Genomic DNA, 63,276 nt, shown 5'->3' with positions numbered 1-63,276 from the left:
GTTGACTGCTATAAGATAAAAGGTCCAAAAACCCATGATGCAAGTAGTGGATACATGCTATCATCTCATCTAATGTCTTTGCCCTTTAAAATGGATAATTGGTGGATATGATTGGGATTTTATTTGTCGTTGTGTCCAGCTATGTTTTTAAAAAAAATTAATTTTTTTTATTGTTTTACTATTATTTTTTATTTGTTTAGATTATTTTAATGTATAGATTATAAAAATTAATTTTAAAATTAATTTTTTTTTTAAATAATCTAACATCCGCCGGCAAGGGATTGAGTCACGTGAGATTTACTAACTCCGCATTTTGCAGTCAAAGAGGTAGGGCCCATCATATAATACTTGGTCAGGTGGGCATGTGCACTACGCTAAGATTGACACGCGGAGACACAGGGGCTGCCAACCTCGGACAAGTATATCTACTCGACTTTATTATATTGTGCTTGATAATACGTAAAGATTTTTTTTATAAAAGTGTTTTCTTAATTAAAAATATATTAAAATAATATTTTTAATATTAATATTAATGTTAGTACATAATAACTATTAAAAAACATTTGCTATAAAAAAATAATTAAACTACATTACCAAATGAAAGTTTTGTGCTATAAGATAATATATATAAATAAATAAATGTTTGACTGAAATAATAAAAATATAATAATAAATATATTTTTTAACAATTTTAAAATATTTTTTTATATTTTTAAAATGAAAAGAAAAAAAATTATGTTATATTTATCTTAACTATTTTTATTTTTTTTGAATGTTTATTTTCTTGATTTAACTAGTTGAAAAAACTATTAAATTGATATTTTTATATATGTGTTTTAATAATTTCTATTGTATTAATATCAAAATAAAAAAATATTATTTTAATTAAAAAATAATTTTACAAAAATATCGTACATTTCTACACGAAATGATTCCACACTCAGCCTAGTGAACTCGCAAAGTCACCGATAACTTGAAAGCTATTGCTACAATGATGTAGCAGAGAAGTATGAAATATGGCTGTAGGTAAATGGGTTTGTTTTTTATATTAAAAAAATTATTATAAATTTATAGATCAGATTTCATACAAATCCAGCAATAAAAAAAATTAAAAACAGAGAAAAAAGAAAAAAACTAAGAATGAGTGTTTAAAGATAAAGATGCAGGCATAAAATCTGTAGCTAACAAAAGATTAGTCATGTTTGATTTAAAAAGAAAAAGAAAATACCAGTCAAGGCTTTCAAAGTTGAATCGTAATTAGCAACACAAGCATGACCACGCAACCCGCTCCGTAAATCAAATTTCACCCTTTTCAAACAAGAGTTTTAAACACAGTTGGTAGCTTGGTTATCGGAGCAGGTCCGGGATTGATCGGTGAAGAATTCAGGTTCACATCAATTTAGAAAGACTAAAAAAATTATTTAATATTTTATATAAAAATATTAATAAATAATATATAATATATAATAATAAAATTTAAAAAATTATTTCACAAGATTTTTTTATTTTATATTAAAATATATTATTTTTTTCTTTCAGGTTGAAATATTTAAATAAAAAATATTATTTATTATGCTTTGAAAAAATATAATTTTTTCTCGTGAATATAATATATATATATTAATAAATATTTAATTTTATATTAAAAAAATATTTTTTTTAATATTTATATAATAAATTTTAATTCGAGCTACCAGAATAAAAAATTTAATAAGTTCACGCATATAGATGATAAAAAAGAAGAAGAAAAGACCCTATGATTACTCCCTACGCGGGAGTCAACACCTAACCCATGCTTCGTGAACCTTTTATTTTTAGCTCCTCATCTTGAACCCACGATTCTAGCTCCCGCCTAGAAATTACAATTCTTAAAAAAATATATCTTTTGATGATTAATTTTTTAGTTGGAATATAATCAACTTGTTTTTTATAAGAGCGAAAACAAATATGCACGCTAAGTTGGTGATTGTTCCTTACTTTTTTTCCTTTTTTATTCTCAGATTAAGATTGGTATGGGAAAAACACCCACCCAGATAAGGAGGCTCGGTGTTTATAATTTAGTTTTTGAGTTTTTTTTTTTAAATATATTTGTTGGTTTTTTTTTTGGATTTACACGATCAACCACATCCCAGGTTAACTTGATAGGTTTAACGAGTCTTTTCAGGCTAACCGCATTCCTGGTTATGGGCTTTTTTAGAACCGATCAAGGCCCTGGATCAACTTGTAGGGTCGGATCTGATAATTATGGTTGAGAGGATGGTGATTTCTGTTTTTTTTTAAATGTTTTTTTATTTAAGAACACATTAAAATAATTTTTTAAATATTTTTAATATTAGCATATCAAAATTATTATAATTTCTTAAAAAAATATTAATTTAATATATTCTTAAAACAAATACATATTTGAAATGCAATCAAATAAGTTATAAAAGCAAATACCAACACAAGTAATTTGTGTGTTTAGTACTGTGTTAGTTTTTGTGGTCGTGATTTGAAAAAAATTGTTTTATAAAAAACACTTTTAGTTGAGGTTGGTTTGGTAAAATATATGTCTGGTTCAAATTAAGGTTATCAAATAACTAAAAAAGACATATATTAATATTGATGGTTTTTAATTGAAATATTATAGATTTAACTACTGCTATTACATCATGAAATAAACAATATTTTATATAAAATATTTTTTATTGTTTCATTAACTATCTGCAATTCCATCACATATGAAATTCATCCGACAAGGACTACAGTTTTCATGGCTTCCTGAACGTGTAATAACATCAGATAAAATATCATCAGGAACAAAATTGGGATTGCGATCAAATTCTACAAATGCTACATCATCATGCGATTTCTTTCTAATGTAATTATGTAGTGTCATTAAATAATGTTAAACACTTGTTTTTTTGAATAAAACACAATATCTGAAAAAAAAATTTAGATTTTTATTTTATTTTACTGAGTTGGACCCAGTCCAATGCATTTAAGTTTAGTCCAGACCCGTTTTGATCTATGAATAGTGGAGACGCTCTCCACTGTTATGCAAAGTGAACAGTGGAGACTCCACTGTTCACTTTACATAATAGTAAAGACGATAAAATACAGCAGAAAAAAAGAAAAGGAAAAGGGAAGAGCAACGGAGACGAGAGGGTTGTTTTGGAAAATTTCTGCAATGGTTTCCAGATCTTAACAATGGAGACCTCAGGTTGTTTTGAGAAATTTTTACAATGATTAACTGTTTGTATTGTCGGTGAAAGAGAGAGAAGAACATGCCCTCACGAAAAACAAATTCAAATTGCTTTTCAAGAAACTGACTTTCAGTCTCATTTTAGATGGGATTCATAACAATAAAAATGTGATTAATATATAATAAAACACTTATCAACTATATTTTTCTGGAAATATATCCACAATTACAATGTCAAACACGCAGTTATCCTTGCAAAATATACCACTATAAACGTGATAGTTAGATCGATCTTTCTCTCGGATGAAGGAGAAGCCTCCAATGATTGAAAATGTACAATAAATCAGAAAAAACACTCTTCCTGCACCGTGCATATTTACTGTTTGTTTTTTATCACCCGCTTCTTTATTGTTCTTAAAAATTAGGCAATTAGCATGTAAAATATAAATAAATAGTGAAATATCAAAAAAATACAAGGTTTTTGAAAAACAGTATTCTTACGGTGATTTAATTAAAGCTGATGTTCAAAAATACTACACGGCATCGATTATAATTTTTTTGCGATTCCCAGAAGCCACATTTGATGAAATATAATGAACTGCTTCTTTTGAACAGCCTCCACGCCGTCTTCTTTAATCTGTCTCTATCCAAGAAAAAAAGGTCTTACTCACAGTTTTGAGCACACAGGAACACCAGCCTTCTATTTTTCATTCTCCTTTCCCATGATCACCAGATACCATACCCTTGAAACCCAACTTCCTTTTTATTTTGTTTTTTGCTAAATTTCATACAAACTCATGACCTCCCATTTCAACAACAAACCCTTCCCTTCAACTCACGGCCAGCAACTCCTCGCCACCAGCAACACAAAAAGCTCTCATCCTCCAGCTGACAGCCAACAACTCCTCCCCTCTTCACCATGGTCAACAACGGCAACCACCATGTACGACAATAGCAGAACCAACTCCACTTTCAACCAAACCCGATCCGGCGGCCATTATATTAGCAGAAATTGGTGTCCATCTGAGAAAAAGCTAGGACTTTTTTGTAACTGCATGTCTTTCTTACCACTAGAGATTAAACTAAGGAGTGTGTGTGTGTCACTTTTATGGGTCTACGTGTATGTGTTTTGAAAAGTCTAAAACTTGTGCCGTGATGTGTTCCTTTTGCTGATACATCCATTGTAGCCTTCATGACAACATGTCATGCTTCTGACAGGAGCTATAATCTTGTTGTGTTTGCGAACAGCGCGACAAGATTATTGCCACATCTTAAAAGCTGATAAAATAAAAATGTGTTATTTATTAAAAAAATTTAAATTATTCTGTTATTTTTTTAAAAAAAACACCGTTTTTTTTAGAATTTTTTTGAAACTAACCCATGTCAAAAATAAATATTTGGAAAACTTGTAATATCTCAAAAAATATTTAAAAAATAGTATAGTTAATTGATTGTATCAAAGCAATCTATTTTTTTTAAAAAAAACTACAAAGGTTAAGGTGCTAGGAACACTAAAAACACAACGTAATATTAAAAATAATTAAAAAATCAACAAATTATTATTTTCACCTAGCAGTTTTGTTGTTTTTTTAAATATTTTTTAAATTATGATATTTTATTAAATATTTTTCTAGCATAAGGTCTTTTTTTTTAAAAAATAAAACATTCTCTTACGCAGAAAAAAGTACACGGTTCCAGCAAAACCTTCCTTGTCCCGTGATTTCTTATTCATTCAGATTCGAACACCTCACAAATCTGATCCTCTCTATCAGTTGATGCAATCAGCAGGCTAACAAATCATGGTTGCGTGTCTACAGTTTCCTTTGCCATGCATTTTCATAAAAAAACAAAAGTCTCATGCGTTTTTTATTTTTTATAACTTTTTTCCGGACCAGTTCTCACGCATAAAGTCTAATTACATTTTCTAGTTCAATCAATAACAAGCTAACTATATAAAGATTAAAGGATTCTAAATAATTTATTTTTTTCGTATTTAACATAAAGTTTAAATCCCAACGACTAAAGAGGAATATAGCCCTTTAGACAATAGAACAATTTCTTTAGATTAAGATCTCAAATCTTTTTACTTTTCATATTTAATATAAAGTTTAAATCCTAATTACTAAAGGTAAGCATTTGTTCTACGACACCAATGATTCAAATCTGAAAATAATTTGACCGAATTAAAGCAGGCCGGGGTGTTTTTTATTAAAAAAAAAAAGAGACTGGATTGGCTGTCTGCAACACAGTGGCATAGTTTGTAATTATCGACAAGATGAACGGCAATGGTTAGAATGTGATATTTCACTTGCCGGAAAAGACAAAAAGCAGGTCAGCGGCAACAAAAAAGTTGGTCACCCAACGCCTATATTTTTGCAGCTTTAAATGTTAACACACAAATTATTTTTTTATTTTTGTTTTAGAAAAAGCAATCCACTTTTTTACCTTATTTCACATGCTCTTTACCGATAGAATTACGAAATTAACCATATCTACCTCAGATTTCAAAATTCAATTCCCCTCACGGACGTGAAATTTCCCTTAAATCACTTGTATTTATCGGGTTTAGCAAAAATAATTAATAAATCTATTTTTAAATTGTTGCTTTACTCTTACTTAAATGTTGCATTTTCGTTTTTTTCCTTTTGTACTTTTTTTTATTTACCTTCCTTTTTTTGGGTTTTCTGGTTCTGTTCAGACCGGCAAGTCAAGCTATTTATTTTTCCGACAAGGGTAGATTATTGTTTTCTCGAGAAAGGTTTTTCTCAGGAAACAAACAGTTCCTTCTCTTTCTTTTCTTGTTCTTTTGTTCTTTAGTGTTTTGCTGAGAGAAAACTCGAAAGTGCCGGTACTATTTGAAGAAACTAAGCGAATGTGAAAGGGACCGAGAGAGAGACGCTACAGTTTCTGGAGAGTATCTTCTTAAAGTCTCGAAGTTGCTGTTGTAGGTCATGATGATCTTTTAACATTTTTTTTTTTTGCATTGACATTTTTTTTAAAGTTGTAGAGTTCAACAGTTCATTTGCTCTTATGTGAAAGTTTGTGGTTTTGATCTTTGAAGATTAAAGCAAAATGTTGAGGTTCTGTTAGATATTCACTGTTTTTTTTTTTTAAAAAAATTATCTTCTGTTTTTTTTTCCTTCTTTAGATTTTGATCTTGGGTTTTTTTAGGTTTGGTAATTTGGAGTTAAAATGCTAATTTTGCTGAGATTTTTTTTGTAGTAATTTATTTTCTGTTAACATTTTATTTTCATCCTAATTTTTCTGTGTTGCAGAATCTGGAAAATAGTATTGTTAGGTGTAGTGATTTTTGAATAATTTACAGTTTATGCATGGAGGGAAGAGAAGGATTGAGTTCAGGGGTAACAGTGATAGGAGCAGAAGCTCCATCAACCTATCATATGGCGCCAAGGACAGAAAATCCTGGCCAGATTGTAGTGTCACCACCAGCCGTAGAGGTGCCACCAGTTGGTGCAGGATTGATCGGAGGAACTGCAGAAAAGAAGAAAAGAGGGAGGCCAAGGAAATATGGACCGGATGGGGCGGTCGCTAGGGCATTATCACCGATGCCAATTTCTGCTTCGGCCCCGCATACTGGTGGAGACTACTCTGCTGGAAAGCCGGGGAAAGTGTGGCCTGGTAGTTATGAGAAAAAGAAATACAAGAAAATGGGAATGGAGAATTTAGGTATGTTTTACCCTTTTGAAGCCCAGTTCCTTAGGATTGAGTTTGTTACGTTATCAGAACCGTATGAATAACAATGATTTTGATTTTTTTTAAAGGATTACTAGTCGTTTCTTTTTGTTATAGTGAACTGGTCTTCAAACTTGTTTTTTAGTAGTGGAATTGAGGTTTTTGAATTATTGTCTTGATTGATTTGAAGAACTCAGGCCCCTCAAATTCCAAAGATTCCTTAATGTGAACTTACCCCTTGATTACACACGTGGGACCATTCTGTGAGATGCTTTTGTTTAGATTTGGAATTATATAGTGCTGGTTCTGAAAATAACAAGGTGGGCTTTTGTGGGTTGGCATGAGAGTGAGAATATTCCTTGCTTTTTTTAGTGAGGATTGAACAATATGCTCTGATGACAGAAACAGAATGATACTTCATCGGCAGTGTCTTTAGTTACAGTGACTACATTAGAAAATATTGATGAAAAATTTATGTCCCTGTCCTTCCTTGGACATCATGATTCAATTGAGAAAACTGTCTCGTTCTTAGGTTTTTGAGCTTTAAATCCTTTTTATGGCCCTGATTCTTCTCTTCCAATGCTTGCCTAAAGCAACAGAATATCCTTGTGATGCACATCAAACTTGCCTCTCTTAGAGTCAAGCCTTCTTACTCGACACTTGTGAATTCCTTCTTACCCTCTTATGATCTTATCACTGATGAAGTTGCCTGTCAGACTTTACTCCTGTATAATATTCCAATGCTTCCTAGGTGCTAATAGGTGGTTGGAACTCTAGTTTGCCTGGAGCTTGGGGAATTGAAGCCCTGTACTCCAGCTTTGACAGGTGTTTTGCAGCAAACCTTCTGAATTCTGAGCTGTGATGCACCACATCCTTCCATTTGTCTGTACATTTGACCCACATAAATTTTCACTTTATGAGATGGTATAAACTCGTGAAATGTTGTTTATAATACAATATTCAATTATCAAACTGTGGAAATTTTTATCTTGTGGTAAGTTTTCAATGCAATGTCATTTTGCTTCAGCCACAATGATAATCAATCTGAGATTTTGTAAGTTGCTTAAGCCTCTCTTCATGAGATTGACTTGACAGCGGGAAGATTTTTACTGTTTGAGATGTAAAAAATAATATGTGAGGCTTGCTAAGAATTGCACTAAGCTCCGTCTGAAAGCTGTTTCCTTTAATTTGTCTGACTTGAACATTATATATTACTGTACGTTTCCCTTATCTTTCATTTTCCTTGTGTTAAAAAAGTAGGTTAATATGCTTGTTGAGATACACGATGCTAAGCAGTAATAAATGAAAGAAAATTGAACGTATGCTTTTGGAAAAAAGGCTAAAGTGTCTGTTAAGAAAGTTACTGACTTTATTTTGAATTCACTGGTGTTTATTGATTGTCATTTTTTAGGTGAATGGGCTGCGAATTCTGTTGGCACAAATTTTACACCCCATGTCATCACTGTTAATGCTGGCGAGGTATGCTTGACCAAAGAAAGACAAATGTTAAATTCATTTGGATTATGCTGATATAAAGATGTTTGCACTGTCAATTTTCATTTGTATCTGGTTTGTGAATTTAAATCTATATGTTTGGTAATCAGTTCAGAAAACATGCAGCATAAATGTCTTATAAAAGATGAGTAATGGATGTAATTGAGTTGTAGTAAAACTAGCTGATTATCTCAGCATTGCTGTCAGTTTTTAAAATTTCTGCATATATTTGAACATTTGATTTTACTAATTGGATGTATTCTATTGCGAACAAGTTGTATTATAAATAATTCTAATTTAAAGACCTGATTTTTAGTAATTGGATATATTCTATAGTGACCACTTTGTATTATAAAAGATTTTGACATTAAAAGCTTTGTTTAAGAATAATACTCATATTTTAAAAAAATTGAACATCCAATTTTATTAATTAGATATTTCTATAGTGATCAATTTGTGTTATAAAAGAATTTTTTTGACATTCAAAACTTTGTTTAAGAATAATACTTGTGTATTTAATTTGATTTTATGAAAGACTAATAAAATTTGTGTAATTTTGATATTATCAACTCAAAAAAAAAAAAAAAAAACTTGCAGCAGCATCATAATCAAGTAAAATGCTTAGAAGCTTTAGAAAAAAATATAAATCCTTATAGCATATCAAAAGGCTTGAGATTTAATATACATATTGATGTACTAATTGCAAATTAACTTCTACATGATTGTTCTGTTTCGCTGCCCTTGTGATCTTCTTTGGTTGTTTAAAGACCACTTCACTTGTAATTATTTTTGGTTGTTCAAGGACGTTACCATGAAGGTGATATCATTTTCACAACAAGGGCCTCGTGCCATTTGCATCCTATCAGCTAATGGAGTAATTTCAAACGTCACACTTCGTCAACCTGATTCTTCTGGGGGTACTTTGACATACGAGGTCTGTCCTCCCATTCCATCCCAACTCCTAAATAACTCATGTTAACTTTACAACTAAATGAATGCATCTTCTAATTCTAAGAATTTAACATGTTTTGTTATTTATAGCTTTCTTTATAGTGGACTAGCATAGTAGTTTACATTTGCATGGGTTTGGTTTTGTGAAAGTATAGGATGTCTTAGAGGATTAAAGGGATGATGAGGCCAGCATTTCTGCAAATTTATTTCTTTCTTGGTTAAGTGGTGCTAGCAAGCTGGGAAATCTTAGAATTTATTTGATTTTGAGAACTTAGAAACTTTGATCGGACCAGCACTAGTTTCGAATAGTTAGAAGGTATCTTTCATAATTCATTGGAAACTTATAAGCTCAGAAAATCCTATAATGTAAAAAGGTTTTGTGTGTGTATATATATTTATATATTGGGGAAATCAAGTTTAGGTTCATTAGACTTTTCTGATAATACAATGTCCAATATGGAGCAGGCTTCAAAGGCCATTCCTTTGGGTAACCTATCAATGCACGTTTGTGGTAGTCTTTCATTGCTGCACCGGAGAATGGACCTTGTTGAATGTAGGCATATTCTTAAATTATTTTAAAATCAAGACGTTCTCTGACAGTTGATAGATGCTGGATGGTCAATTTTGTTGAAATAGCAGAAATTTGGTAACTATTTTCATTTGTATTGACTTCTATTTTGCTTGTCTAAGTGTTGGTTTTAATCAATTAATTGAGACCTTGCACAATTAGTGCACACACATTTATTTAAATTCACAAAACTTATTAGCTGAAACTAACCCCCACACAATACAACTTTCTCCAAACCACACACAGCATCAGTGTTTTCTCTAATCACTTGGCTCAGATAAAAATAAGACCAAGGTCTTATGTTTACAGAAGCGTAAGCCAACTCTCCAAATCCTAAAACATAAAGTACTAATGACAGATATTCATCAAGAGTCTAAATACTACATGGATTCAACCTGGGTTAATTAATGAATTAGAACAAGTTTTTGGTTGAGCTTTTTTACTGTGAGTGGAATGTAAAACAACTGTATTAGGAAATTCAATTGGTTTTTCTTTTAATTTTTTTTTTTAAAAAGGTGAAATCATTGCATTAGGTTCAGTTACTGTGTGGAGTTTTTAATCTCCTCTATATTTTATAGGGTCGCTTTGAAATACTTTCATTGTCTGGATCATTTATGCCTACCGAGATTCAAGGAACAAGGAGCAGATCAGGAGGGATGAGTGTCTCTTTGGCAAGCCCCGACGGTCGTGTTGTGGGGGGAAGCGTTGCTGGACTTCTAGTCGCTGCTAGTCCTGTGCAGGTAAGCTCTTTTTATTCATTTGCTATTAGAGGAAACTCCACTTTGCTCCCCCTTACAGTACCCACGATGGGTGAGGTAACTAAGAAGTGGTTGAGGGCTTTGATGACACTAATTCCACAACTGGAATTCAAATGTCAAGCGCCAAAATAGATACTGATCTGTTCACTGGTTTTGCACGAGTATAAATAGAAGTGGGTGCATGTGGTATGAATTTAAACCATACACAAATAGACATGCAGCTTCCTGCGCATGGTGTTTAATTGATATCCCTACATCAGAAGTTGAAATGAATCAAGACTTGAAATGCTTGCTTTAATATCTTGGTCTCAGGTTGTGGTAGGCAGTTTCCTGCCAGGAAATCATCAAGAACAAAAACCGAAGAAGCCGAAGATTGACTCAATACCAGCAACTTTTGCACCGGCCCCAGCCATACCTGCTTCTATCGCAGAGAGAGAGGAAAGTGCGGGTACACCACAGGGGCAGCAAAATTCCTCTCCCTTCCAAAGAGAAAACTGGGCCACCATGCACTCCATGCAGGATGTGAGAAACTCCGGAACTGATATCAACATATCCTTGCCAGAAGGTTAACTTCAGGAGCCCTAGTCAAGCATCTCTTACTGACTATATTGGTTGGTCATCTGGGAGTCTGAGTTGCTCCTCTTATCAAATTCTCTGTATGCTTTATTGAATATTTCTTCTGGAATAACTAGGATGTTAGGAATGACATACTTTTTGGCTGGGATCAGACAGGATATCTGATTACTAGGGCTAATCTAAAGTAGGCTTCTTTGATTTGTTACAAGTAGAGTATTTGGTTGTAAAGACATTTGAATTGGAAACCAGTCTGGCGTGAACAATATTTGCCGTGGGTGAATTAAGTAGACCTAGAACCTAGAGCATGTTCGGCAACAAGGTCCTTTTTTCCTTTATTTATGGAGCTTTTGCACTAAAAGCTAATGAAAAAAACTGTTTGGTAACAATTCAAAAGCAGTTAAAAGCCGAAAGTCCGGAGTTGATTTTGGGTTTTTAACCATGTTATGGGATAATTCCCCGTGCTGTGCTGCAGTGGGATAAAAGTTTTTTTTGCAAAAAAAAAATGCTTAGATTAAAATAATATTTTTTTTACAATGATATTAAACTCAATTTAGATCTTCTTTTCATACTCTAGGAGTTGTTCCGGTGCAAGTTGGTCTTGGTGAGTAAAAGAAATGAGAGGTAAGAACTGGTTTAATTTTAAAATGATATTTTTTTAAAAAAAATATTAAATTAATAATATATTAGATTAATTATAGTTAATGTATCAAATCTGCGATTAAGATGATAACTTTGAGTTTAATAATTTTTATTTAAGTATATGATAAAAATAGACTATTGTAAAATTAAATATTTATTCAATACTTACATGTTTTTCTAGACCACAATAACATTATATAAAATAAATTATAAAATTTAATTTTTAATAATTATGTTTTTTTTAAAATTATTTTTTATTTAATAATATAATAAAAAAATTAGAACTAAAAAAACTGAGCAATAACCCAATACAAATATATTCTTCTAAGGTCACGATACTACTAGTCACAAGCTCAGTCTTGGTTAAAAGCTATATTAAACGTAAACTTGTCTTAATATATGGTAAGCTAAGTTGAAAAAGTATATGACCATCAAATTAATTAATGAAACAAATGTTCAAGATGTAATAAAATATACGTTCTGGAAATTTGGAGTCCCCTCCCTCCATCCCCAGCTCTCGGAGAAGCTTAGTGACATGCAAAATTAACAAAGACTTGGGCTCATTAATTATAAATCATATGTCGAGTCAACAACTTTTATTCTTATCGGGACCTTTTTTTAAAAAAAAGTTCTCACACTCTTGTATTTGTTAAATTATCTTCTGGCACCCACTTCTGAAAAAATCTTCCTTAATTTGGTCTGCTGCAGTAAAACATCACTTTCTTTGTCTTTTGTTTTTGTTAAAATGTTTTTAAATATCTTATATGGTTCTGTTGAGAGTCAAGCAATATGCAAGGCCGAGCAATTTCCTGGACATTACCCTAAAAGCAATGCCTAGCTTGTGAACTTAGAAAAAAACACATCATTGTCTGCACAATGACATGCAAAGGTGATAAAAAAAAATGATGTCATCATTTGTAATTTACTAACCTCTTTTTCGTCTATTTTAGACTTTAGGCAGTTTCTTGGTAAAACCTCTACTATAGTTTAGCTAACAAGCTTTGTCGAGAGGACTATATAAAGTGCCACTTGAGAGACTGCTCTACACAGCGAGAGTGAGAGATAGATAGAACATCGAAGTAGAGAACCCACTTGGGCATGGAGACAGCTGGAGTACCTCCTCTCATATGTTTCCTCTTCTCTTTGCTACTCTCAATCTCCAAGCAAAACACCCAACTTCATTTCTCTCCCTATAACTTCATCATCGTGGCAAAACCTAGCTTTCTAACTTTGTTTCTCGTGTTCCATTTTATCATTATCACCATCTTTGTAGGAAGACCTAAGTCATCTGTTGAAGATTTGGAGGACTCGTTTTCTTCTATCCCCCCTCCTTCAGTGTATGAAATGGACGAAACAATACAAGAAGTCGAAGTTTGTGGCAGCACTGGCAGTACTGATGATGAGGATGATGATCAGAGCTATAGTACTTTTGATGGCTATGATGATAACTATCATGTTTCTGATGGATATGTTGAAGATATGAATGATGATGTTAATGATGCAGAAGGTGATCAAGATAGTGAAGATGATGCTGTCAGTGATGCAGAAGGTGATGCTGTCAATGATGCAGAAGGTGATGCTGTCAATGATGCAGAAGGTGATCAAGACAGTGAAGATCATGAAGAATATGATAATGAATTGGAGAAGAAAATAGAGGGATTCATAGAAAAGGTTTATCAGGAAAGGTGGGAGGAGTTCCTGAGAGACAGGTTTCTTTGTATTTCTGCTGGTTAATCAGCAAGGTTTATTTGATATGTGTAGAAATGGCAAGCATGTAAAGTTTGAATTTGCCATTCTGCTGTATACTACTTGTTTCTCTCCCTCCCTCCCATCTCCTGCTCACACCATATCGTAAATATTTGTGAAGCCATGGAGAGTGGCGGGGGAGGGTGGTTGTGCTTTTCAAGTCTTGATGGTTGTGTTTCTAAGGACGCTGTTATGACTGCAAGCTAATCGTAAGAATTTGCATGTATATATGTTCATATGATGAATACACGTACGTATGTGTTGAAAAAAATAAATATTCTGTACATTTTAGTGTGCTTTTATCTTGATTATCCTTTCTTTTGCCTTTGTCTCTTCAAGTTCAAAATCATTTCAGTCAGCAGAATTCAAAAACATGCAGCAATGGCATCGGTTGATATTGGAACAATTTTTTCCTTTACTCTAATTACAAAAAAAATCTTGCTCCAAATTCAATCAGAATTCGAAGACTCTTACCCGTCATTCTCCTAAAAATGGAAAAAATAATTACATTAAAAAAAAGACCTTTTGCTGCCGGGGAAAGGGATATTAATTACTTAAACAGGCTTTCAGCATTCAGAGAGTAATTTAGAAACATCAGGCGCCTGTACTAATTAAGTTTGTCGTTTAGTTAGAACACAATTATTATACAGCAGAAATTAATATATACTTAAAAGATAATATTTTGATTTTCTATTTAATTGTTATCTAAGCAACCAATCAATTTAATAATAGAAGACGTAGTCAGTTAGGTTTAGGATTTCTTTGCGTCCCAAGTTAGGATGCCTTACATCTCCAACCCCATCATTTATGCCCGCTGAATTTTCTTGTATTATGTTTTAGAAGTTTGTTTAGAATACCGGCGATTATTATTTTTTAAAATATTTTTTATAAAAATATATTAAAATAATATTTTATTATTATTTTTTTAAATTAATTTTAGCAATCACCGTATCAAAACATATCAAAACAATTCCATAAAACAATGAGGTGTCTTCAATCAACTAGTAACATGGCTGCCTCATTTTCAAACTAAATAAACGAAGAAGCTTGACAAAAGCTGAGAATAATACAGTAACCATATTATATGAAAGGTCTGGATGTGGATTTTGCTGTTTGTTGGGCAGTTTAGTGCCAAAAAGATGCCCAGATCCAGACAGAAAGCAACATGCATGAGCTTGTGTTTTGTCCCTTGACTAGCCACACAAACTTGATTTGCATGTTTCCATTGATTTGCATCCGTTGGCTTCCTAGTGATCATATGATCTTTATGCCACTTTGCAGCCATACGTCCCCCTCATCAAAATTGAAGACGCAATAGCCAAAATGAAGTACTTTTCCTGGTGCACAAAGAGGAATCAAGCAAGAACAAGTTACTTTTCCAGGTGCACAAAGAGGAATCAAGCAAGAACAAGGACCACATATATTTTAAATTTTCAGAATTTAATTAACGAATAGGCCTACCTAACAGACTGTGTAATTTATTTAAAGGTATTTCTTGTTGGTTTGGCGTTTGGCAGCAGGAAAAAACCATTCTGGCCATCAATAAATTCAATAGTGTTCAAGTCTTCAATAAAAAAAATATTTTGAACTTAAAATAATATAGCATCTAAATCCTTCATTAGTGCTATGAGCCAAATAAGCCCTCCAAAAAGTTGATTAAGAAAACATGAAAAAAGTAAGCAAAATAATCTCCTCTCTCTATCTTGTTCCCCAGGGAAGAACCGATTGAGGGCTCTTATCTTGATCCTGATAAACAAGTTCATACGTGTTCAGTCGTGTTATTTGCCAGCCTGCTCTATTCACACATGAAGAATTTGAATAGGCTAATTGGTGAAAATACCCCTTAAACGACAATGAATCTCTACTGCATGGAATAACTTAAATTTCCTTTAAAATTAACCAACTGAACTAGTCTACCACAAAATAAATGGGTCAAGGAAATGTTTTTTCAACCGAAACTAAATTATCAATTAAAGCATCTAATGATCATTTTGTTTACTGAAATTGTTCAGTTGCTCATTGAAAATGCACGTTCGTGAAGATGCACAGACATTAATTTCTATAAAAGTCTAAACTTTGTTTAGCACAAATTAGTTCATATGCAGGGCAACTGGTGTGTATTTAGTCTCTGTGTTTGCTTGTATAACTGGCGTGTTCCCTTTAAAATTGTGGATAGTTTTATAATAAAGTGCGAAAGTGTTTAACATTTTTCAGAAACCTAGGAGTAATAATTGTGTAAATTCAAACATCTCGCAGGAGCAATAATGTCCTCGTTCTATGATGAAAAGAAGGATGAGGATGGATTTTTCAAGTCCAGGTTAACTTGATGAACATATGGAATATGAAATCAAGATATCTTATAGAATGGAAAGTGAAAAAAACTATAAAATTTAAGGTCTAATAATCTAATTTTCGATGATAAAATTTTAAAAAAATCAAATAAAAAAAACATTGAATAAAAAAACTTGAGTCAACCCGGGTTAACTCTACTAACCCACCACCCGCGATAGAAGATCGAGGTTTAAAAAATTATTTAAAAAAAATTAACTAGAAAAAAGGATAAAAGTTAAATTAAAAAAAATAAAAAATAAAAACCTGAGTCATCTTGGCTTAACTTCACTAGCTCATGACGTAGGAAACTCGAGTCAACCCGGGTTGACTCTACTAACCCGCTACCTACGATATGAGATCAGGATTAAAAACTTAATTTTAAAAAAAATAACCTAGAAAAAAGGATCAAAGTTTAAAAAAAACATTGAAAAAAAAATTAAGTCACCCTGGTATAACTTGACTAACTCGCGACTCAGAATAACCTCATAGAAAGGAAAAACATAAGAAAAATAACAAAGCTTAATACTCAATAGCATGATATCAAGGGATAAAATTGAAACAAAAAATAGAAACAACCAGTGTTAACTTGGCTAACTTGCGACCTGGGATAACTCTATAAAATTAAAAAAAAAAGCAATTAAAAGAAGGAGTATCAAAATTGGATAAAAAAATAAATGAAATAAAATGTTGATGGACAAAATTGAAAAGAGAAATTAAGAAAAATAAAAAAACAATTAAAAGAATGGGGATCCAAATTGAATAAAAATACTAAATGAAATCAAATATCGAGGGACAAATTGAAAAAAAAAACTAGGAAAAGGATAGAAGAAGAGCAATTAAAATAATGATGGCCAAAATTGAATAGAAAAATAAATGAAATAAATTGTTTAGGAACAAAATTGAAAAAATGAACAAATCAAGAAAATTATAAAAGAAACATGAATCAAAAGAAGTATTTGATATAAAAATTAAATAAAACCAAATAGAAATGGATGAGATTGAAAAAAAAAATCCAAAACAAATAAATATCAATCAAAAGAAGAAGGATCACAATTGAAAGAAAAACTAAATGAGAGGACAACTTTGAAATTTAGGTGACTTAGCACGAATTTCAAGGAGTGGAGAGAGAAAAGAGAAGGGAAGAAAAAAAATCCACTAGCGCCTAACCACCGTGAATTGGGATACATGTGTCACCCCATCAGTTTCGCCACCACTAAATGTTTTTAACGACACAACGATTCAACCTTGCTAGTCATTACAATACACTGCATGCGCCGCCCAAAAAACATGGGCAATATTCACTCGCTAGCTAGTGCAACAACTTTTTCTTTTTTTTATTACCATTATATTTTAAAATATTAATTTGCCTCTTATACAGATAGATTATAATAGAAAAATTATGAAGAAGATATAAAAAAAACCTTTAACACCTTCTTTATTTTTTTTTACTTGAATGGCAATGAAGTAATTGTATTTAAAAAAACAAGAAATGACACAAAAGACCCTATCATCCTTGATTTTTGTGTTAACATTTCAAGGTTATTCATGTGATTTAATTGTATAAAAAAAGTTAATAAACCATTACACCCTTAATTAATCGTATAATACTAAATAAATCCCCTTAAAGAAACGATCTTACCCCATTGAAAGGCCATTTATTTGATGTAATGAAGGATAAAAAAGTCATTGGACTATAACAATCCAGGGTGCAATGCACAGTAAAAAAAAACTAGAAAAGCTTAGTCTCTATTATTATTATTATTATTATTAAAGCTAAAATCTCATCCTATCTTAAAATGTCATTGACTTTTGCAACAACTTTAAAATTATTCCAATCTCATGAGCGTGATGATGCAAATAAATGAAACTTTAATTAAAGAAAAGGTGGTGAATATATTAATATTTCATCACCAATCATAAAGTTTCTTATTTAGTGATGATATTTAATTATTTAAGGGAAAGGTGATGGCAAGATATTTAATTTCCATTTTGACGTGTCATGCGTGGGCGCAAATGTTTGTAAAGAGTAAGTGCTTCTTTAATTTTCAATATTATGATTTATCTTATAAATTTTTGATTATTGTATTCAAATTGAAATAAATAAAAATCTTAAGAGTGGTATAATATCGGAAAGAAATAAAAATATTTACCCTATATTTCTTTGAAAAGAAGCTAGTACGGGCCTGACTTTTAAAAAGTACTGGTCCAAGCCCATCATCTCGGAACTCCACATGCACTCCCGGAGCTGCTGGATATCCACTTTAAAAGAAGAATGTACAAAAAACGGCCCCGTTTAGTTAGTGGGCTTCCCTTATTTAAGCTCTCATTCTGATTCAATTATTTCTAGCCCGAGCCTTTTCTCTCTTTGGCCACACACAAGTGTCTGCGTTTGTTTGTTGTAAGTGAAAATGTAATAATAATAATTTTTTAAAATATTTTTATTTATAAATATTTTTATTTTTTATTTTTTTAAATTATTTTTAATATCAACACATAAAAATAATTTAAAAATATTTTAAAAAATAATTTAAAATAATAAAATAAAAATTATTTTTTTCAAAAAAAACTTTTAAAACATAAATACGTATAGGCTCTAAATATTGCATGAATATTACACTTTTGATAGGACATATCTTGTCTGATTGGCACGACAACTGACTTGATAAAAAAACACCACTTGCCTGAAAAAATAAAAATAAAAATAAAGATTCAAGTGTTAGTTTCATGGGCCTAAAAAAAGGGTTTTTTCATACAAAAATATTACTATTATTTTAAGGTTGTTGATGGATGGATTGATAAAAAATAATATTTATTTTATTAAACTAGATAATAGTATAGTTTCTTTATTTTAGTTTGATGATAAAATAAAAATAAAATTATTTGGAGACTAATTTTGCTTTAACAAATAATTTAGGAAGGTCTGACACCTTTAATTCAAAATAAAATAATAAAAATCAAATAACCGTGTGACGAGGTTATAAGGGCATGACTTACATGTCCACCCACAACAAGCATGATATTAACGTTAGATGTGAAATATGGATTTTATATTTGTATAAAAAATTAATTGATATTTGTAGTTAGTACACTACTCTTATTATCATAAAATAAAGACAATATCTATTGCAATATTTGGCTAAGAATTTGAGATCAAGCCAAGGATCCTTTTATTACCAGAAGACCAGTCCATTTACAATGCTTCTTCTAGTAAGTCCGATTTTTTAATAATTTTGATAAAAAAAAAAACATAGTAATACAATTATTTTTTGATACACATTGAGTGTCCATTTGTTACTACAATAGCTTCTATTTTTTAAAAAGCTTTTTTATATAAAAAAATATTAAATCAATAATTTTTAGATAATTTTATAGTATTAATATAAAAAAATATATTAATATTTTTTAATTAAAAAATATATTTTAAAAGCATCATTATTCACATTACCGGTAAGCATAATAAAATGTTTTCTATTTATTTTTCTCACCCCAATCATATGTTTAAAAACAATTCAATTTCTAGAAATAGTTTTTCATGTAATGGATTTTCTTGAGATAATATATCTCAGACAAATAAAAAAAAACTTAAGAGATTAAGAACATAGAGATTAAATAAAAAGCGTAAATTATACTAAATTAATTTGTAAATGCATTGCCCATTTGCCACACAGTGATAATTGTTATTTTAAAAAAAAAACTTGGAAACAATGTAATTAAAATTGATGTATTTTGGCAGATTAACTTAATGAATCCACAATCTAATTCTTTGTCATGATCAAGTTTTAAATTAACGCAAGTAGAAATTCACTTTATGTAATTTTATCCACCCGACAGTTTAACTCAATAAAAAACTAACTTAAATTTTTTTTAAAATAAAAAACAGTATCATTTTAGATAAATTTTATTTAACTTAGATTTAAGGTTTTTTTAGGAGTAGATTAGCATATCAAAACAATTTAAAATATAAAAAAAATTAATTTTTAATGAATTTTTTTTTAAATACAGGTATAAGTTATAACCGTATTTTCAAACACTCACTTATACGGTTAACTTTTGTGACGTGGGTCTTGAGTGGAGTCAAATTCCGGGTCGGATTGAAAGTTGAAACCAAAGGTTAAAGTGGTGACAGTAAAAACATTTGAAGTACGCTGCAAGACAGAACCAACAAGGGAGCTAAAACAAATAAAACCCAAATCTTTTCAGCTCTCTCTCACCTTTGAAGACTTTAATCCTCTACAAGCCCTAATACCTCCCTCTCTCTCTGTCACACCATGACTAAGCAACAAGCAAGATTTGAACCCTACGATTTTAATGGAGGGTAACCCTCTCCCTCCCTCTCTCAGTGAGTGACGTGTGTTTATTTTATTTATTTTGATTGTTTTTTGTTTTGTTTTTGAAGGACTTGTGTTGCGATTGCTGGAGCTGATTACTGTGTTGTCGCTGCTGATACTCGAATGTCTACCGGATACAATATCCTCACTCGCGATTACTCCAAAATCTGTAAACTGTATGTCTTCTTAATCTCTTTTTTTGCTATTCGCTTTTTTGTTTATGCTGGGTATTTTTTATTTTTGTTCTTCAATTGGGAATTTAGACTGTGTTCAGTGAAATTGATTGATAATTGTGGCTTTTTATAACTGGGTTTTTACTTTTATCTAATGTGAACAACCCTATTGTAAAATTGGACGCTGATCTAGACTACTCTATGTGAATTTGATCTAACTTTTGAAAAAGAGTTTGTGCCTTTTTCAAAGAAGGATGAATTGATTTTACATACATTCCCTCTCTCACAAGGGCACGTGTAAGAATCGAGCTTCTTTTCATCCTTGGATCAAATGAATGCAAGAACAGTTCAAATATGGAATTTGATTCATTGGGGACTTCATTTGAATAGTTTATTACATGATGTAAATCGGAGAAACATGAAATTAGTGATATCTGTTTTTGAAGTTGTATTTGCACACTCAATCGCCATTGCCTGCGTACACATTTGGGAAAGTGAAAGAGTGGAATTTAGTGCTCACTGGATAGCTTGATTTGTTATTGAATCAATTTTTACAATAATCTGCAAGTACTAGCATCCATTACTCAGCTTGTTAATGAAGGTTTCTTTCCTTGTTTTTTTCCCTCTCCATAACATTAACTTGTTTGCTTTGTTGCTCTCAGAGCAGACAAATGTTTGATGGCCTCTTCAGGGTTTCAAGCTGATGTCAAAGCCCTACAAAAGGTGTTGGGTGCCAAGCACCTGGTGAGGTTTCATGAAAACTAAAATGATACATTACTTGTCAATTCTATTTAATCAACTCGATATTATTCTTGTGAAGTCTTGCTACATCTTGAGAATTTTCTTTTTAAGGAAAACTCGTAAGTTTTACCACAGTGCTAGTTATTTTTCAGTGCTTGTTCTGGAGAGTGTGGAGGATGGTTTGGTCCCATATCTTTTCAGGATTAGAATCCATATTGAAAATTGTAAAGATTGCCATGTGGAAGGAGTTGGAGAGGTTCTTGTTTGAGAGATATTGAGAGCAATGTAATTTGTCTACAATATATCTATTAAGAAGAATGTTGGTATTTTGTACTGCTGAAACTCTCAACAAAGAACTATCTAGAAGTGTGTCTTCCTTAATATCTGTGATTTTTGTGGTTTAATCCTTTTGCTGTGTTGGAAAAGAAATTGGTTTCTTGTTGGCACTGAAGCTATAAAAAAATTCTTAATCGTTTAACAGATCTATCAACATCAACACAACAAGCAGATGAGCTGCCCTGCCATGGCTCGACTGCTCTCCAACACTCTCTACTACAAACGTTTCTTCCCTTATTATACCTTCAATGTTTTGGTTGGCTTTGACGAGGAAGGTTAGCCATACAAGTCAATAGTGCAGCTCTAAGATTTTGATTGGTGTTAATGACTTGTTCTTATTTTAAACTGTAGGAAAGGGCTGTGTTTACACTTATGATGCTGTTGGTTCCTATGAGAAGGTTGGGTATAGTGCCCAAGGTTCTGGTGCTAAACTCATCATGCCTGTGCTGGATAACCAATTGAAGTCCCCCAGCCCGCTTTTATTACCTGCTCTGGTATGTCCTCCTGTCTAACATTGTTTCTTTATCCATTTGTTCTGGGGTGTTTCATCTTTTATCTGGTTATGCAAAAAACTTGTGATTCTGCAGGATGCTGTAACTCCACTTACTGAGGCAGAAGCGATTGATGTGGTCAAAGATGTTTTTGCATCTGCAACTGAGAGGGATATATACACTGTATATTTCTGTTTCCTATTCAGCTTTTGCCCTTTAAATTAGTTCTTCCTTCTCTCTTTCCCTTTAAACTATATCCAGTATCTCAGGGAAAGATTATCTCCCCATCTCTCTGAATTATTACTTCTACACAAGGAAAAGATGGGGCAGGCTGCTATTAGGTTTATCCCATACAAGCACATATTAGTTCATTTACCATACCCTTTAACATATCATGTTTGTTTTGCAGGGAGACAAACTTGAAATTGTCATCGTAAATGCTGATGGTATTCGTCGTGAATACGCGGAACTCAGAAAAGATTGATCCATTAAAATCATGCTGCTGGACTTGCTAGAAGTTGAAGTTGGAAGTACATCAAACCCTTGTGGTCGTCATTTACCATATGGTTGTTTCGTTATGATCTCTCCCATTGCAATGTAACTTCTAAATTAGTCACCAGCTTGAACAATTGCATATCCTAGTTAATGGATATTTTGCAATGTTGAAAGCTTTCTTGCATCTCAGACCAATGCAGCTGAATTTAAGCCAAGTTTGTTATTCTCATCAATCTGTATTGGGTATGGATTTTATAAATTGTACTCGTCGTATTTGGTCATTGATGTTTAAAATGGGTCTTTGGAGATAGATATTCGATCCTGCTTCACCATTTTACCTAGCACAGGTGTAGTGTGTGTTCTTCGCTCCTTTTTACTAGTATGCCTTTTGAAGTGCTTATTGTTACTTTTATTTGGTCAAGTAACCTGCCCTCTATGCCTGCAGTGGGTGACAATGTCATTGAATGTGCTTTACTATATTGCTATGTGAGTGGGAATATTTTCAAAGGAAAGGACCCCGTATTTTATATATTGTTAGAAAAGCTCACCTAGATTCTCTTTATTACGGGGTATTTGAGAATGTGGTAGCGATTGTTTTTTAAATTATTTTTTACTTGAAAATTTATCAAAATAATATTTTTTTATTTTTAAAAATTATTTTTGATATCAATATAAACAAATATTAATATATATAAAAAAATAATTTATTTCAAAAATATTTTTAAAACAGAGAAAAAAACAGAAATCACAATCAAAGTTTCCCAAGCCAGATGCTCCACATTCACGTTATTGCCTGGCTGAAACCGAAACTCAACATCTTCCAACCCCAAAAACGAAGATACAGTGAGAGATCATTTCTTGCCATGAGAAACAGGGTCTTGTTCATGCATGGTTAATTTGTACTCAGATGAATAGGTTATGTTCACGTGGATGCTTCGGTATCGTTGGTGATTATTTCACCAGCATGAATAAAGAAAACGAACCGCAAAGTTAATTTATCTTTTAGGATTATAAATTTATCTGTTATTCACCTGTATTATCTCACAGTCTATATGAAGAACAAAAAATCGACTCGTAAACAAATTATAAATATATATTTGCATGTGGGAAGTAATGTATGGTATTGAAAGGTTATATATAGTAGTTATGGTTTATAACTCTTACTGTTTTACAGGACTGAATTTAAAATTTAAGGTTAATCAGAGTTTAAGGAGGTCTGAAAATTAAATCAAAATTTATGTTCTATTTGTTTGTAAGAAAGTAATTTCTTTTTGGAAAGTGATTTCTTTGGAAAGTGAATTCTGGAAAAATAAATTATTTTTCGATGTTTGGTAGTGTCATGAAAAGTAAGTTGGAAAACGTTTTCCAGTGTTTGGTTATGTTATGAAAAATAAGCTGGAAAATAGCTTATTAATGTTTTATTTTTTTTTCAAATTTATTAAAATAATAAGAAACAAATCTTACAAATTAAAAAGTTGAATGAGAATGAAATTGAAAAAATTATAATATCATAAATTATCTCAAATAAAATAAATAATAATCAAAATAATAGAGATCAAATCTAACATATAAAAAAATTAAAAGATGATGAAATAAAAATAAAAATAATTATAATTTCATAAATTATTTTTTAAAGTATTTTTTATCTTAAAAATATTAAATTAATATTTTTATAATTTTTATGTATTAAATCTAAAAAAATATTATTTTAATTAAAAAAATACTTTCACCATGTTACCAAATAAAAAAAACTCAAAGCAACAACCAATCAATTCGTATGATTATACTGCGACAGGAAAGGAAAATGTTTTGTCAACAAAGTGTTTTGTTCACAAAGAAAAGGAAAGTGTTTTCCTTATAATAAGGAAAGGAAAACACTTTCCTTGTATAAACGTATTTTTTATCATTGACTGAAATTCAGTTTTCTTGACCCATTTTTTTTATATTTATCAAACATAAAAAAATGAAAAAAATAGTTTTTGAAAATGAATTTTTAGAAACAAACAAGCATAGAGAGGAATAAATTGAGGTAGAATAGTAATTGAGTCAGAAAATCTAATGTGAATATGGTAGCTGCTGTTGTTTACGCTGGACAACAACTAAAAAGTTCGAGTTCGAGTTTGATGACTTGACATCAATACCTAATCTAAATCTGATTTCTTGACTTTGAGTTTTACTGTAACCCAGACTAGCCATGATAAGATTTAAATATTTTGTTTTTATTTTGGTATTGGGATTTATTGAGTTTGATTGAAGTTGTCATCCCTGGTTCGATGTTGCCATATTTTGTTTAATGGGCTAATTAGATTTTGTTTTTGTCAAAATAATGGGCTAATCAGATTAGGGCTTAAAATCATTTTGGGCTTCTAAACCCAACCTCTCTCTTCCGCCTGCAAAAGAAATCCACAGCCACAGGCCCACAGTCCTTGCCTCCTGGCAACCCGAGGCGGGAATAAGCAGGCAAAAAAACAGCAAACTCTAGTACCGTCAAGCCATTTTCAAAAAAAAAAAAAAAGGTTCACTCCTTTCTCTTCCATTTTCAGCTTCTACAGCAAGCTTTTGCTCTCTCCCACTCTCTAATGGCTCGAAACAAGGTAAATCATCTCATTACTCGCTAGTCTTGATCGATACTTACCTTTCCCCCCTCCCTTGCCAGGGTTTTAGATTACAGTGAGTTAATTTATTTATTGGTTATGGAAACAGGAAGGATTGGTGCTGTTACTCGATGTCGGTCCAACAATGTACAGTGTTCTTCCTGAAATTAAAAAAGTTTGCTCCATGCTTATTCAGAAAAAGGTATCACAGATTTTTGCCAGTTTTGGTATGTTATGGTCCTTTTGTTGTTTCTTATTTATAATTTCTCCTCTGTTTTTTATGCGCAGTTGATTTATGGAAAATTCGATGAGGTTGGAGTTGTTGTTTTCGGGACTCAAGGTATATTAATTTCGTATACTTTGTTGATTGCTGATTTCTGCTTGATTTTTTGTATTGTTAGGGTTCGGTTTACCGATTTCCTGCTTATGCTGGTTTTTAATTTTGCTCTTCTTAAATTCTTAGAGACTGACAATGAGCTGACGAAAGAAGTAGGTGGGTACGAGCATGTTGTCGTCTTACGAAATATCAAAGTTGTTGATGGAGATCTTGTTGATGCATTTCAAGAGCTCCCTCGAGGAAACTTTGATGGAGATTGTATCCACTGGATTTTTCTATATTACTTGTTCTGGAAGTTTATGCTCTGTGCAGGTGTATTACTGCATTATTGTTATTAGTGCTTACCTTCTGTTTCCTGGCCTTGCGTTTTGGAAGTTTATGCTCTGTGTAGGTGTATTGCTGCATTTTTGTTATTAGTGTTCACCTTCTGTTACCTGGCATTGCCTTTTGAGCTCAATAGAAGGGGTCACTTTCTTTATTTTCTCAACTCTTCCAAGGGAATTTCTTTTCAGATAGAGGATGAAGCGAGCTTTGATAACTCTGGACAAATATTTAAAATAAGTCTTTTGAGCATGCAGTTCTCATATGACACGTGCATGCATCTGTATTAGAGGACTGCCTTGATTCGTTTTGTTTAGTCCCAATAATATGGTATGGTGCTACATTTTTTTCTCTTTGTTAATCTTATCAGTGCTTAATAATTTAGTACTTAACTTAGATAGATCTTGATGCTATTGTTGTTGGAATGGATATGCTGATAAAGAAGTATCAAGCAACAAACAAAGGAAAAAAGCGTCTGTGTCTTATTACAAATGCACTGTGCCCTATTAAAGATTCATGTGAAGGGACCAAGGAAGATCAAGTGAACACTATCGCGGCTCAAATGAGTGCACATGGAATGAAAATGGAAAGTGTTATTGTGAGGGGAAGATTATGCGGGGGTGGAGACCAGAGAATAATGGCTGAAAATGATCGACTGCTGAATCTTTTTTCAGAGAAAACATCTGCCAGGGCAGTGTATGTTGAGAGTCCAACTGCATTGTTAGGTGCAGTTAAAACTCGAAATATATCTCCAGTAACAATATTCAGAGGTGATCTTGAACTTGGGTCCAAGATGAAGATTAAGGTGAAGCCTTTGATTTATCATTAAAGATATTTTTGGATGTTATAATATATTCTCTTTGTTTGTTCATTTTTCATTTTAAATATGTTTGATGCATTAGATTGAGCTGATGTGAATGTTCCCTTATTACACCTCTCAGTAAATTTTTGCGAGATTCACTAATCAAGTCTACAACTGAACCGGGTCATCTAAACCTCTCTGCTCCGTGGGAGCATATGAGAGGTCCAAGGTTTCTGATTTACATTTATGGTGTGTGTTGATTGTTGGATGCAGCACAGCTTTACCATAGTAGACAATAACTTGTCATCTTAAATGGCTGATATTAGCTATGAAGAGTCTGGCTCAGTAACACTTTTATGGTGTTAGTGAAGCATGGAAGGGAAGCTGGATGATTGCCAGTGTCTCTAGCAGCATTAACTAGGCAATTAACCCAAACCAAGAGGTATCAACCCCATTTAGGCTAACATAGTAGTTTCTGTACTCATCAGGGTTATACGTATTTAGCAGCCAAGTGAGTTCTGTAAAAACAATTACTAGTTGGAGGCAGAGTCTTTCCCTTGTGTCTACATTGATCAAACTCATTGAAACCTCCACAGGCTTGAATTTGATTGAAGTACTCATAAAACACTGGGCTGATGCTTTTTTTGCGTTGTCCTGCCACAAACCACAGACACATGCTACACCCGGTGTTCAACACCAATATGCCTGGAATCCATGGCATTTGAGGCCCATGGTGCAGTCCACTAACCTCTGTAAGAATCCTTTTTTGAGTGAAAGAGGTGGCTACACAGGCTTTTGCTTTTACTGGCAATGGCTATCTTTTGTGCTGCATGACAATTCTGTATGGTTTTTGTCGAGTCAAAATCTTACTCTAAATTGGACATGAAAGAAATCATGCCATTTAAGTGGCTATGTGGCATTAGCTCGCTCTTGTTGTCTGTGGTTTGAATCCTAATCTGATTCAGTTTCTGTCAACTTAACTTTCTCATGATCTATGTTTGGGAAGTTATTTTTTTTATGTTCAATTCTAGTGTATACTAGTATTGCAAGCTGCATTTTTAGAATATAGACTTGGAGGTTTATTATGTTCATATTATCTGTGAGTAGGTGTGGGTCTACAAAAAAACCTCAGAGGAGAAATTTCCCACTCTGAAGAAATATTCTGATAAAGCGCCTCCAACTGACAGATTTGCGACGCATGAAGTCAAAGTAGATTATGAGTACAAAAGTGTGGAAGATCCTAATAAGGTTGTTCCTCCAGAACAAAGAATTAAGGGTTACAGATATGGACCACAAGTTGTTCCAATATCATCTGCTGAGTGGGATGCTGTCAAATTCAAACCAGAAAAAAGCGTGAAGCTTCTAGGATTTACTGATGCTTCAAACATAATGCGGTAAAGAATCACTGCTTTGTATAGTTTGGTGGGTTAAGATAAAAATTGTCTAATATTTTTCTTTTGTCCTGACATACATGTAATCAAAAGGCACTACTACATGAAAGATGTCAACGTCTTTATTCCTGAACCAGGCAATGCAAGGGCTGCTCTTGCAGTTTCTGCTTTAGCTAGAGCAATGAAGGAAATGAATAAGGTTGCAATTTTGCGATGTGTCTGGAGACAAGGACAAGGGAGTGTTGTTGTGGGGGTTCTGACACCCAACATATCTGAGAAAGACAGCACTGTAGGTTTTAGTACATGTTTTGGTGCCTCAGCATCACATTGTTTAACTCTGCACCTTGCTTTTGTTTGTTGTTTTTAGTTTAGTTACCATAGTGAATTGCTTTCTGGTTTGCTGGGCAGCCTGATTCATTTTACTTCAATGTACTTCCTTTTGCCGAGGATGTCCGGGAATTTCAATTTCCATCTTTCAGCAGTTTTCCAGCTTCATGGCAGCCGAATGAGCAGCAGCAAGAGGCCGCAGATAACCTTGTAAAGATGCTTGACCTTGCACCATCTGCCAAACAGGAAGCTCTACTGCCTGATTTCACACCAAATCCTGTTCTGGAGGTATTAGGCTGCATATATTTTGTGTACACCAGCTTGATGTAGTTCTGTTAAGCAAATGTTAATTTTTTCGAGTAAATCCTCAAGGTGCTTATTATATGAGAGCTAAAATGAAAAAATAGAGCATTTGAACCATGACCTATCATGTGATTTCTCATGTGTGTTTCTGCAATTTTCATTTTATATGAGCACCTTCATGATTTGTTTGGCTTTGTTAAATAAGACACCCGGTGCCTGTACGTTGAATTACTGTCAATTGCCCTTCCCTGCTCTCCTGCGCAGGTGGTGGTAACTTTCTGACTGAAACTGATGGCATTGTTCTGTTTCTCAGCGGTTTTATCGTCATCTTGAATTAAAGTCAAAGCATCCAGATGCAGCTGTGCCTCCACTGGATGAAACTCTCAAAACAATAACTGAAGCTGATCCAGATCTTCTTTCTGAAAAGAAAAATGTAATGGATGCATTTTATAAGAGCTTTGAACTCAAGGAGAATCCAAGGGTGGGTATTTCTGAGAACTTCCATTACAAGAATAGTGTCATAATGTTGCCAAGCTAATCGTGGGCATTGATTAAGTTGATCTTGATTGCAGCTAAAGAAATCAAGCAAGCGGTTATTGGAGAAAAAACCCTCTGGTTCTGATGAGGATTATCAAGATACAACCAATGCTCTAGTTGTCAAGCCTGTTAAGGTTGAAAAAATTGGGGATTCAAGTCCAGTTCAAGATTTTGAAGCGATGATGTCATGCAGAGATAGTCCAGATTGGGTTAGTAAAGCAATTCAGGATATGAAAAATAAAATATATAGCCTGGTTGAGAATTCCTATGATGGGGATAATCATGGTAAAGCAATGGAATGTCTACTTGCCCTTCGCAAAGGTTGCATCCTTGAGCAAGTAGGTCTTTTATATCTTCTAGATGTTTTAGTTTCCAAATTGGTATAACTATGATTTTTATGATTTATGTCTATGATTAGTGTTAATCACTAACCCTTATAGAATTTCTCTATGGCTGCAACTCTGGTGCTGCTTTGACCCAGCCCATTATATTTCATATTCGATGTTTATTTACTTTACCGTGCATCATTTGAGGTTCCAAATGTATTTGCCTCTTTAGTATAATCAAGTGATTTTGGAAACTATTTTAGGGGTTATTGATATGCTGCTTCCGAGCAACCATCCCTGTCTTGTGATTTGGTTTTACCTTCTTGAGATAAAAGCTTGTCATGTAGTCTAAATTTCTGTAGAACTTGCATTAGGAAAACAAAAACATTGATCCAATCATTTTGACAGCCTGTGATATCAACTACTGGTTTTTCTGTTTGCTCGATAGTTATGTGAAGTATCGACTTCGAGCACTTTGTTGGATGAAGAAGTATTATATTTTCATATCTACCTACAATTTACTTGACTTAGCACAGGCAACTGCCGGGGTGTTGTGGTGATTTACCCGTCCTAGGCTAAGTTAATCATTTGGACTATCAGGCTAAATTAACAATAGCTGGTTAATTTTGAAACTTCCTTGCAGGAACCTAAACAGTTCAATGATTTCCTTCACCATCTTTTCAATGTCCGCCAAGAGAAAAAGTTTCGCAATTTCTGTGAATCCCTCATACCCAAAGGACTCACTTTGATTTCAAAGTCAGAAGCCATAGACAGGTTTCTTTCTAATTTCATCTATTATTTATTTACGATTGTTAAGAACTCGTAATAATCTCGTGTTTCTATATTTTGTTTCTCTAAGCAGTGAGGTTACAGATGATGAAGCTAGAAACTTTCTGGTTAAAAAAGAGCTGAAATTTGAGTGAGAACGAGACATAATGTAAAGTTTGATTCCTTGTGGTCATGTTGTATTTTGCTGATTCTAGGTATCTGACTAGAATCATATGCGTGTATAGGGTCATCTAAATCTTAAAATACAGGGGGATTGATGTACGAATTTCCTCTGAAACTTCCATTTTAGAAGCTGGCTTGACTATGGGAAGCCTTGTTTAGAAATTAATCATAACATTTTGTTATGTTGATGGCAACTTAGGATTCTAATACTCGAAATATTCTTGTAATTTGCAAGCTATACAGAGTTCCTACTAAAACTGAGTGAGATAAGACGCATACCCTTTATGCTCCCATTTCCAGTTCCTACTAAAACTGATTATGGTAGCTCCAGTGGTTGATTTCAAAACTGAAAAATTACTAGATTATTTGGCATGGGAGTTTTAAATTGACAATAATTAAAGAAGAATAATACAACAAATAAAGAAATGCTAATTTATTGGAAAAAAAATGAATTTACCACTCGAAAAGACCGCCTATTATTGAGATTCTCACATAGAACTCACTTGTTTAAAAATGAGTTCATGTTTATTTTGGTTTTTTTTTTTTTTAACATTAACATATTAAAATCATTCAAAAACATTTAAAAAAATTAATTTAATATTTTTAAGATTAAAAATAATTTTAAAAATACTTTTAAAAAATTATAATAAAAAAGAGCACTCACAAAGTGATTTTTCATGCTTATTTATCTCTTATTCTGATATTAGTGTCTCTGTAAACGTGTTAAAAATTATTTTTATGAAGATATATTTTTTTATTTTTAAAAATTATTTTTAATATTAACATATTAAAATAATAATAAAATATTATTTTAAAAATAAAAAATAAAAATTTAGAAAAACATAATATACTGCAATGAAAAAAAAAACCCTTAAATTACAAGGAAAACAAATCAGAAACACAATTTGAAAATATCCATCACAACACGACACAACAATGTGGTGACTGAAGCTAACACCATATCCCATGATGACGTGGCACAACCAACTGACTTTTGTCTGGCAATTGACTTTTCTTCAACTGTGAAAGCAAAGGATTCTCTGCTTCCAATAAAAAAATTCTCACCATTCTGAACAGTACTTTTTTTTTTTTTTTAACGGAACAGCTCAACAACAGTACCTTTTGTCTGGTAATTAACCTTTCTTTGTCTAATGCTTACACTTTTCTATAAAATCTTTTCTTAAAAGTCTGTTTGACTTACCAGAGAGACACAATGAATTCATCACCAAAGCTCGTCCTGTATAATTTCTCGCACAGCTCCTGTTCATGGCGGGTCCGCTTTGCTTTAAACCTTAAAGGTATCATTTTCTACATTTATATTGATCGACTTTTGTTAATCATTTCTGAAAAATGGAACTGTTCAGGACTTGATTATGAGTATAAAGCAGTCAACCTTGCAAAAGGAGAGCAGTTTCGTACAGGTGAGGTTGGAAGATTTCATATACTTAGCTTACCTAGAATATGATTTTAGATTCGTACTGGTACAAGGTCCAGGTAGTGAGGATCGATGAGTGTTATTTCTGTTGCAGAGTTTGAACAATTGAATCCTCTCCGTTATGTTCCAGTCTTGGTTGATGGTGATGTGGTAGTCTCGGACTCCTTAGCAATCTTGCTGGTCAGTGTTCTTTGCTCAGAAAGGATTTTATGCATACTGTAACACTCTCGTTGCGGTTGCATTTTATGAAAATTAGACAAGGATCTACAGACATAAATCCATGATTTGGAGTGAGTGAGTTAGTGAATAATGACCTCCATTTAATGTTGGGCTGTGTCAATTCATAAATCATGATAAATTTAAGTTAACTTTTGGGAGATCTTCGATGAATTTTCTTTTATGCCATATTTATTTTTGTGTCTATTCATAATTTTCTGTTGTAAATGGGTAGTATTTGGAAGAAAAGTATCCTCAGAGAGCGTTGCTGCCAGATGATCCTCGGCGAAAAGCTCTAAATCTCCAAGTAAGATTGTTGTCATCGCTTATTTTTTCAAACGTGAAGTGTCTGGAAAACATTGTATTAAGAATCTTCTTATGTAATGTGTTTTATAAGAGCAACAGTCTTGAACTTGGAATGGATTCAATGATCCCTTGCTTCTAACCTTCATCAATCGATAGGTCTTTACAGCTGGAGCAAACAGAACAAGCTAATCTTGATTTTGTTAGCTATTATCTAGATGGTTTCATTTCCTTTTGAGTACTGAACGTGAATCAGACTACATGGACATGCCAGTATTTATTAACTAATTTTTCTTGTGTAACCATGCTAATCACGGTAACATGTCACAGGTTGCCAGTATCGTCTGCTCTAGCATACAACCTCTTCATATGTTGGCTTTGGTGGTACATGTATTAGTTTCAATGGTTTATCCACGTTATTTTTAGTTTCTTTCACACATATATCAACTATGCCATGTCTTAATTTTTGTGTAGAAACGCATTGAAGAAAAAGTTGGTCCGGAAGAGGGATTATTATGGGCACAATCTAGTATTGAAAAAGGTTTTTTTGGTATGTGATTCTTCTCATCATGGAAGCAATCTAATTCCCTTTCTCTCTCCTTTTCCTTTCTTTGTTTGTTTGTGAGATAATTACCAAGATTAGCTACACCCATGATAGTTGAAATCATTATGAAAGATGAAACAATTGGGTATGGGTGGCAATACTTTTGCGGTGCATGAAATTTATAGCCTGTGGACGCAACCTTAGAGTCCATGTGGAATCAGATTGTAGAATGTTTTTTTTTAGAGTTGTCGTTTGTGATCATTTATTAGCCCCTTCATGTCAAGCTATTGTGTACTCCTTGTTGCTCATGTAAAGTGTTTTTATTCTTTTCTACAGCACTTGAGCAGTTGGTAAAAGACTTTGCAACCAGATTTGCCACTGGAGAAGCATTATACATGGTCTCTTTTCAATACTTTGTTCACTGTTTCTTGCGCGGAACTTAATTTATTATATCTGAATGCTTCTACTAATTTTAATGGTCTTGCGTTGTTAATGCACCCTCTCTGCAAGACATTAATATATGTCGGTGTTGTGTGGCAGTTCACCCATCTAATTCATTGGTTCTTAGTCACTTATTGATTCTTTTGGTTGATTGCTCTGATTCAGAACTTTAACGATAGCATTGTGCAGAAATGATTTACTTTGAACCTAACAAAAGTTCTCAACTATGCACAAAGTGTGATTTCTAATTGGCATGTTCCTGATGCTTATATATTTTAGAAGTATATATTGCTCTGATTAAATCAATGTTCTCAGAAAATAAGAGAAATTTAATGTTGATATTTCAAATCTTAAGCCCCTTAAAGATCAGATTAATTTCTTATTTTGTTTGCAGGCTGATGTGTTTTTGGCCCCACAGATTGCTACAGTTGTTATGAGGTTCAACATTGATATGGTAAAGCATTTCCCTTGATTCTTTTCTTTATTTCCTTTAGAATTCTTTTCCAAACTAGTTCTATCATTACAACGTCCACACAGCAGAGCTGCTACTTCTTGGACACTACATACTGTACTGTAATTTTGCACTGCTGTAGATACACACTTCTCATGTTTGTGTTCATAAACCTGTTGTTTTTAATCCTTTAATAAAATGTGTTTCATACAAACACAGGAAGCATATGCACTGTACCTAGTTTTTTCTCTTGGAATAACTGAGAAAACCTAAAAAATCCCACTAAAGTCGGATATTGAAAGAAGAATTTGGAGTCCAACAATCCTTCACAATTTCGCATAATTAACTTTTGTTTTTGTGCTTATGATTCATAAGTTTCTGAATTCTCACCATACATCAAATGGTTCATGCCATAAAATAAGAGGATTTCATAAAGTTCCTAGCGTGTGATGTTCATATAAAATCTGAGAAGCTTCTCCATGGGTGGTGAAGCATGTTTAGCATTTCTTTTCTCAACTGGTTTACAGGCTTTAAACATGAGACGAAGAGAGTTGGGATAGAAGGGATATGTCCCCTTTGTCCTTCCTGTTTTAGAAGGAAAAAAAATTCACTCAAGAACTATCCGAGGCACAAATTTATTTTTTATATTTCTGTTTTCATCTCAGTCCTTTAAATCAAACATATTTCTGTCATTCTTGTATCTATCCCTTTTTCCACGAACAGTAACCAAACGCAGTTGTAACAGCCCGATGATGCAGTGACTATGATAATACATACGTGTATTCTTGTCTGTATATGGTTTTATCAAATTGGTATTATCTTGATTTCTTTCTCTTGATAAACAGCTGTGTGATTGTTTATGCAGTCCAACTTCCCTATTTTAAGTAGGGTATATGAATCATACAAGACCGTACCGGAGTTCCGAGCTTCATCCCCGGAAGCACAACCAGATGCAGGGAGTTAAGTTTGTTATTTTATTATATGAATGTCAGCAAAGCTTTAGGTTAAAGAGGTCCGGCGTAGCTATCGAGTTACTTCTTTCTTTTTTCCCCCCTTTATTTGATAAATAACTGGGTAAAATGAAAAATAAAATATCTTATGCTTTGGTTATTTGCACTTTGGTGACTTGTAGTTTCTTCTGGTTGCATTTTTGCCCCTCACGACAATTAACTTGCTAGATGTTGTCCTCAAACTTTTTATTTTTTGTAACACATCCTAATCCCTTAATTTTGAATGATAGAATCCGATAACTCTCAATGTTCTAATAAGCATTTATTGTATTTAATAATTTATCCACACTACATTTTTCATGATTCAATTATGTGCTTACAATGAAAAGCCGAAAGTACTCGCAAGATCAAGATGGTGCATAGCTGAGAAAACTACAAGAACATTAAGACATGCATATTCAAGCTTCAGATTAAAATAACATAAACTTAGTTAATCGTTATAAATTAATGGATTAGACTTAATTATGGATTAACATAGGAACGCCAGGTACTAAAACAAGGAGGATTATAGAACCTTGGAATTGCTAGTCAATATATACCCAACAAATTGCAAATGAATAAGATAAATGACGACAAAATATGTAGCAAACACTTATCTTTTCTATTATATTCATTAAGTATCTTTTTAAAAAATATTTTTTTTCTTTAAATAATTTTTTATGTTTTTTTTATTGTTTTGATGTATTAATATTAAAATTATTATTTTAATATATTTTCAAGAAAAAAAATATTTTAAAAATAATAATTATTATAATATGAACCGGGTTTAGTAGCTAAAAAGAAAGAGTGCAGTTTTGTTTGTTTGTGTCACAATTTTCCATACGCAATTTTGAAAAGCCGGGGCTAAATGATACATACAAACAAACGAGTTATGTGACAAAATTTCCGGAAAATCCAATTCCTTGAGATGAGGGACGCTCCAGGCAAAGGATAAGATAAGGCATACAGTATTTATTGGTGGTAATTAATTACTCTGACAATTTCTTTTTTGTTTTTTTAATTTAAGAAATAGTTATGACAATTTACATATAATTACATAGAGAAATCTTAAAATAATCAATGGGTAATGACCAATATTTACTCAATAATTTCATTTTAAATAAAAAAATAAATATATGGATAAAAGAGAAAATCATATAATAAGAATATCTTCATACAAAATATATATTTTAATCATCTCTTTTATTTTATCTTTTTATATTTATTCCTCTCCTAGTAAATAGTATTAGTAGTTACTTATTGAACAAGGAAAAACACACCCTTAACTAGATTATGAAAAAATATTTTATTGAGGAATTGTTCATAAATAAAATTACAGACGAGACTTTTACATATAAATAAGGATTAAAAATTGACTCTTTACCCATTTGATAGAGAAAGTCATCAAAACTTTGTGATCCAATACCAAGTTGTACTAATTTTAAGATTTTAAATGGAATTAATATATCGTGATTCATTAGCTCAACTGATCAGGTTCTAAATTTATTTTTTAAAAATTACCAGTTCGAGTTTCACAAACTTTAAAGTCACTGGAAGCTTATATGATCGTTAACTTCAGGGTCCGTGGAATTAGTCGAAGTGCACGCAAGCTGATCCGGACACCTACGTTAATATATATATATATATATATATATAACACGGTTTTATAATTAGATAATAATGTTATTATTATTATTTTAAAAGAAGATAATTATAATAAAGATTGGACATACTTTTTGTTAATTCATATTTTTTATTTTTAAATTTTGAATTTTATGGATTAAAGATATGGAGATGAAGCATTCCACAGCATATAAGAGCTTAATTGAAAGAAGGTTACAAGAGGTTAATCTAGGTTCGAGTCTAATAATGACTCGTCAGAGATGTAATATTTGCTCTGTACATGGTACGCATTTCCTCCGAATTTTTTTTTTCTGGTTTATTTTTCACAGCTCAATTAATTCATTGACGGGGTAAATTTTTTTTTATTATTAATATAGGTGTCCGGGCTAGCTTGCGTGCATTTCGATTAATCTCACGAATTCTGAAGTTAACGACCATGTAAGTTTCCAGTGGTTCTGAGGTTTGTGAGACTCGAACTGGTGACATCTAGAAAGTAAACCCAGAACTTGACCAATTGAATCACACCTCTCAAGATTGGGATCGAATTTTATTGAAACCATACATGTAGCGAGGGAATACATTGAATTAAAAATAATAGTCTCATATGTGAATTGATAATTTATTTTGAATTAATTCAAATTAATTTAATATATTATCATTTTAATATTTATATAAATAAAAATAATATTTTAAATTATTTTTATTGATTATTTTTATTAATTTTAAATTTATTAAATAAATTAAATTATATTAAAATAATTTTCACATAGTTTTTTAAAAACATGCTAATAAAAAATAATAACAGTACTTAAATATATTTTTTTTAATCCGCGCTGGAAATGATTAGTTAAATAGCTAAAGCAATAGCTAAGTTTTATGAAAAATACTGGTGGAGCGGAGGCGGAGCTACGTAGAAACGGTCAAACGGAAGAAGGCAAGACCCGCCAAAGTTTAATATCATCCTTATACTTGTTTATATTTTCAATTATATTCTAAAATATTTGTTAATCAAGAGTTTGAAAGAGTAAATATGATATAAAATATGAACTTACCTATTTTCTAACTTAACGTGTATTAAAATCATTGTATATGAAAAACAAGTGATAAACTGGTAATTTATTTTTCATTTAGACAATAGTACATACTAATTGAAAAAAAATATGAACTAAAGAAATACATGTTATTTTGTAGTGTGGTAGCTTTTATTTTTTGTGTTTTTAAAAATATAAAAAAACATCAAATTGATGATTTTTTAAGATTTACGATGATTTTGATGTGCTAATATTAATAAAAAAATTTGAGAAAAAAACATTTTATATATTTTTAAGTAAAAAACATCAAGAAATAAAACACATATTAATCAATAAATAATAGTGATCTATTCCCTTTTTTATTTACTTCAAATTTACTAAAACTTATAGCATAACAAATAGATCTACACTTACTTGTTCTAAGGCATACATGTAAGTGGGTTGATTTAGTTTGGTCTAACGTGCGAGATATGGTCGAGGAGTAAGCCGTCATGTGTAATGCCAACACTCACTTGGATTTTGTGTGTAAATGCTAACGGTGTGGGAATATCCTGGTCGGCTGGACACTAGCTTGCGGTTTCTTGTATATGACGCCAATATATTGATAGATAATTATTTTCTCAGCTCAACTTCTTGCAAATTCTGCAGCAGAAACGTTGGTTTCTCCTCAACGAAATTGAGATTTCTTTTTCAGGGGAAATTGAAAGGGAAAAGGCTGCATGATGTAAATTATTTATGATAAATACAATTAAAATGAAAATATTTGATCATGAGATGATGGATTCGATTTTTTTTAATTTAAAACCTTATTATAGTGATTAAAAAATCGAACGTCCACTTCTCATAAAAATTGGTGCTAAACCTAATAATTCCCATAGAGAAAAATTAGTGCTTGTATTTGAGTCTGTTAATTTTCAAAGAATTTTGTTAAAGTCAATTAGCAATATGCCCTTTAAGTATTATGTTGCTTAAAAAATTAATTAAAATGATAAAAAAAAAACTTAGAAGAACTTTAGAAATTTTACAGTGTCTGGAATAATTAAGGTCTATTTTAAAAAAAATAAAAAGAGCACTTGAAATAAATAAATAAAATATAAATACGAGAGATAAATCATAGATAAAAATATTTTTATCATTTTTTATATGTCATGAATTTTATTTTATTTTGTCCATCTTTGTGTTTTTTTTTAACTTATATTAACCTAAATTAAAACTCACAAATATTTGTAACCATTCCATTTTCACAAAATAATAATATATATACACACACACACACACCCTCTACCACCATTAAAATTAATTTTGAGTTGAATGGATTTCTGATAGTTCTGCGAACTCCTATTTATTCTGATGTTGTCATGCATTCAATCATATTTCTCACCCTCTAATTAACAATGCTGCCTTACCAGAACTTGCACCAAGCAGAGGCAGCTCTTGGCAGAGAGCTAACTATTGCAGAGAAACTATGGCTCAATTACTCAGCCAATAAACCTGATTACCTTCTTCATTATCATAACATTCTCTTCCTGATCCTCTTTTACTCTATAGTTCCTCTCCCATACATGTTTATTGAACTAAGCCGGTCCAAGAGGATAGACAAGCACAAGATTCAATCCAAAATCAAGAACTCATTCCAAGACATGCTGAAATGCTACAAGGATGTTGTGCAAACTTTTATCGTTGTTGTTGGTCCTCTTCAAGTCTCTTCTTACCCTTTCATCAAGGTATATTAATACGTATATATGATTATAATGCAATTTTATTGAGAACTAAAAGAAATTTTAAGATTAACAAAGCTAACTACTTTGATTTTGTTCCAGCTGATTGGCATCCGAACTAGTCTGTCATTACCTTCAGGAGGGGAAATGTTCTGGCAGTTATTAGTGTATTTTCTGATAGAGGATTATACCGGTTATTGGGTTCATAGGTTGCTTCATTCCAACGGGGGCTATGAGAAAATCCACCATGTTCACCATGAATATAGTGCTCCAATGGGGTTTGCAGGGCCTTATGCACACTGGTCTGAAATTTTGATTCTTGGCATGCCTGCATTTCTTGGTCCTGCAGTAGTTCCTGGACACATTACTACTTATTGGCTATGGTTCGTTTTAAGACAAATAGAAGCTATAGAGACTCACAGCGGGTACACATGCTAAACTCTCTCGTTTATTTCAACTCCTCTTTCTGCCGGATTTTGTTGACAAATCCTGACAGCACCTACACAGTTTCTAGTAGTGGATCGATAATGGAGAGATTACAAATCCCTCTAATCTGGGGGGGGGTGGGGAATGACATAATCTCCAAATTCGGGAGGGTACCTTGCAATTTAGCCCTTCATAAACACTAAACAGTAGGATGTAACATGTGTTTTTTCCTTGCATGATCTTAAGTTATGATGACTGATAAATATTAATTCATTTTTTATTGTCATCAAAAGTGTTTTACTTGGTTTTCTATAATCAAAAGATGAATTAAGTCACCAGTAGCTTCAAGTTACTGCAACAACCGCCGGGATATGTCTTAATTTGGTGGCTTGACATGAACACTTGAATCAAGTACATAAAATGTTATTTGATGCAATGCAGATATGATTTTTCATGGAGTCCAACAAGATTTATACCATTCTACGGAGGTGCAAGGTACCATGATTATCATCATTACGTGGGTCGCCATAGCCAAAGTAATTTCGCTTCCGTTTTCACATACTGTGATTACCTTTATGGAACAGACAAGGTGAGTCCTGTATCTGACAACTACGAAGAGATTTATTGTATGGACCCAACAATCATAAGGCCCTGGCTCGTATGAACCGGATCTGGGTGATGTTTTTCTAAGATGCAATCACAAGTACATATATTTTGTGTTTTATAATGGCTCTGATGCATGACTGAATTATTGGCAGGGCTATCGGTACCACAAGTCCATCCACCGAAAGGTACCTCTCTAAGGCAACTTTCTTTTTTATACACACGAGGGTCCACCGCCAAAATATGGCCGGTGATCAGAAATGCCATTTTCGACTTCCAAGGGGACGTCGTTTTCTTGATGGTTCAAGGGTCATCATTGTCCTGAGTACTTGCATGTTGCAATGGGGTATCGAGACCCAACAAGTTCTTATAGTGAAATTAATTTCCTTGCTTACAGCTTACCCATACAGGTAGGTTGAATTTATAGCAGATTGTTATGGCTAGCTAACTATTTTCATATTTTATTAGATGGAGGAGACAGTGGAGAGGAATGGCGGACATCGTGAGGGCAGCTATAATTCCATGCCTGCCCAAGATTTCAAATCCGAATAACTATGATATATCAGTGGGACGCAGTATTTTGATCCAGTTTCTCTGTTATATTATTAGTATTTAAAAGTTGTTATGGTTTGTGAGGATGTGTAGTAGAGGTAAGTGTTAGGCTTGGGATTGTACTCCAAAATATAAATAAATTGGTGAGCTACGGCCTTTATTATCTAGCTTTTGGCCATTACTGTGAAAAAAACTCTGGCAAGGTAATTAAATTCCTCCCCGATGAATAGAGATCCGGGAGGAAAAAACATTCAATTTTTTTTTTATTTTCATTTTATCTTTTAGGTTTCCAGCATTAATCATAGAAGCAGCGGGACTGATCATATCCTCTGCCCTTGCTGCCTGCGCCCACAATAAAGGAAATTCGTAAATGATGGGTGATTCTTGATCGCATAAATCAATTGATGAATTCAATGCCCCCGATAAAGGAAATTCGTGAATCCTGGATCACATAAAATCAATCGATGAATTCAAGTACTCCTGGCTTTTTTTAAAAAAAATGTTTAGAATGATATTCATGTGCTCGCAGGACATCTTCTCTACCTTTTTTACATCCACCTATCCAAAACTCGACACCTTCCCAACAGGATATTATTTGTTGAATTATTATAAATTTACGTATGCCCTAAATTTATATGAAGAAACCCAAAGCACCCTCACAAGCCCGTCTAGCTCAGTTGGTAGAGCGCAAGGCTCTTAACCTTGTGGTCGTGGGTTCGAGCCCCACGGTGGGCGCTCTCTGTCTTTTTTGCTTCAAAAAACCCAGTCTAAGAGCGGAAGCAGGCAGGTTACAACTTACAAGGGCGAGAGCTCGATCCACTTGCAAATGTAGTTGCATTTTGATCCCCAGTTTTTTCCGTCGAGGATACTATTGTCTATTGATTGATTAAGTGCCACATGAGAATCATGCATCCAAAACCAAAACCATCATCTATTTCTTATGGAACATTTGGTCACCAAAACTTTTCAGTCAGATCAGGCTACCTTAGCCATACAACGATTAGTTTTTCTCAATTTAAAATTTCATACTTGTCCTGTGTGCCGCGTCCAGCCACTCAGCTGGAAGGTTTGCTCTATTCGACTCTCTTTTAAGTGATTGGTGCAAATGAACCTGAGCGGATTATACTGCAACTCAGGAGGCTATGGCTAATCAATGAGAACGTCAGGTCAAGAACTCCCTGTATATGCTTTATATCTATCAGTGGAATCCATTATGCTGATCGGAGTGGTGGAGCTGCCCATAACTTCACTTTCTTGTCAACACTGGCTGTGGCCAAAATGGACGTTTGTCCATCACCTGGAGAACAACAAGTGGTTATAAATCATGGTGGTCAAGGAATCATTGGAACTATTTCCTAACTCTCAAACCTTTCTTATTCCTTCCTGGAGATACTCCCATAAAGAAAAGCAAAAAAAAAAAAAACAAAAAGATATACATAGCATAAGGTAATGAAAAAATTAACAGAAAAGCCACAAATGTTAAACCATTTTTGTTTAATAAGCACCTGTTGGAATAGGCTTCGGCGCCCAAGCAATCCATGTGATGTCACCTGCATGATAAACTAGCATTAGTATAATATTCACCAAGAGATTACCCCATGCTTATTTGCTACAAAACATGCCAAGTCTGACTCGTTGAAAAAAGTAGGCAGCAGTTTCGAGAAAGTGGAACCTCAGTAGTAAATCAATACATAATAATGAAACCATTTTCATGATCAACAATTAGAGTGGAACTACTAGCAATACATTGAGAAAAAACAACTTCAATAACAATTTAACTCAAATGAATTCATTTGTCCAATTTCTCAAAACAAATGTTGTTGAGAATATAAAATCAGATTTCCATATGAAAGCAAGATTTTTGGGCACTGGAGACAAATCTGCCATTGCATCAAGATCTCAATCACAGTATCCATTGCCGATTACTCATGCCAAGAAAATAGATATATTTAGGAAAGGAATATGATATTCTTACATTTTCATGATGTTCTTACATTTTCAACCACTCTGCAGAAAAACATACTAAAATAAAGTCACAGAAATGGAACCAAAAGCATACCATCATGGGCTCTGTCAGCTGTGTCCAAAACCTTTCCAGTTTCAACACATAACCACTGCAGCATCGAACCATGGGTTGCAACCAATATCCTTCCATCAGGGGATAAACTGAGACGATCATAATGCAAAGTTCCACCATTTGAATCATGAAGTGGAATCGGAAACACCTTTAAAGTCTTTGGATCCTCATCAAGATGATAACGAACTTGAAGGAAATAAAAGAGAACTCCTCAGTATGATCTTAATCATATAATAACCAACACAAAAAAGCCACACAAATACATTGCAAAATGTATGTCAAAGTGAAAAATTAGAAACCCACAAATCTATTCCAGAACTCAAAAAATTAGACATGCGTTATGTTCTCATAGCATGATACCAGTCTCCCATTTTCGTTTTCTTTAGAGGCAGCTACAGAGAAACAGTCCATGACACCACAGATTTTACTTTTTAAAAAGTTGCAACGTAGTCATGAACCTCAATGTATTCAAGAATACTATAAAACCTTTTGGTATATTCACAGCAACAAGAAGAGCAAAAATCCTGCTAGAGCATGAAAAGGACAGATGATCTGTAGATTGAAATCATCTACTAGATCGCCCAAGGATCAATTTTCATACTTGCAGACCATGACAAAAGGAGCATGCTTAAAGGCATGACATTCAGCATAGAGGTGAACTTCTCTTGATCCACAGATGAAAACAACCCAACAAACACATTCCAGTCATCGTGGTGCCAGTTTGGACTGTAAGATAATGGATGATATACATGTTGAATGCTTGATATAGAGGGGGTAAATATTAGCTTAGATACTTTACAAGAACTTCAATAAAATATTGAAGCGGGAAGCAATTCTTGTTGTTGACAAAACTGGAATGGTGTTCAGAGATTAGTCATTCTATAGATTCTGCACAATGGAGTGCTATTTTAGATAAAACTGACATGACATCTAAAGATAATGTATGCTCAGCCTGAAATGCTAGTTCATAATGCTCTTTGGTTTCCAATCATTCCCTGGAAATCATGCCTTGTCTCAATTCTGGACATTAAATCCAAAAATTGAGAAGCCCTTACCCTCCTATACTAATAATTGCACTGCCCTATTTTTTCAACTTTTCTAAGGTAGTCCTAATTCAAGCACATAGAGAAATATCTATTAAAGGACATACCATTGATGTTCCATAATTCAAGCACAGAGAGAAATATTTATTAAAGGACATACCATTGATGTTCCATATTCTTATTGAACCATCTTTGGAGGCTGTGATGATTTGCTCCGAGTCTGGAGTGAAGCATAACCATGTTACTGCACTCTGAAAATCAAATTTAACTTGAGATGAGAAACAGTAGCATATCCAAGCTATATATGAGCATATTCTGAGGTGAGAAACAAAATAACAACAACTCCAGAAGTGCAATATAGTTCAAATGATAAGGCTAAAATATGATAAAAGAGATCATTCCATTTAGACGAGAATCAATATCAACAACCAGAGACAGATTGAATATATCTACAAGGATAAACATTTATGGCATCATATCAGACAATAATTTAATCACTGTTACTAACATATTTTTACTACTCAATGCACATCCACTTCAAAAAATTCAGCATTAATCCAATCATTGACTAGAGAAATATTACAGACATATCCATGAAGCTCACAAACAAAATAAAGAATGAGGGAATTTGGAGCACAGGGAAAAAAGATAGACAAAGACAGCAAAGCTTGAACGAGATGTGGATGAAATAACAGATGTCAATATTGAGTAGAGTACATACCCTGTGCCCTTTAAGTTGCATGACTTTTGGAACCTCCTTGACAGAACCATCCTTTGAATACACAATCTCCCATACCTGACAAAGAAATTTAAAACCACCATAGCAATTCAATATTCAAATGCTACCAGAATATTAAATTTAAAGCTTGCTATTATGATCCAGGCCTCTCAAAATAACTTTTGTATAGCAGTTGCAAATGAAGATAATAGACTTGATCCATATGTGGTGACCAATAACAATGTTGTTTTAATTCATTAGAGGGAAGATAAATCTCTTGATGTGACCTGATATATTGACTCATAAGCAAACTTGTAAACAAGCCTAAACTAATAGCTTCTTAAGGTTATAAAAAAAAAAAAAAAATACCTTGCAGCAATAAAAATGAACTCAACTGACTGCGCACAAATGAGTTAACTAAATTGTTTTTGGAAAGTACCATGAGTGTCACAGGGGATGTTAGATTCTATGCCTGAGAATCTTCAACACCATCCACTTTATCAAGAGTCACATCATATGGTGCATTGTGTGAATGAGTTTCTTTTGTTTTGCACAAACTAGGGGTATATCTGACAGAGTCCAAACAAAATGCTTTTGCCAGTAATCAGAGATATTCACCTTCACATCTGCAGTAAAAGCTGCAGCAGCAATGAAACGTCCATTTGGTGATATAGCAGCCATTGTGTTTTTCAATTGATTTGTATCGACAGTCCCCAAATTCTTTCCTGTCTTTCCATGCCAAATTTTGATATCAGTACCTGGAAAGTAGCATAGAAAATACAATCAGCATTGCTTTCTGAAACCCAAGAAAGAAAAACAATTACAACAGAAGTATGAATGGAAGAGGTTGGGTTTTTCTGCTCCAGGTAATATCAGTTTGATAATTTAAAATCACAAATTCAACAGGTTATTCCTTAAGAGTAATGATGATTTCCGGTGGCTATCATGTAATTAAAAAAAATCACAATATCATGTTGTCTTAGTAGTGGCTTGGTCACCAGAATCCACACCCATGCACAGATGTCAGCGCTGTCCCGCGTCCTTAATTAATATATTTTTAAGGCAGCTAATCAGACAGAAATCCACAGTTTTGGAAAGTGTTGGTTACATTCATGATAAAATCATGGAGTGTCATTTCTGAAACCATGTGATATGCAAGTGATGGACAATTAAGGTTAAATTATGGATGGATGGAACAGTTTTCAATGTGTAAGGCAAAAGAATAAAATTTGTTCCAAACATTACAAATCCAAAACAAAGTCAGAAACCATTAAAGTCAAATATCTGATAATTGTGTCTTTTCCTGACCATTAAATTTTATCTAACCATCCAGTCTCATATGCAAAGACTCCACATCTGAGACATGCTTAAAAACCATACCTATTCTATAATCACTTAGTTTGCAGCCCTTGTCCAAATTTTAGGCATCATTTCCTAGTCTAACAAGGTTAGCAAACATATGGATCCCAGTATTCATACCATTCCAATAGTAAGCCAGAACATTTATATCATCAACCCATCCATGCCCATTTAAATATTATTAGAACACATAGGATACGATATCTAACCCAGGAAAAAGATCAGCACATACCTTCCGAACAAGAGGCCACAATTGTACTTCCGTCGCCATTGCCATAAGTTGAAGCAGTTCCAACCAGGGTCAAAACCACCTTTTTCTCATGAATTTTGTGATGTTCCCATTTGATTTCTGGGAGCGGAAGCTTTGGTTGCTGCTTAGAGTCATTAGAATCTTTGACCTTTTCCTCTCCCCACATATATAAGGACGAACCAGACAGTGTGTGCGACGCCAACACGACAGATGACGCGTCATCAGAAAACGCCACTGCAACCGGGTGACCTCCAGCCGGCACATTAATTCTCAAAAACCTACAAATAAACTATCAGCACTAAAAAAAAAAAAAAAAAAACCTAGCATCACCAATTTAAAGACTGATTACATAATCTGAAAAAGAAAAGCTTCAGGTTCGTACTTGAAACTTTTACTCGAAGCATCATCTAACTTGAACACCCTCACCACTCCATCTGCACAAGCTGTTTTTTTTTCACAAAATAATAAATAAAAAGGACATAATCAGCCGACTCAGTAAAAATTTCTAAAATTGATCATCCATAAATATCTAACAATATCGCACATTTACTTACCGGTAGCCAAACTGCGTCCATCATAAGAGAAACACAGGCCCGTAACTGAATCACCGTGACCTTTCAAAGTATTCAAATCCAACGGATGATGTTTCTTGTTATGATCCTGCACATTTCGCAATCAAGACAGTAAAAACTCGAAAAATAAGAATGTCAAATTCAAATTCATCATTTACTTTACCTTATCAGAAGAGGCATGAGAGTGAGACTTTTTGGATTGATGAGTAGGTTTAGGAGGTTTTCTAAGAGGATCCGGATGGATTTCGGGTTTCGCGATGGATCCAATTTCGGATTTTCTTTTGAGAAAGTAGTTTTTAAAGAAGATAAGAGCAATTGCAGTACCGAGAAGGACCGAGATAAGAGCAATCGGGAGGACCTGATCCATATTTTTTTCGAAATTTTTTAGGTGAGCTCGATGATGATGAGAAATGGCCCCCGGGGGGGGGGGGGGGGTTGTTATACGTGTCGCCTGGTTGCGTCTTTCGCTCACACTGTTTCTTCACTCTCCAGTGTAGAAATTAGAGAATGGAGTGGAAATAGTTGAAAACCAGTTTGATATTTTATCCAGGAAAATCTTCTGAAGCGGGCTGTATAAAGCTTCGAGTCCAAGTACAAAGGCACTAGGCCCAATAGAGCTAGGGAAATACATCTGGATTAAGCCTGATGAGAAACTAGTTGGGCCCAAATATAAGTAGAAACCAGGCCCACAAAAAGTAGGAACCCAGCTTAGAAGAACCAAATAGAGCACCCACCAAGACAACAGTCAGTTGTACAAATGTTTTTTTTTTAGAAAATATATTAAAATAATATTTTTTATTTTTAATATTACTACATTAAAAATATTAATTTAAAATTATTTTTAAAAACAGTTTGGAGAATCACTTTAAAGCGCATTTAAAAAAAAAAATTATGGGGCAAAACTAGACAGGGTGAGACCATCTCACGGGAAGAGATGGACAAAATTCAAGCTAATATCACGATATCATGCACGCAACAAACCAAATAACAACCTTATCGGGGAAATGATGATGGAAGGATATGTTTTGTAGAAGTGTCCCTATGTTTTTGGATAATAAACAAAAACGTTTGATTCTTAGAGTTCTGTCAACTGAATTTATAATACCCTTTGTCTGTAGAGTACAATTTTCACTCAATCAAGAAAAATTGGAGCGCTATAGGGTAGCCCCTTTGCCTATATATCTGTAACATAAAGGTATAAAAATAAGAAACATAGATAATTACATGATGAGTTTTAATTCTATGCAAACATCAAATATGTAATGGTTCTTGATCTATCTAATTAGTCCTAATTTAAGGGGATAGAGAGTATCTACGTTCAGACAAGAAAAATAAAGGTAAGAAAAAAAAAAATCTAATAAGAGACATATGAGTAGATATGAGTTGATGTTTACTTGAAAGGCCTGAATCACCTTAAATTGGTTTTTGCAAAAAAAATTGTTTATTTTAATTAGTTCATCTTTTCTTTTTATTCAACTCTATTTCAATTAAATAAATTATCTAATTTCATCCTTATAATTTTAGAATGGTTATTAAATAAAGCTAGTGTAAATCAAAAGAGGCCACGTATGATTTACCACAAGATAATGGTTATGAACTTATGATCTGTCCTACACAATTGGCTGATTCAATTCCCAATGGGTTAATTTTATAGAAAGTAAAAAAAATTTACAATCACCACGTCTAAAGAACAGTGTGCAGGTTGAAGTGCAGTAGTATTTCGCCTGGTCATGATTCTTGAGAAACATAACAAGCCTTGTTCGATCCTCCTACTTCTGATCTACATAAGATCAAATTACACATGTTTGCGTGGAAAAAGAAAACAAACTGTTGCATGCTCGCAATCACAAATTTTGGCATCCAACCTTTCTGCATCGAGCAAACACAAGTTCCACTTGCTTTTCAAGACCAAAATTTAGAATCTAAGGACTTCCGTTGAGATTTCTGTTTCCGACAGCAGCTTCAGTTTCTGTCATGTTCAGAAAATCAATGAGCAGCTGGAAAAATACTTGAAACTTAATATGATTTCACCACTATTCTCACTGCACAGCGTGCTATAAAATTGAAGGAGAGGCAAAAAAAAAATGGAATAGAAGCCAAGAATTAAAACTTGGATGTGGACATTCGAGATAGATAGTGGCTGGAGTGGCATGGTCTAAATTCTGATTCTAGAGCATCCAAACATATTATTGCCAATAATTATTTGGAAATAAAAATGATAAATAAGCACATGGTACCGTGATATATTGTGGAGGATCATCCAAACTAGAACAACCTAGAACAATTTCTCTCCCCAGTTTTGTTGTAAGCTTGTGACATGCTCGCAGCTGACAACAATTATGGTCATAAAGGCATTAGTAAAGATCCCAAACTCCTGCACGAGTTGATATCCAACTATCAGGTGATATCCAATTATCATCTTCAAACTTAGAACTGCCCAACAAATTTTTACCTCTGAACGAGTTGCACCACCAATGATGAAAACAAAAATACGCTGTCCCATTTTCTTGAACTCTCTTGCGGCGCTCTTCAAGACTGAATCACTGCAAAAGGCCAGGGAAGAGTGCTGAGAAAAATTCAAGCATAATGGAGCTTGAACGTAACATTAACATCCAACCGATGCAGAAGAAATCTAAGCTGCTATCAAGAGTTATCTATCACAACCATAATACATAAAAAATGTGTTACAGATGATATTCGGTCGGGAAACAATTAAAATATCCTGGAAATAAAAGTCAGTGGGATGTGTGAACCAAACAAATGACATTTAAATTGTAAGGGCTGCCATTGTACCTTGAATATCCATCATCAGAATTACTAGTTCGTGCCCAAGTTGCAGTTCTTCTTGATCTCATTGATTGTGCAGGAGCTTTTCTTTCTGGAACAGCTGGAGCAGGTGAAGCATGACTCTTCCGTACTGATCCTCTCTTTGTTCTCTCTTGGTCAGTTGAACTTGGATCATTCATACACGAATACTCATTCTTTGGCAATTCACGTTTGCTGAGTTTTTCAAGGAGCTCCTGAGAAAGAAATCATGAAATAGGATGCATACAATTTAATTATATACATAATAACACAAGCATTGTTCTCTTTTCTGTTAACATAACAACAGATTTCATTTTACAACACAAGCAACAAAACTACACAGCTTCGAAAATATAACCATTTAGAAGACACCAATCAGATAGTCAATTAAGCATTGCCCTCAGTCCACTAAAGAACATGGATAGTGGGCATTCTCAGTTAGCTGAGTTATACCAGATGATACACAAGGAGCATCACCATAGGTACTATTGGCAGATCAAGTATGTTGCTACATGAAAAAACTGGCAACGTTCATTCTTGATATTACTCAATACAAAAATTATAGGAAAAAGAAAAAAGAAAAAATCATGATTATTTAGGATCTATTTTAAACAAGCTGGAAATGATGCCTCACAACAGGAAAAAAAAAAAAATTCTATAATATCCAACCATTTTGACCCTTCCTCAGAGCACCATGACAATCATTACAATAAGGCACACGAATATGGACACTGTTGCATGATTTAAATCATACCTCCAGCACAGGATAAAATCGGAAGAGTTGCCACGTTTCTTCCTCATCAGTTCGGTCCTTTCTAGCTGCTTGCTTTGTCTGAGAACCAAATTTGTCATCAATTAGACATCACATTGGCAACCTACCACTCAACTTTAGTAAGCATCTCAACTGCATGCACTTATGTACCTTCTGGTTATCAAACTTGAGAGAGAAACCACCTGATGTCTTTTTGGTCTCAGATGAACCCCCAAGCAATTTCATATTATTAACAACCTTCATATCCTCATTTGATAACCTGGCCAGCTGAATGATGGAAAATAATTAGAAGAAAATTGTTTAACTGGAACAACATTAAAAATTGCTGCCACAACATTAAAATTCCCATCCATTTCTCATTGTAGACTGATAAGAAAGAGGAGAGAAGAGCTTTAACAAATTCCAGAGGGAAAACATCAGTCAGTCTCACGTTAGAGTTGAGACATAAATCGTGATCAATGATTATAGCTAGCAGGATTAAATATTTACTTCTTTTTGTACTGTTATTTTGTAATAATTTGTCCATACTTTTACACGGCAACCGATGAATCTAAAAATATTACCACTAGCATTTATCATGCACATCATTTCCAAAAGAGTTACGCTAGATGCCAAAGAAAAAAAATCAAATGAAAGTGACACGAATAGACTCATGCAATAAGACATAGCGTTGCATTCATCACTAATAATGCCATTGTATGTATTCGTGTCACTTTCATGTAGAGAGTTTTGTAAGCTAAACTCTGCAGCTACCTGCATTAACTTTGAAGCTTTGTCACCCTCAAATTTCTCAGGATACACACATGCATAGATCATCAACAAACGCAGCTTATTTTCAGGAGATGCATCCTGCATGAGAGAAGTGTAAGAAATTCAAGTCACACAACCTAGAATGTTAGATGCATAAATCTTATCTGATCAAAATTCCATGCTTCATCACCTGCTTCGTCCTTAAAAAGCTGATAACATCCTTAGCTCCTGCATCCCCAAAAACAAGATCCTGCTCCAGTTGCCCAAGATCTCGAAGTCCCAATTCTCTGATAACGCTGTTAATTTTTCCAGCAATCTATACTTACAGTAATTAATTAAACAAAATCAGAAGGAAGCATAACATGACTGTAATTCGAACCATTCATTGTATCCTTCTCACTGAAGTACAAAATCAACCATTGCAATGGTATGAGAATTAAAGAAGAAGCAAACCTCAATGTGAAGTGTTAGTTTCTCAACTTGTTCGTTGTATTTCGGCAAAGCTTGAACAATTTTCTGCAAATCTCGTGTCGATATTTCACTACCATCTCTGCATAAAATCAAAATTCAGCACTAGAAATAAATGGAAACGGAGATAAATCCACAATTTAAGACTTAAAGCTTCGAAGTAAAATCAAGTACTTGTTTATCTTCAAAGTAACATAAGCAATGTTGCCCACACTACCTTTGTAATTAATTTTTATCAAATAGAATTAGTCAACAAGGTTTTGATACCATGTTAAAGAACCATCTCAACCTAAAGGCTTAAACTATTAAATGAGACCCCAAGGTATGATTTTTATTATTCTCTAACATCCATATTTATTGAAGCAGAGATATTGTCAGGTCTGAATCATATAATGTGTCAGATGGCATCATTAGCCTATAACCCTTGCTCGCAATGTTGTCTCGAAAATTTTCACAATCTGTTTCTACTACAAAGAACGATGTAGCATTTCAGGGATCATTAATCATGAGAGTGATGCCATGTCTAGAAGAATAACTAATCTTGAGCAAGAAATATATCAACTTCTACACTTCGTAAGACAATCTTCTAGCTGTATACGTTCTGAAATTCCAGGTGCAATGTTTATTCATAAGGATGAAGTGAGAAGACATGTAAGGTGGCCTCCCTGAAATTTTTCCAACATCAAAATCCAACTCTTTCACTGTCACTCTTAACAAATATCAAAATCCAACTCTTTCACTGTCACTCTTAACAAATAAAGTGCCAACTTGGAGAAATTCAAGAATCCCTAGCATTTTGAATAAAAACAAATGTGTGAAGTCATCTTTCCACCCTTTTTTGTTTTTAAGGGTTAGTGGGTAGAAGGGGTTTAAATCTTTTAGAAGCATAATTACACCTTTTGAAATTTCCATAATCAGATCAGTTCAAAGAGTTTAGGACTAATCAGATGCAAAATCTGCCTTGTTAATATATTTTTCAGGGGTTGTTTATACTACAATCACAGCAGACCAAAGAGTTTTACCACCCTCGTACCTTGTCATAAAACTCCTTGCATTGCTAACTGTTATCAGAAACTAAATTTGATAGCTTTGAGTATCACAGGATCTTGCCATAGTTATGGTAAAAGTCTTGCACTTGAGAATGGGATTGCGATTACATGTTAGAATCAGGTTGCACAGAGGTTCGGGAACTTTTATTTTTTTTAGATAACATTTGCTAGGTTAATAACTTAAAACCTTCTGAAGTTACGAAATTCCGCATAAAATGGCAAACAACTTTTAAAAGTCACATTAGCCCTTACCTTGCACTCTGTTGCATTTGAGCAGCTTTGTTCTTGGACACAAAGTTGGTCATCTTGTCATGCAAGCGTTCACTAGCCTGATATGACAGTCAGTATGAAAGAGGTTCACAAAACCAAGGCATCCAAGAGAAAGTAGAATATAAATGCATGAACATACATCTGCTATATGTGCATGGCGAAGCTCACGCCAAACTAGATCCTGGTCTTCTAGAAGGACCTCCTTTTTCTCAGGACTGCCACCTGTTTTGCTAGGGAGCTGAAAGACGAATATTCAAAAAGAAGAACACGTCAAAAATGCATAAAGAAAGCCATTAAAACCCTGAAGCATCCCCTCAAATACTCATCCACCCCAACACCACCACCCACCAGGAAGAAAAGCCAAATATGAAGACATACCTCAACAACATATTTATTTCCATCCATTTCCAGTAAATCGTGGCACATAGCATCATAAGTCCATTCATGTATGACCGGAGCAATCTAAACATGCAAGTTCGAGACATCAACAAATTAAAATTGTAGACCAAGCAGAACAAGTTCTCACATTAAAAGTATTAACAACCTGGTCAATAGATCTATCCAGGATAAGCAACTCGCATGTCTCGGTTTGTGGAAAGTTGGGAATGCACTTGTATTTTAAAAGATTGTTAAAAACACCAGCAGCAAGCTTTGCTGGAATTGAATCACGAAATGTTTCTGTGGAATCATCTGTAGCTTTGGCAGCACGATACCGTACAAAAGGTAGTTCCTAAAATAATACAAACAATAAATTTTCCATAAAATCAAAAATTTCATTGAAAGGAATGCTTTCAGTCCCGGCCAAATGTTGTTTCCGCAAAGAAAACACAATGTAATACCAAATATTCAACCAAATCAACCCTTCAAACTCACTAAAAAATAGCTCATAAGTACTTTTTGTGCTCAAATATATTAGGCTTACAGATGGACTGAAGCCCAAATAAGAGCCTAGTCCATAGTTGCGAGTCTGCATAGAATTGGAAGTTGAGACCTTCTAAGACGAGAATTCAATAATTTACGAACCAAATTCTACAGGAAGGTTATTTCATTATTCTGACAATCTTAACTTGTCAAACTATAAAGGATCAAATAATCACTTAAATGAAAATCAAAGCAATGTACCCTACCCAAAAAAACAAAGAAAAACAAATTTTGATTTTGCCATCTTTATTTCCATATAATGATCAGAGATATCAGGGCCTCTTGAGTTGTATTTAGTAAACTTTATAAAGATAAAACTAAATGAAAGTAAAATAATAAATAAATAAAAGAAGAAGACTAAGATTCCACAGTCGCTGCTGCTGCTTCTTGTATAAAATTCTTACGTTCAATGAAGCAAAAACTGTTGCAATTCGAGTTGCCATTGTATTCAAACATGCATCAAATCTGCGAGAGTTCTCAACATTTTTACCATAGAGTTCCCCCAGTGCTCCTTCGTGATCAGTAATAAAAGCCTGCGTTAAATTATCATATCACAAAGCAGTTCAAAACACTTCTTTGAAGTCTGAAACAATATGGAGAATGTAATCTTGGAATGCTTCACAGATTCTTTATGGTGTGCCCTTATTTATGTTGAGAATTCATCAACAGACCGTCAATGATGGCAAAAAAGTTTATCTTTTTTTATTGGGAAAACTTCAGATTATAAAAGAGTTAAAATTTGAAGAAAAAATGAGCTAAAGATAAAAGACTCTTACTTCACATTTGACTCAGACTTCATAGAAAAATATTATCTTGTTAATCAAGTTAAAATTGAAGCAGCAGATCATGAATTATAAAAGTGCATTCCATCCATCTAAGTTTACAAGAAAGAAACTCTTAAGGACAGCAATATTATTTACCGCGCATACGGAGGTTCAGAATGAGGGAATAAAAATTGGCACACTAAGATAAAAGGCGCACTAATCAATTAGCATCGGCATAGAATATTGCTAGCTGTAATGATATACCTGATTATCAATGGGAAAGTATTCCAAATTCATCTGCATAACACCAAAGAAAGATGAAAGAGGATACGAAGAGAAAAGTTCTATTGCAAAATCATGCACTATAACGTGTCTAAGTTACCAATAACAAAAGCAGGAAGAGAACATTTACCTCTCTCAAAGCACCTATTCGGGGTAACACACTTGTATCACACTTGATGTGATTAACCAATTCTTTTGGGACAGATGAACTAAAAAATACATATGCTCTAGAAAGGCAGAGAAGCATGTGGTCAGAAACATAATCAGAATCTCTCTAAAATGTAAGAACCAGAATGATTCAGGTCACTTAAACCAGAATCTAGAGAAACTATAATCTTTCACTTACTTCTTGTATAAAGGCTCCCTCCCAGACATGTCAGACAAGAACATGACAACACTGCAAGCTAGCAAAAGACAGTTAAACGTGGATCCCCATCTTCTTAGCAGGAATGTTAGCATTAAGTAAGACAAAAAATTCAGAACCAAAATGCAAAATAAGAAGATACTGATCATGCATTCAAGTAAAATTCCATACAATACGAATGGACATAAACAATCAGGAGGAAGCTTCAACGATCACATTAATCGAAAATCAAGACAATTACTCTTGATTGTTATAATATTTTCATGCAAAACAACGAAAAAATTACTTTTCTTTCGATGGCTGGATGAAATATATAGCATCCATAGAAGTCATAGGTTCCCTCCTCCTGAAAAGATCTTCCACCACTGCAGTAATCAAGAATTGAGCAGCCACAATATTACACACTTATAATTTCCTTTTCTCCATTCTACCAACTTGGCTTGAATCACCTCAATAAATACATCACGCAGGCATAAAAGATTTAAAGCTTACATGAAATTCCTTGGTCTGTAATATCTGACATTTTACAAGAGTGAGACATGACTTTCACTGTAACTTTATCCATAATAAGCACCTGCAGCACAAAATCAGTTAAAATGACTAAAAAAAACTAATAAAGAAATCTTCTGAAAAAAAAAACTGTTAACGAGCCATACCTTCCAGGTGGATTTTGAATCTCCTGTTCTTGTTGATCCAAGCATTTCAAACAATAATCCTGAGATTTATAATAATAACAACAACAACAATAATAATGAAATTCAATAACCGTTATGAAAATTAAATTAAAACAAAAAGGCTATAATGCACCAGAATTCATCCAGATGATTCTAATAGCTCTATATTAGGTAAACAGATTCGTGTATTTAAGGAATTAAAGGATATCAGTCTCGATCTGTTTCTTTCGTTACATTTTCCCTCCAAAACAAACAGAAAACTCATACAAATTGGTTAAAAACATCAAATATATAACGTCAACGGGCACGAGCGTATAAAGATGAAGATATTTGTGAAATGGAAGCTTACGATCACGGGTGATTTGACGGAAGAATTTATACTCTCCGCCGTGAGAAGAAGATGATGATTCGGAATCGGAGACTGACATTGCTGATAATTACACGATAGACTTTCTTTTCGAATTCAACAGCAATAGATGCAAAGTTAGATGGATTTGAAAATGAAGAGCAGAGGGGAGCTTTTCGGAGAAAAAGGAGGAGGGTGGAGAGAGAGACTGAAAGAAGGCCGTTATTATTTAGCGGGGATTTCGCTCTCTTCCATGGATTGAAAAAAAAAAAAGAAAAAAAATTACAGAGAGAGTTTCGTTCAAACGGCACCGTAAGTTTTGACATTTTTCAAAATCATTCATTTAGTTGGTGTTTTAAATTTTAGAATTATTTTTTTAAAATAAAGAAATATAATTTTCGAATTATATTGTTGCATTGTTCTTTTATATAAATATTAAATTTGATTTAAGTTGTTAAAAAAATTGAATATTTAAGTTAATTTCAAAATAGTGTTTAATCAAAAATTAAAAATGTTAGCTTTTAATTTATAACTTTATTATTATTATTATTATTGCTTTGTAATATCACTTTATTCAGTTTGGAAGTGTATGAATTTTGCACTGCCAACATGTTTTTTCTTGTTGTGTGAATACATTCGTTGAATAACTATAATGTATTTTATTCTTACTCGGTTTGACCCATAATGAGCCGAACGTAGTGCTGGGATAGATAATTTAACATTCAAGTGAAACAATTTCTCAGTCATTCTATGTAGTATTGATCATAATTATTAAATATAGTTTAGTTAATTTGACAAGTTAATTCGAAAAAACTATACCCTGAATTTTGATATATTTCTAGTTTCAAGTTAAATTAATAAAAATATTAACCCGATAAAATTAATCAGTTAGATTGATTTATGAGTTCATTGACCCACTCAAACCCAATTTAAACTCCACTAAATTAACTTTCAAAAATAAATAATTCTTAAATCTAAGCTTGACAACTAATTACAAAAAACAGACAATTATACCTCACAATTCTCTTACAAAGTCAAATTATATAAAAACCAAATTCGATTATGGCACCCAAGCACCTAAAATGTGATGGATGCATGTGGTTTTGATTTGGAATTCATATTTGTGATTTATGTATAGGAAGGAAATGCTCGTGATCGATTGGATTCAAGGACTTTAATTAATAATAATTTGCGTCCGGGATCTCAAATTTACACTACAATTTTCCAAATCCACCGCGAGATAAACTTTTTGCTTGAGTTATAAAAATATGTTATTCAAGCTAAATTTCCGGTTGAAATATAAGTAATATTTATTACAAAATATCCCCTCTAAAAAAAATGTTTATTGTAAAATCAATGTAGGATAGTACTACGTTTTCATGTTGAATATCCAGACACGAGGGTTTTAGCTAGCTTTGAGTGAAGGGGGATGCGTAATTTATTGAATGGAATTTTGATGTGCTAAAAAAATATTTTGTATTCTTAAGCTGATGCCTATTTAGTTTTTATTATTATTATTATTACAAGGAAGAGACTCAGACCCGAGTTTTTTTTTAGAAAAAAGTCTCTACTGCTGATATAAATTTTTATAAATACTCCTAGAATAACCATGTGTATAATTTCATTAATTAAAGGGGATGGGTTGCATGATGCTTGCTTTGATGATCCTGGGCATCTGGATATAGATTATGATTTGCATGATATAGCCGATGAATCTACCAGTCGTGCTAGTCACTTGGATGCTGGGGTTGATGAGACAAATGATAGTTACAGAAAGAGAGAGATGATGGGGGCTTCAAGGAGTGCACGTCCGAGAGAATAATATCATTTCCTTACATGTTTGCGAGTTGCGATGATGGCGGACATTTGTTATTCGAGTGTTGTTTTAAAATAGAGTACAGAGAATGATTTAAAGAATTTTTTATTTAGAAATATATTAAAATAATATTTTTTTATTTTTAAAAATTATTTTAACATTAAAATAATTTAAAAACATTAAAAAATTAATTTTAAAAAAAAAAATAAGTTTTAAAAAAAATGGTTTCAACCATATCAGACAAACAATAATTTTTTTTATTATTATTAACGTAAGTGTCTGGGCTAATTTGTGTGCATCTCAACTAATCTTACAGGCCCTGAAGTTAAAGAACATGTAAGTCTTCAGTGATCCTGATGTTTGTGAGACTCAAATTGGTAATCTCTAGAGAGCAAATCTAGAACCTGACCAGTTAAGCTACACCCTTATTACTATTGACACATAATAATTAGTTGATATTTCCGTGGCAAATCATTTTACCAGCAAGCATATCTTTTCCTTGGGAATTCTCTTTTTCCAAAACATACAGAATAATTCACCATTGACAAGGGTATCAGCTGGTATTTATAATATTATATTTAGCATTGCTACTGGGATGTTTCCTTTTCTTTTCCTTTCCTTTCCTTCTGTTTGCACCAGAAGAAGCATGCATAAGTGGGCCGGGAAAGATGGGCTCAATGCTTTCTGATGTCTTGTAATTGGGATTGGCTTGTTGAGATAGGCAGCAAAAAAAAATCCAAAATATTGTCCTTTGCTAACCATAATTTATAAATTAAATGAATGAAAAAAAATAGCAGACGGATTTAGCATCATGGCTCAATTGAGTTGATTGATTTTGAAGAAAAATCTTAATGTTAGTAATTACGTGTTTGGTAATGCTGCGCAGCAACGAGCTTTTCAATTAAAAAAATATTTTTTTATATCATCACATTAAAATTATAAAAATAAACATTTAAAAAACTATTTATTTGATATTTTTTAAAATAAAAAATAGTTTTAAAATCATTTTAAAAATACAGATTGAATCACAAAAGAATCAATCTCATGTATAAATTATTGGATCAAGTGTATAAAGCCCAGCAATTTTATAGTCGTCCTATCGGGCCAAGAGTGTCTTGTCTCTGATTTTGCGTCTCTCTCTTTGTGTGATCTTCATCCTCTAAGTCCTTCGTTTCTTACCTGCTCTAATAATTATTTCCATTTTCTACCATTCAACACACCAAAAGTAAACATTCGCGTTCATACACCAATGCAACAATGCCTGAAACGAGAAGAGAAAAAATAAAAAACGCATGGTTGAATGCTTTTTCTTTGTTAATTATTATTTTGAGAAATAAAGTTTTGTTAAATTACTCGGCCTCTTAATATCTGTCTCAAGGTTTTTTTTAGAGAAACAATAAGTTTATTGATATTAAATTGATACAAAAAAATTATTCTCTTAACATATGTTATTGACAAAAACCTTCGCAACTTCAAAGAATCGTTGTCTTTTAGTCACCGTGAAGTTTAAAATTATAGTTTTTTCGAAAAAAATTTCTTTCCAATCATGTAGATGAATCTCCTGCTATTATAGATTAATGAAAACGAACCGCAATATCAGACATCACTAATAAAATATTTCGAGTATGTTTAGTATTGTGATTGTTTCTGTATTTGTAGTTTTGAAAAAATATTTTTTTATATGGTTGTTTTACGTATATGTTTAGTAAATTTTGTGATTAAAATAATTTTATTATCAAAAATATATGATTACTGTTTAGTTAAAAATATAATTGAAATTGTGGTTTTACATTAAATTACCAAATAGGATATTAACACTGAAAAAGATCAACGTAGATTTGAATCACGGGTACAATGGGAGTCTTGAACCGAGTTCTCACGTGAGAACTAAAAGAGGAGGAGAAGAGATGTTAGGGATATTTTAATAAATAAATAAAAAATACTCTTCTAGACTTATTACTTTTTGCGAAAGAGTTTCTAGAAGCGGGCGAGGCATACTTTTCATTAATCTATGGTTAGACCACAATTTGAACACGGACACCACCACATTTTCTAACACAAGGAAAAACACCCTTTTTATCTAATGGATAGTAAAGGGGATTGTATTAATATCTTGTTATCACCTCATTCAATAATATCTTATCAATTAAACACCCTATTTGAATTCATAAGAAGCTTTCGTGTTCAAGATTATGGTTGATATTGTTTTTTAAATTGTTTTTTATTTAAAAATGTATTAAAATAATATTTTTTATTTTTTTTGACTCTACCACATCAAAACAATCTAAAAACAACAAAAAAAAATTAATCTAAAATAAAAAAATTATTATTTAAAAAATAAAACATTACCACAAAAACAAATATCTTTTAGCTGGTAGTCCCAATCCAGTACTTCATCGGTCAAGATCTCAGGATACTTGATTGGTGGCTGATTTAACGTGCATGAATAATATAACAACAATTTAATTTTGGATTTTAAAGATAATATAATTTTGGGAATTTCTTTATTTTTAATTCCCTCTTCAATTATGATTAAATTGGCCGCGTTTGACTTGATTAGAAATCCAATGTAAATTATCAAGTTTTTAGTCTAGTTCCTGATTTGACAATTATGGTCAAATCAATTCATATTAAAAACTTTATAATCTTAAAATCAGCATTTAATACAATTTTATTTTTGCAAAACTGAGTATTACATTCACCTTTTATAGATTATATTGTCGATAGCCGTGACCTTAACAGAAGTCCCTCAAAAAATCATTAGCTAAGACAGTGTATTGAATGTATTTTCAACTGTATTTTTTAAAAATTTAAAATTTATTTTTTATTTGAAATTAATTATTTTATATATTTTTAGATCATTTTGATGTATTAATATAAAAAATAAATAAAAAATATTATTTTGATATATTTTCGAGTAAAAAACACTTTGAACCATAATCGTTGCTACACTTTCAATCACCTCCTAAATCTAAATAATTAGTACAACAACATTAAATTATATAAATATTTCAACATATATCCTTAATTAAATGTGCAGGCAACAAGAATCCAGTCCAATATGATTTTGATGACTGCACTGATTACTAGCTGGTCAGCATATTAAATAAACTTTAATTAGTTCTCTTGCTCTTGGGGCACTAATTAAGGTTTTTTTTTTTCCTTAATAAAACAAAACAGATTTAAGACACTATTTATATTTACATTTCTTGAAAAAAAATTTATTTAAAAATTTATTTAAAATTAATTGTTTTAGATGTTTTTGAATCATTTTAATTACTAATATTAAAAATAATTGTTAAAAAATAATAAATATTATTTTAATATATTTCCAAATAAAAAAACATTTTAAAAATCAATCATAATTTAGTTTCTTTTAATTTAGTATGTTTCATGTTAAAAAGAGTGACTGTACCCAAGATCATATGCTATGAAACTGAAATTTCATGCTATATGCCCTAAATCATTTGACCCTGCCGAGTAAGATGATTATATGGGAAATATGTCAAAAAGATGTCTCATTCCGAGGATAAAAGAACATCGTGTACATATAATTTCTTATCTCTCTAAGAAAAATATTTTAGTTAAGTGGATGAATATCGGAATATGTATGTTTGGATTTCTTGTCTGTTAATAATTATTGTCTAATTTTGAACCCTCCATTGAAGTACCTCTGGGAGCGCGAGCCCGTGTAAAAGCAGGATTTAAATCCAAATTAAAATTAATTAATGTAAAATTAAGTTGTTATTGATGATAATTGCTAGCTGTTGTTGTTCTTTTGCAAGTTAATTTTGGATCAATTTCCTTATATGAAAACTAAATTCCTCCCATAGGATATTGGATATTAGCCACTCCATCTATATATCTAAGTTAATGAATTTCTTTGGGAGGAAACTCTTTGTCTTTGACATGTGACTCTGGAATTTTTTTTCCCCTTTCTTAAACCTTTCCTTTTGTTTGTACCTAAAGAAGCGTATTTGTAGACGGGCCCAAGAGGAGGCAAGGGACCGTGGGCCTTGGAGATATGGCTTATTGGGCTTGGACCATGGATTGTATCGATAGATCCCAAAGTTGTAAATCCTGCCTTCTCTCCCGCGGTGAATTTTTTATTTACAGACCCTGCAACCAAACATTTTGGGCTATCACTTGGCTCGTATTCAAAAAGAGAAGGAATTGTGAAAGAAAAAGGCATAAGATTTGTTTATCTCAAAACTCAAAAGATTTTTTCATGTTTGTTAAATTCCTTCACGCTTATTTATTATTTGTTAATCTCAATAGAACTGTGAAAGAATTTTTAAATATTCATCATTTGATTTTTCACGATTTAAATATTTTTAAATCATCTTTAGACTGTTTAAAAAAAAACAAATAAAAAAAATCAGGTAGAACACTTAAATTTTATTAAAAGAATTTTCCTAATATGAAAGTCTATGTATTTCTAAATATGACTCTAAAATAATAATAATAATAATAATTTTGTTAGTGAAGTTATTGTGTTTCAAGATATGGTTTATTATTTATTATAATAGTGTAATTGCTATTTGTTTTTTACTATTAAATCTTTTAACTTGGTATTAAGGGCAAGATTTTTTTTACCATGATATAGATGTTTTTTTCTGAATATATGGGTTATGTTGGTAATTTTGGTTTTAAATTCACAATTAAATTACTCATTTAACCCTTAAATAAAATAATTTAATGCCCACTATTCAAGGGCATTTTTGCAATTTTATTTTTTATGAAATAGTGTAATTACTTTGATATCTTTGAAGACAAAACCAATTAAATTCTCATATAGAGTTTTTTTTTTCATTTTACTTTGTTTTTATTGTAAATTTTAAGGGTACTCAATGACATTATTTTAAAATATATTTATTAAATGTAATTAAAAAAACCATGTTGGCACGTGCGTCATGTGTAGGTGCTCCTCACGCCATTCATAAGGTGCATGAGAAGTCATCCAGCTACCGAACACTGCTTTTTAGGAAGGTGTTTGAACGGTCTCGGCATTCCCTACCCAATAAGGTGACACGTGTGCTATCATTCACGGCGGTTTGGCGTTGGCGGTCATATATTTTCCACCCTTCTTCTATTTCTTTCCAACTAAATTTTCACGCCAACCCCTTAAAAATTAAAAAACGAGCCTTTAATTTGCTTATTCTTCAAATTTGATCTATTTTCTTTTTATTATGATTTTTTTATTTTTAATAATCTATAAAATTGGTATGCCTTTTCAATTTCACCCTCTTAT

The 63,276-nt window shown here is 32.7% G+C and overlaps 8 protein-coding genes and 1 non-coding gene across 20 annotated transcripts; 7 read left to right on the top strand and 2 right to left on the bottom strand.

The window, feature by feature from the left end:
* Positions 1 to 5,615: 5,615 nt before the first annotated feature.
* On the top strand, positions 5,616 to 11,489 carry LOC7464863 (AT-hook motif nuclear-localized protein 1). 4 transcript variants are annotated; one of them, XM_024585754.2, is made up of 6 exons: positions 5,616 to 6,128; positions 6,510 to 6,871; positions 8,289 to 8,356; positions 9,174 to 9,305; positions 10,469 to 10,630; positions 10,961 to 11,489. In XM_024585754.2, the coding sequence occupies exons 2-6, from the start codon at positions 6,517 to 6,519 to the stop codon at positions 11,216 to 11,218; spliced, it is 975 nt and encodes a 324-aa protein (XP_024441522.1). In that variant the 5' UTR covers positions 5,616 to 6,128; positions 6,510 to 6,516; the 3' UTR covers positions 11,219 to 11,489. The 4 variants fall into 4 exon arrangements, with proteins under 4 accessions (XP_024441522.1, XP_002320727.1, XP_024441520.1 ...); XM_002320691.4 differs by having other exon boundaries at positions 5,617 to 6,128; positions 6,460 to 6,871; XM_024585752.2 differs by having other exon boundaries at positions 5,617 to 6,132; positions 6,460 to 6,871.
* Positions 11,490 to 12,874: 1,385 nt separating this feature from the next.
* On the top strand, positions 12,875 to 13,884 carry LOC112324082 (serine/threonine-protein phosphatase 4 regulatory subunit 2). Of its 3 annotated transcripts, none has more exons than XM_052446839.1 (2): positions 12,875 to 13,268; positions 13,299 to 13,884. In XM_052446839.1, exons 1-2 carry the CDS (start codon positions 12,962 to 12,964, stop codon positions 13,595 to 13,597), a joined length of 606 nt encoding a protein of 201 aa, XP_052302799.1. In that variant the 5' UTR covers positions 12,875 to 12,961; the 3' UTR covers positions 13,598 to 13,884. The 3 variants fall into 3 exon arrangements, with proteins under 3 accessions (XP_052302799.1, XP_052302801.1, XP_052302800.1); XM_052446841.1 differs by having other exon boundaries at positions 12,875 to 13,370; positions 13,461 to 13,884; XM_052446840.1 differs by having other exon boundaries at positions 12,875 to 13,412; positions 13,461 to 13,884.
* Positions 13,885 to 20,085: 6,201 nt separating this feature from the next.
* LOC7464862 (proteasome subunit beta type-1) lies at positions 20,086 to 22,845 on the top strand. Of its 2 annotated transcripts, none has more exons than XM_024584386.2 (7): positions 20,086 to 20,255; positions 20,337 to 20,444; positions 21,104 to 21,185; positions 21,664 to 21,793; positions 21,870 to 22,008; positions 22,102 to 22,192; positions 22,419 to 22,845. In XM_024584386.2, exons 1-7 carry the CDS (start codon positions 20,209 to 20,211, stop codon positions 22,491 to 22,493), a joined length of 672 nt encoding a protein of 223 aa, XP_024440154.1. In that variant the 5' UTR covers positions 20,086 to 20,208; the 3' UTR covers positions 22,494 to 22,845. The 2 variants fall into 2 exon arrangements, with proteins under 2 accessions (XP_024440154.1, XP_002320726.2); XM_002320690.4 differs by having other exon boundaries at positions 21,870 to 22,012; positions 22,106 to 22,192.
* A 2,127-nt stretch (positions 22,846 to 24,972) lies between these two features.
* LOC7464861 (ATP-dependent DNA helicase 2 subunit KU80) lies at positions 24,973 to 30,575 on the top strand. The gene is made up of 12 exons (XM_024584340.2): positions 24,973 to 25,098; positions 25,208 to 25,300; positions 25,387 to 25,438; positions 25,562 to 25,693; positions 26,158 to 26,561; positions 27,666 to 27,952; positions 28,043 to 28,238; positions 28,358 to 28,564; positions 28,893 to 29,060; positions 29,152 to 29,454; positions 30,086 to 30,216; positions 30,305 to 30,575. Exons 1-12 carry the CDS (start codon positions 25,084 to 25,086, stop codon positions 30,363 to 30,365), a joined length of 2,049 nt encoding a protein of 682 aa, XP_024440108.1. The 5' UTR covers positions 24,973 to 25,083; the 3' UTR covers positions 30,366 to 30,575.
* A 910-nt stretch (positions 30,576 to 31,485) lies between these two features.
* LOC7464860 (glutathione S-transferase zeta class) lies at positions 31,486 to 34,893 on the top strand. Of its 2 annotated transcripts, none has more exons than XM_024584745.2 (10): positions 31,486 to 31,522; positions 31,598 to 31,691; positions 31,758 to 31,814; positions 31,923 to 32,008; positions 32,280 to 32,351; positions 32,678 to 32,737; positions 32,822 to 32,897; positions 33,228 to 33,289; positions 33,727 to 33,786; positions 34,649 to 34,893. In XM_024584745.2, exons 2-10 carry the CDS (start codon positions 31,607 to 31,609, stop codon positions 34,745 to 34,747), a joined length of 657 nt encoding a protein of 218 aa, XP_024440513.2. In that variant the 5' UTR covers positions 31,486 to 31,522; positions 31,598 to 31,606; the 3' UTR covers positions 34,748 to 34,893. The 2 variants fall into 2 exon arrangements, with proteins under 2 accessions (XP_024440513.2, XP_002320724.4); XM_002320688.4 differs by having other exon boundaries at positions 31,500 to 31,522; positions 32,678 to 32,731.
* Positions 34,894 to 36,585: 1,692 nt separating this feature from the next.
* On the top strand, positions 36,586 to 40,892 carry LOC7488901 (methylsterol monooxygenase 1-1). Of its 3 annotated transcripts, XM_024584248.2 has the most exons (6): positions 36,586 to 36,678; positions 38,836 to 39,150; positions 39,247 to 39,569; positions 40,012 to 40,159; positions 40,329 to 40,361; positions 40,642 to 40,892. In XM_024584248.2, exons 1-6 carry the CDS (start codon positions 36,676 to 36,678, stop codon positions 40,723 to 40,725), a joined length of 906 nt encoding a protein of 301 aa, XP_024440016.2. In that variant the 5' UTR covers positions 36,586 to 36,675; the 3' UTR covers positions 40,726 to 40,892. The 3 variants fall into 3 exon arrangements, 2 of the variants coding, with proteins under 2 accessions (XP_024440016.2, XP_002320723.3); XR_002977495.2 differs by lacking the exon at positions 36,586 to 36,678 and having other exon boundaries at positions 38,707 to 39,150; positions 40,329 to 40,519; XM_002320687.4 differs by lacking the exon at positions 36,586 to 36,678 and having other exon boundaries at positions 38,707 to 39,150.
* Positions 40,893 to 41,387: 495 nt separating this feature from the next.
* On the top strand, positions 41,388 to 41,460 carry TRNAK-CUU (transfer RNA lysine (anticodon CUU)). The gene has a single exon. It is a non-coding gene; the product is annotated as a tRNA-Lys (tRNA).
* A 172-nt stretch (positions 41,461 to 41,632) lies between these two features.
* On the bottom strand, positions 41,633 to 47,253 carry LOC7488900 (uncharacterized). The gene is made up of 10 exons (XM_002320025.4): positions 46,908 to 47,253; positions 46,727 to 46,832; positions 46,555 to 46,615; positions 46,155 to 46,450; positions 45,182 to 45,321; positions 44,567 to 44,641; positions 44,006 to 44,096; positions 42,785 to 42,988; positions 42,231 to 42,275; positions 41,633 to 42,022 (listed from the first exon to the last, which is right to left on the bottom strand). The coding sequence occupies exons 1-10, from the start codon at positions 47,109 to 47,111 to the stop codon at positions 41,937 to 41,939; spliced, it is 1,308 nt and encodes a 435-aa protein (XP_002320061.3). The 5' UTR covers positions 47,112 to 47,253; the 3' UTR covers positions 41,633 to 41,936.
* A 1,114-nt stretch (positions 47,254 to 48,367) lies between these two features.
* On the bottom strand, positions 48,368 to 56,445 carry LOC7464859 (protein transport Sec1a). 3 transcript variants are annotated; one of them, XR_002977718.2, is made up of 22 exons: positions 56,213 to 56,445; positions 55,846 to 55,904; positions 55,682 to 55,763; positions 55,476 to 55,554; positions 55,172 to 55,222; positions 54,956 to 55,052; positions 54,808 to 54,840; positions 54,184 to 54,312; positions 53,403 to 53,588; positions 53,237 to 53,320; positions 52,998 to 53,096; positions 52,841 to 52,917; positions 51,525 to 51,621; positions 51,262 to 51,387; positions 51,075 to 51,170; positions 50,472 to 50,588; positions 50,304 to 50,381; positions 49,538 to 49,764; positions 49,197 to 49,287; positions 48,982 to 49,071; positions 48,610 to 48,713; positions 48,368 to 48,524 (listed from the first exon to the last, which is right to left on the bottom strand). XR_002977718.2 is itself a non-coding variant. In XM_024584921.2 (21 exons), exons 1-21 carry the CDS (start codon positions 56,289 to 56,291, stop codon positions 48,660 to 48,662), a joined length of 2,031 nt encoding a protein of 676 aa, XP_024440689.2. In that variant the 5' UTR covers positions 56,292 to 56,444; the 3' UTR covers positions 48,368 to 48,659. The 3 variants fall into 3 exon arrangements, 2 of the variants coding, with proteins under 2 accessions (XP_024440689.2, XP_024440690.2); XM_024584921.2 differs by having other exon boundaries at positions 48,368 to 48,713; positions 56,213 to 56,444; XM_024584922.2 differs by lacking the exon at positions 56,213 to 56,445 and having other exon boundaries at positions 48,368 to 48,713; positions 55,172 to 55,229.
* Positions 56,446 to 63,276: the final 6,831 nt, after the last annotated feature.

This window comes from Populus trichocarpa, chromosome 14 (assembly GCF_000002775.5).
Source record: "Populus trichocarpa isolate Nisqually-1 chromosome 14, P.trichocarpa_v4.1, whole genome shotgun sequence".
NCBI classification, from domain to species: domain Eukaryota; kingdom Viridiplantae; phylum Streptophyta; class Magnoliopsida; order Malpighiales; family Salicaceae; genus Populus; species Populus trichocarpa.
The sequence above is the reverse complement of the archived record's forward strand: the minus strand, read 5'-3'. Positions and strand labels throughout refer to the sequence as shown.

Excerpts from the sequence above, each read along its gene's own strand:
- LOC7464862 (XM_024584386.2), top strand. The coding sequence starts at position 20,209 with ATGACTAAGCAACAAGCAAGATTTGAACCCTACGATTTTAATGGAGG. Across the intron at positions 21,186-21,663 it reads TGTTGGGTGCCAAGCACCTG|ATCTATCAACATCAACACAA; the intron begins GTGAGGTTTCAT and ends ATCGTTTAACAG. Across the intron at positions 21,794-21,869 it reads GGTTGGCTTTGACGAGGAAG|GAAAGGGCTGTGTTTACACT; the intron begins GTTAGCCATACA and ends TTTAAACTGTAG.
- LOC7464861 (XM_024584340.2), top strand. Across the intron at positions 28,239-28,357 it reads TATCTGAGAAAGACAGCACT|CCTGATTCATTTTACTTCAA; the intron begins GTAGGTTTTAGT and ends TTTGCTGGGCAG. Across the intron at positions 29,061-29,151 it reads AACTCAAGGAGAATCCAAGG|CTAAAGAAATCAAGCAAGCG; the intron begins GTGGGTATTTCT and ends TCTTGATTGCAG.
- LOC112324082 (XM_052446839.1), top strand. The coding sequence starts at position 12,962 with ATGGAGACAGCTGGAGTACCTCCTCTCATATGTTTCCTCTTCTCTTTG. Across the intron at positions 13,269-13,298 it reads TGGCAGTACTGATGATGAGG|GCTATGATGATAACTATCAT; the intron begins ATGATGATCAGA and ends GTACTTTTGATG.
- LOC7464860 (XM_024584745.2), top strand. The coding sequence starts at position 31,607 with ATGAATTCATCACCAAAGCTCGTCCTGTATAATTTCTCGCACAGCTCC. Across the intron at positions 32,738-32,821 it reads TGTTGGCTTTGGTGGTACAT|AAACGCATTGAAGAAAAAGT; the intron begins GTATTAGTTTCA and ends ATTTTTGTGTAG. Across the intron at positions 33,787-34,648 it reads TGAGGTTCAACATTGATATG|TCCAACTTCCCTATTTTAAG; the intron begins GTAAAGCATTTC and ends TTGTTTATGCAG.
- LOC7488901 (XM_002320687.4), top strand. The coding sequence starts at position 38,821 with ATGCTGCCTTACCAGAACTTGCACCAAGCAGAGGCAGCTCTTGGCAGA. Across the intron at positions 40,160-40,328 it reads ACCTTTATGGAACAGACAAG|GGCTATCGGTACCACAAGTC; the intron begins GTGAGTCCTGTA and ends AATTATTGGCAG. Across the intron at positions 40,362-40,641 it reads ACAAGTCCATCCACCGAAAG|ATGGAGGAGACAGTGGAGAG; the intron begins GTACCTCTCTAA and ends ATATTTTATTAG.
- LOC7488900 (XM_002320025.4), bottom strand. The coding sequence starts at position 47,111 with ATGGATCAGGTCCTCCCGATTGCTCTTATCTCGGTCCTTCTCGGTACT. Across the intron at positions 46,833-46,907 it reads CTCATGCCTCTTCTGATAAG|GATCATAACAAGAAACATCA; the intron begins GTAAAGTAAATG and ends CGAAATGTGCAG. Across the intron at positions 42,989-44,005 it reads AAGAATATGGAACATCAATG|TTCGTTATCATCTTGATGAG; the intron begins GTATGTCCTTTA and ends ATTTCCTTCAAG.
- LOC7464859 (XM_024584921.2), bottom strand. The coding sequence starts at position 56,291 with ATGTCAGTCTCCGATTCCGAATCATCATCTTCTTCTCACGGCGGAGAG. Across the intron at positions 55,905-56,212 it reads CCGTCAAATCACCCGTGATC|GATTATTGTTTGAAATGCTT; the intron begins GTAAGCTTCCAT and ends TATAAATCTCAG. Across the intron at positions 49,072-49,196 it reads GTGGTGCAACTCGTTCAGAG|CTGCGAGCATGTCACAAGCT; the intron begins GTAAAAATTTGT and ends AATTGTTGTCAG.
- LOC7464863 (XM_024585754.2), top strand. The coding sequence starts at position 6,517 with ATGGAGGGAAGAGAAGGATTGAGTTCAGGGGTAACAGTGATAGGAGCA. Across the intron at positions 8,357-9,173 it reads TCACTGTTAATGCTGGCGAG|GACGTTACCATGAAGGTGAT; the intron begins GTATGCTTGACC and ends TGGTTGTTCAAG. Across the intron at positions 10,631-10,960 it reads TCGCTGCTAGTCCTGTGCAG|GTTGTGGTAGGCAGTTTCCT; the intron begins GTAAGCTCTTTT and ends TCTTGGTCTCAG.